At 38.7% G+C, this 70761-nt stretch overlaps 7 protein-coding genes across 12 annotated transcripts; 3 read left to right on the top strand and 4 right to left on the bottom strand.

Annotated features, from left to right (window-relative positions):
• Positions 1–3098: 3098 nt before the first annotated feature.
• Positions 3099–3924, bottom strand: LOC122653021 (protein E6-like). The gene has a single exon (XM_043846934.1). It carries the CDS (start codon positions 3862–3864, stop codon positions 3100–3102), a length of 765 nt encoding a protein of 254 aa, XP_043702869.1. The 5' UTR covers positions 3865–3924; the 3' UTR covers position 3099.
• Positions 3925–8407: 4483 nt separating this feature from the next.
• Positions 8408–10228, top strand: LOC122653023 (probable caffeoyl-CoA O-methyltransferase At4g26220). 2 transcript variants are annotated; one of them, XM_043846936.1, is made up of 5 exons: positions 8408–8573; positions 8686–8765; positions 9242–9386; positions 9480–9611; positions 9713–10228. In XM_043846936.1, exons 1-5 carry the CDS (start codon positions 8499–8501, stop codon positions 10001–10003), a joined length of 723 nt encoding a protein of 240 aa, XP_043702871.1. In that variant the 5' UTR covers positions 8408–8498; the 3' UTR covers positions 10004–10228. The 2 variants fall into 2 exon arrangements, with proteins under 2 accessions (XP_043702871.1, XP_043702872.1); XM_043846937.1 differs by lacking the exon at positions 9480–9611.
• A 1588-nt stretch (positions 10229–11816) lies between these two features.
• Positions 11817–12371, bottom strand: LOC122653024. Its single transcript, XM_043846938.1, has one exon. It carries the CDS (start codon positions 12308–12310, stop codon positions 11840–11842), a length of 471 nt encoding a protein of 156 aa, XP_043702873.1. The 5' UTR covers positions 12311–12371; the 3' UTR covers positions 11817–11839.
• A 1739-nt stretch (positions 12372–14110) lies between these two features.
• Positions 14111–16825, bottom strand: LOC122651049 (transcription activator GLK1-like). Its single transcript, XM_043844386.1, has 6 exons — positions 16377–16825; positions 15908–16048; positions 15423–15758; positions 14897–14959; positions 14469–14594; positions 14111–14373 (listed from the first exon to the last, which is right to left on the bottom strand). Exons 1-6 carry the CDS (start codon positions 16821–16823, stop codon positions 14188–14190), a joined length of 1299 nt encoding a protein of 432 aa, XP_043700321.1. The 5' UTR covers positions 16824–16825; the 3' UTR covers positions 14111–14187.
• A 5722-nt stretch (positions 16826–22547) lies between these two features.
• On the top strand, positions 22548–35088 carry LOC122653020 (dnaJ homolog subfamily B member 4-like). Its single transcript, XM_043846933.1, has 5 exons — positions 22548–22559; positions 24136–24142; positions 33437–33611; positions 33890–34329; positions 34586–35088. The coding sequence occupies exons 3-5, from the start codon at positions 33447–33449 to the stop codon at positions 35022–35024; spliced, it is 1044 nt and encodes a 347-aa protein (XP_043702868.1). The 5' UTR covers positions 22548–22559; positions 24136–24142; positions 33437–33446; the 3' UTR covers positions 35025–35088.
• A 1502-nt stretch (positions 35089–36590) lies between these two features.
• On the bottom strand, positions 36591–57872 carry LOC122653017 (homeobox-DDT domain protein RLT2-like). 5 transcript variants are annotated; one of them, XM_043846931.1, is made up of 20 exons: positions 57664–57872; positions 57096–57554; positions 52513–52592; positions 51042–51569; positions 50876–50965; positions 50628–50792; positions 50308–50530; positions 47921–48021; positions 45271–45357; positions 45007–45159; positions 44762–44917; positions 42128–42337; positions 41321–42040; positions 40985–41230; positions 40670–40930; positions 39502–40137; positions 39245–39349; positions 38133–38399; positions 37023–37677; positions 36591–36986 (listed from the first exon to the last, which is right to left on the bottom strand). In XM_043846931.1, exons 1-20 carry the CDS (start codon positions 57779–57781, stop codon positions 36781–36783), a joined length of 5466 nt encoding a protein of 1821 aa, XP_043702866.1. In that variant the 5' UTR covers positions 57782–57872; the 3' UTR covers positions 36591–36780. The 5 variants fall into 5 exon arrangements, with proteins under 5 accessions (XP_043702866.1, XP_043702863.1, XP_043702865.1 ...); XM_043846928.1 differs by having other exon boundaries at positions 40670–41230; XM_043846930.1 differs by having other exon boundaries at positions 36591–36944; positions 37029–37677; positions 40670–41230.
• A 6876-nt stretch (positions 57873–64748) lies between these two features.
• On the top strand, positions 64749–65435 carry LOC122651047 (protein DMP6-like). The gene has a single exon (XM_043844385.1). The coding sequence runs from the start codon at positions 64749–64751 to the stop codon at positions 65433–65435; it is 687 nt and encodes a 228-aa protein (XP_043700320.1).
• The last annotated feature ends 5326 nt before the right edge of the window (positions 65436–70761 follow it).

Raw genomic sequence — 70761 nt, 5'->3', positions numbered from 1 at the left:
AAGTGGGTATTGGTGATCTGAGACAAAGAGCTTGTATATATTTAATGAATCATATTATGCAAAAAATATCTTTAAAGAAAAAAATACAATGTCTTTTAAATGAGTGAGGCTATTTAGTAGGGTTAAGTAAGATGTCAAAATAATTGTAATTTTTTATAGGTGAAAAGAACGCTACCTGGTTGTGTGGCCCGCGTAGCTCATGTGCCTAGATATAGAAGCACGCAAAAGTACCGCGCTGTCCCATGGAATGGTGGAAATCCCACCCAAGGCGATGCTTATGCGTGCATTTCCATTGATCAACATGCGAGTGCAGGCTCTGGAGACCCAGACAACGATCTCTTTCCCTTTTTTATAATAAGATGATGATATAAACAACATGTCTACCGCATTTGGGCCTTGATAGAACTCCCATGTGGCATATATAGTTGACATGGTAGAAAGGTTTCCACATTTCTACCCACAAAAAAAGAAGAAGGAAGGTTTCCACATAAGGGCATGATCAAGATCTGTTCTCTGGCAATTAACATTATTAATCAATGTTTAAACTTAAAGTACTAATAAACCAGGCCCAATGGAACCCAAACCCGTCCAAGGGCATGTTGGGGTGAGGGCTATTGGGCCTAGAGGCAAATTGTTTGTTGAAGAGAAGCGCTAGGCTTGAAATTGTGTAGGCCCATGTCAGACATTGGTTGGGCTTCGGATAATAGTGGTCACAATGAATTGGGTTTTGTCTCGAATAGGCTTCTACAATTTAAGCCGCTAGCTTGCATGTTGACTTGTGAATAATGTTATAGAGTATAGACCCAAAGCCCAAATGAATGCCTATCACCACGAAGGGTTGGGTAGCATTCATGTTGCTGCCTTGCCATGGTCAGACTCAAGTTTGATCCACTAGGACAGCACCAGCCACACGAATTTTTATCGTCTCAATTACTCTGCCTGTACTTGACGTCAAGTACATCTAATAGAGGGAGGTGGACTCCACCTCGGGCAGGGGGTAGGATAGTCATCTCCGCCTCCTCTGTTAGATGTACTTGACGTCAAGTACGGACAGTGTAATTGAGAGGATAAAGATCCGCCAGTGTGGTAATATGATGCATGACACCACAACCATGGGATGTTCCAACACCAATGGAAAGAGAAAAAAAAAAAAGAATTATAGTGACAGGGAGCAGAGACCAACCTTCTTAAACGTTTGTTTTTTTACTTGTTAATCTCGTCTGTTCTCCTCTTTATACAAGCCGTCGACGATAGCTATTAATGGGTACAACTATCTTTATATAGATGGGGAACAGAGACTAACCTTCAAACAATGTACAATTGAGACTCTCTCGTGCTCAATTGTAAATAGGTTTACTATACAATTTACACTTTAAAACGGTTAACTAAAACCCATAATCCATTAAAGAGAATACCTCTAGTATTGAGCTCCATCTAACCAAGCCTACCAACCCTTGATGCCACAATGACAAGGTCCTCGAGGATGAGATAATATATGATATTTCCACTCTAGTATTCCCAACACCATTAGTGCTTGTGTAAGTATTTGGTTGTTTCATTTCTTCCTTGTTTCTGAACGCCAGCAGCCCTCGTGATAGGGTTTGGTATCAAAACCATCAATTGGAAAAAGGCATTCCAAATCGATATGGGACTAGAAGGAAAAAGTGCAGAACAGCTTGGTTCTGTCTCTCTCTCTCTCTCTCTCAAAAGGTTATAGGAAAACACACTTCAACCCAGATTCGACCATTTATACTAAACTCCAATGGGCCAGTTCTAAACGTTATTCCAAGTCTAAGGTATCTCCTTCAATCACGGACAAAAGAAGGATGGACCTGGGACCTGCTGCCCCTTAAAATTTTGAATCCTCACCTACAATTCAACTAATGGGGTCCGCTCTTATTAGGATTAAAAACATCCGATTGATCAAATTCTTAATTTTCCAGAGAAGTGGTCTACCCATTAAATGTTCTAGAATGATCGATGGGGTTATTGCTAGGGTTTATGCTGTTATTCACTTTGTGGACAATGAAGGGTAATGGGGTCTTTCATATTATGACTTTTCAATGTTTCAAGACACTAGTCCATTATGTCTTTCCCCTTATAAGCAGGCAAGAGTTACCGTTTGTTGATGGACCACCTACTGTTGTTGGATCATGTCAAAGCTTATACATGAACAAGGGTATATATATGTACTTTTTCCATCCACCATGGAAAATCATGTACACTGAAGATGGATGCCTTTTACAGGTCTCTTTCTATCACCGTATTCAAACTATCTTAATGAGGTCGGCAATGGAATGGCATCCCCCCAATGTTATGTTGAGGGTACGATGTCTTGTATTTCGTTGCTTACATAGGTGGGTTGATAGTTCATTTTGAAGGGCCATTAGGTCAATGGAGATTCGACCGTAAGCTGTCTATATAGGGTTTTACTATATATTTGTAGCGATGGTTCTTTCTCAGTAATCAATCTAAGAGACGTATTAAACATATTTTCACATGTGTTTGGGTCATTTCACAAGCAAACACCTCCCTATGAAGTTAGGTATTTGATCGATACGTCAAAAGCTCCAAAGCTGATGGAACACGTCAAATCAAACTCTTTTACCTATCTCATTCTAAACTGGCATAAGAGAGTCAAATCCAACCAATACATGGTTATAATGATGAGGACCACTTGAATGTATTAATGATGCCCCCCCCCCCCCACCACACTCACACACACACACACACACACACCTCCCAAAAAAAAATGTATTAATGCTAATCGCAAAGGAATGCAGACATTTATTACTCTTTCCATCTACAAAGCAAATGCATAGCTCCTTCTTGCTTTTAGATTTCCAAAGCCAAACCACTGCACCCACAATGACTACAGTAGAAAACAATAGAACATTTCTTTTCACTTTTAGTCCATTTTCTCTTTTCTAAAGGACAGAATAACCAACCCATGCATATATAATTTATAATTAAACAAAGATAGTTACCCACACAAAGACAGAATAAAGAAAGAAAGAAAGAAAGAAAAGTGAAAACCTCTGATCTCAAGTCTCAATTCTCTTTGCTGCCATGGATGATGATGGACTCTGGTCGCCGGTTTTATGGCACAAACTCCTCCTGGTTCTGTAGGAATTCCTCATTCTGATTCTGAAACCCATCCATGGAGTTGGTGAACTCATAAGTGTTTGCATTATTGTTACCATTATACCCTCCATAGTTGTTGTACCTGTTCTTTGATTCAACTCCTCTGTATGAAGAAGCATATCCATTGTGGATTTCCTTTGGTGATTCATATTGGTTATGGTACCGATCATGGTAGACATCCTCATTGTTGACATCATAAAAGTACTTGCCATTCTCTAAGAACCTTGTGTCACTCATGCCCTGTTGCTTCATCTCATTCTCATTATAATAATTGTTGTTGTTGTTGAGGTAAGATGTGTCCACATACCTGGAGTCTCTCATGCTACCTTGTTGCTTGTTCTCATAGCCATTGTAGTTGAAGCTATTTTGCTCATAGTTTTCAGGAGTGTAAAGCTCTGTGGTGGTGGTGGTGGTCTTCTTAGGGAAATTGGTAGGAGTGTAGTAAGCATCATTGACTGAGTTGGGTGAGAATTGCTCTGTGCCATGACCATAGAGGCCAAATCCATTGTGGTTCTGTGGTGTGAAGTTTGGCCCTTCATCCTGGGTATGTGAAGGTTTTTCACTCTCTTTGGTGGTGGTGTTCTTGTTGTTGGTGTTGTTGTTGTTGTTGTTATCACGGGTGACCTTGCTAAAGAATTGGCTCTCCCTAGCATGAATTTGAAGAGAGAAGATGAGGAAGAGAAGGAATAGGAAAGAAAGGTTTTTAGCAGAGGAAGCCATGGCTTAGAAAGTGAAGATTATGATTTTAGATGTTCTTGAGCGTAGTGGGAAGTGCTGTAATCCTTTTTATAGAGGAAGGATGGGCGGGAATTAATGCAATCTCTCTCTCTCTCTCTCAAATTTTTTTTTTTTTTTCTATGCTATCCATAAGATGGAAACACAAGGACAAGGGGAATTGGCTGATGTTAATATTGTGGTCCCTTGTGGGAGGGCATTATTAATGCAAGGGATGTTACTTACATTGGAAGACATAAAATAATCAAAGAAAAGAAAAAGGAAAATTATTAGTGTAGGTCTGATTTGGTATGACTTCTATTTCAATTTTATGAGGTGTTTTTTTATTTTGAAAATGGTTTGATTTGGTTTTTACAGTTTATTTTAATGAAATAAAAATTAATTGGAATAGAAATTCTGAAATAACTGAAGAGTCATTCCAATTTTGAAATTGAAATTAATTTCACCTTTCACTCTTGCTCTTTAATGAGCACATGGTTAATTTGATGGTTAAAATAGTAATTTCATATTAAATAAAGGGGAGAACGAATGTCACCCGGTTGCGCCAGACACGCTGCCCCTGTGCCCTAATACAGGGGAGTGCAAAATGACCAATACACCCTTGTTCATTTCGATGCGGCAATCATTTTGCACACCCCTATGTTAGAGCACATGAGCGGCGTGTGTTACACGACTGGGTAGCATTCTCTTTCCTTAAAATAAATCACCACTCTTTTCTTCTTATCTTGATGGTCTCACCACCACCACCTTCTACCAAAGAAATATAGAGAATCTATTCTCAGAAATTAAACTATCAAATAAGTTTTTTATTCTTGAAATATCTCATATTAATGTAATTAAAATAATTTTAATTTATTGATAAAAGAATCTATTTATTGATTATTTCATAAAATCAATCCAAAATTAAAATAAAAATCACACCAAATCTGGCATAATGTAATATGTATTTTTATGGGTGTTTCAATGTTTGGGTGGGAAATTAGAATAGTTAGAGTGAGATAGAGAGGAGGGGTAGAGGGGGAAGTTGGGCCCTAAAAAACTAAAATAAATGTAGAAGCTCACCGTGTAATTATGCGGAGATTGTGGAGGGTGGGGCATGGAAATAATGGCATTTAGTAGATGCACCATGTGTTCCCTCATAAGCTTTTCTTTTAATTTTTTTTGGTAGAACCCTCATAAGCTTTTCTAATATATGAGGGAGAGGGAGAGGCACACCTACACACCTAACATTTCTGACTTTGTATCAGAGTCAGTCAATGGTGGGTCTACCTATAAAGCTCTTCTTTTGATCTCTCCCTCTCTCTGTGTGTGTCCAGAGAGAGACTGTGTAGTGAAATTAAGGGAGGAAGGTCCTTTCACTGTTTAGTAGTTGTTGAGTTAGTTGAGAGGCCACGTCTCATTCACTCATTCATTCTGACAGCGAGTTAAAGGGGTTCTACGTATGGATGTAAATGAATAGTCGAAATCCGTTTTCGTATTCTTGTTCATATCTGTTTAGCACTATCTGAATTCGTTCGAAAGCTAAATGGATACGGATACGGATACGGATACGGATAAGGATAAACTATAGTTATCCGAAAAGCTATATTTACATGTAAACGGATAAAATATCTGATCAGTATCCATGTCTGTATCCGTTTAGCACTATCCGAATCCGTTCGAAAGCTAATTAGATGCGGATGCGGATATAACACTATCCGAGCTGAATCCGATCCATTTACATCCTTAGTTGTATGGTAATACTTTGGTAAAAAAATGCTCTATAGAAAAATTAAAGAAGAAAAAATATTTCTGTCACTAGAAAAGAATAGAAACATATATAGAATGAATATTAACATAAATATATCTTTTGTTTGTATCAAATTACATCAAATGTCATTCCACATAGAGAAGTAGTTTTCCATCTGAGAATATAGCTTATGCCAGTACTGCCATGTGTCTATCTCTCTCCTCAAAACAAGGGGGTAGATGTGTCTTTTCATGGGAGTGTTGGCGTAGGCCACACTCCCGGACAAAGTTCTTTTTCCCTTTTCATTATTCATATAATTGAGAACACTTTTTTAACCATATAAGCAAGATCATTGAATGTGTCAATAAGACACATGTGGTGGCGGTAGAGAGTGTCGAGCTGATCAAGAGTTGGGTTTATTGGATTGGTTTTTGTTATAAATTTGTGTTTTTGTTTTTTATAAGTAATTTTAAATTTGTGTCTCTAATGACCAACAACTGTGTTTTTTTCTTTTCACCTGGTTCGTTAAAAACTAAAAAACAAAAAAACAAACCCGATGTCACATAAATATTTTGTTCCTTATGACGCTCGTGTGCAGTTTTGTGCGAAGTAAGGGGTTGAATAGGGAACTTCGTCAAATAGGGGGTATTTAGGATTTTTTTTTTCTAGGGAGGGTGCTGCATGCGTCGTGGGAATCTTTTCCCCTAAGAAAAAAAAAAAAAAAAAACACCAAAATTATTTCTTTTGAACATTGTCATACAACCCCTTAGTTTTGCTTACTTCTCCATTAGATCCCTCAAATGTAAATATGGATTTGATATCTTGATATTGTACATGATTGTCCTTTAAGATGATGCCAATGGGGACCGTTGTAACAACTGCTTGGCAATGGAAACTACTGGAAACTCTACTACTTTTTTTGATGAAACAATGGTAACTAACTACTTCAACTGCTTGCTTTAAGTTGCCCTATAAATTTACAGTCTAAAATATCTCATCTACCATATTCATAGAAGGTGTGATAGATAGACCAACTGGTGTTGTTTTTATATATATATATATATATATATATATTAGCTAGCTAGGGTCTCAATAACTTGGCCGGCTTTGCTGCTACCGAAAGAAATGGATGAGAATTAAAGAAGATAAATTGGATTAGCTAGGGTGGTTGGATCACATGCAGGTTTGATTGCTTTTTAAATGGAAGGGGTTGAATTAAACGGATAGAGAAACTAAGAAACAGGAGAAACAATGAATGTCACTAATTTTTTTTGGATTAATTGGAGTTTGTTGGATGTGGGTTTCAGTTTTTATGTGTGCACAGTTTGAATGTTGAATGGTCATCGATCATAAGAGATTTTTTTTTTTTTGTTTTGTTGTTGAGATCATTAGATAATAGGAGTACTAGTATCATGCATGAGCATACACGAGATGTGCGCCAGTATAAAAGAGAGTATTTGATTGAATTAGACTTTCAAAATTTAATATAGGAGGACTAATGTAGACCATATTTTATCTATCCAATAGTCGAAATGAGCATATCATCTGTCTGTGTGACATAATAGATGTCTTACAACATTGAGACCTTAGTGACAATAACAATTTATCTTATTAATATTAGGGAAATAATTTTCTGTCCAAGAGTGCTGGCCTACTTTCCCACGTATCTTTCTCTATACTCTTCAAAATAAGAGGACAGAGATGTCTTTTCATATGGGGAGGAAAGAGATAGACTCCCTCGTGGGAGTGCTGGCTTAAGCCACACTCCCTAACAAAGTTAATAGAGGTCTTTTTCCCTTATTATTATTTGTTGATCTCTAGAGACCAGAATCCAAGACAAAGTTCTTTAATCTTCTTCTCCCCCAATCCCTCCTTCCTTTGGGGGTAACTTGCCAAGCCAAAGATTCACTTGCTGGTTATACTTATAGTCATCGACCTTTCAGCATTGAGATGGGTGCCAGGCAGCTATTTTTATAAAGAAAAATCAGGCCTTAACAAGGTTTAGCTTTAGGCTTTAGCACTTTCCTTTAACTCTTCTGTTTGTCAATATAAAACATAGACCATAACTGTTGGAATTATTTTTTACTTCCTTTAAATGGTCTTTCAACCCTGTATTTGACCTATGAAATGACCTTTACTTTTTTCAAACTTAATATGTTATGAACTCACCTTTTCTTATCGTCTATCTCCTTTCTTTTTTTACCCCCGTTTGGAAGTACCACATTTTATAGCGTGTTAACCAAAGAGTTGGTGCAGGTCGAATCGTTATCCTCTCCTGTCCGCTGCCCGGATAGGACCGTGCTGTCCCCTCATATGTGGGTGCAAAATGATGATCTAACCCCCTGCCCAAACACACTGCTCAGGCGAGGTTAAGTTATCATTTTGCACCCCCATGTGAGGGGACAGCACGGTCCTGTCCGGGCAGCGGACAGGAGAAGAAAAAAATTCGATGCAGGTCCTGTAGCGGTATCAATGGCGAATGAGTACTTCACCCAAAAAAAAATGGCGATTGGGTTTGCCTAATTGGATAGCTTTGAAGGCCTAGTTCACTAATAGTCTGGGCCACAGACTTTGCCTTTTGGAGTCCAGTGAAGATACCATAAGGCCTAAGAATTCTAATTATTCAGAAATTTTACATTCATTTGCCTCTGCGAGAATCAGATTCGGTTAAGATTATAGGAATAGGGAATATATGTTCCTGTTCCTGTTCCTAATGAGAATTTGTTCCCAAAGAATGTGGTGCTCTGCTCACCCAGGGTCTCTCTTGTGAATCTAGCAACAGATTAGAGTATTTGTAGAGCAGAAGACTTATAAGAGTAACCCTTTTGAACAATTAGTTTAGGTGAAGAGAAGATTTGAGGAGTCCTTGCCAAATCTGTTGAGATAAATAATGGAAGAAGATCATGAAAACCGAGAAAGTAGTAAAACTAACAAGGGTTTGTTACAGACCGATGAGTTATATCAGGTATTCTTTGCTGGTCGATGTCCTTTGGTCTGATCATATTTTCAGCTAGCATGATCGATGTCGTCGTGTTCCACATTGTTTCAATGTTGAATTCATTTGTTTTTTGTTGTAGTATATATTGGAGACTAGTGTTTACCCAAGAGAAGCAGAGCCTCTCAAGGAGATAAGGGACGCTACAGCCAATCATCCAAGGTATTATCAATTAAGTACAGCGGTCTAGCTATATATAGGGTGTTATCTCGTAAGGAGGTGTGAGTTAAGGCTTTTGTAATTTCTTCATCAAGATAGTGGAAACTCTGGTTTTTCACTCTGATGTGGATATAACTCATCTTGGGTGAACCACGTAAATATTTGTATGTTCTATGTGTGTGATTCTCTTTTGTTTTTCTTTTGCAAATCGCTATTTCTGCTGCGTTGTTAATTCCTAATAGTCCACTCAGTGTTAACACAAATAAAAGGTGCCCCTTATCTGGAAAATCTCCCTCCCACCCCCCCCCCCCCAACACACACACACATAGAATGAAAGAGGTCCATGTCCAACTAAGCACAATTCACTATGCTTCCCATTCTTAAAACTCATTACAGAAACAAAAATTCCAATTTACTGTAACATAACAACAGCATATGCAAAACCATGAATTAAATGTGTTTGCTTGTGTGTTCTGCAGGAGATTGATGGCTACTGCACCTGATGCAGGGCTTCTGCTTTCCTTACTATTGAAGCTTGTTGATGCAAAAAATACTATTGAGATTGGAGTTTTCACAGGATACTCTCTCCTTCTCACAGCTCTTTCCATTCCTGCTGATGGCAAAGTCTCTCTCTCTCTCTCTGAACTATGAACTATGAACTATGAATATATATGATTCCTCCTACACTGATTTGAGCATTCTTGAAAAATCATGCAGATTATAGCCATAGATATAAATCGAGAAGCATACGAGATAGGATTGCCCATAATTCAAAGAGCTGGAGTCGAACACAAGATCAACTTCATCGAAGCTTCTGCTCTCCTAGTTCTTAATAAACTATTGGAAGAAGTAAACATCATCACATTCATCCCAGTCTCAAACCTTAACTTTAATTGAACACCAATCTCCATTAGCTTGATTTTTATGTGCTCTTCTTTTTGGGAATGCAGTCTGATAAAGAAGACTCTTTCGACTATGTCTATGTTGACGCAGACAAGGATAACTATGGGAACTATCATGAGAGGTTAATGAAATTGGTGAGGGTTGGAGGTATCATTATCTATGACAATACATTATGGGGAGGGACAGTTGCCTTGCCTAAGTCTATCGTCCCTGAGCACAGAACGTACCACAGGGAACACATAATTGAGTTTAACAAGTTACTGTCAAATGACCCTCGCATTCAAATATCTCAAATTCCACTTGGTGATGGAGTCACAATATGCAGACGTATCTATTGATATTCATGCTTTGATTCTATGAATGGTGATAGAAGTTTGGTTTACTATTAAACTTCTTGCTTCACACATTTTCTCACTTTAAATTCCATGGTGTTTAATCATAAGAGAAAGTGAATGGCACAGAAGATCTCCAAATTTCTCCTAAGTACAGCATTTGCAGGGAAAAGATTGATTCTGAAGCTACCAATGTTGTAACCATGAGATAGTCATTATAAGGATCACTCTAATGTATTTCTAAGAATCAGAAATGAGAGCAGGCTTTATAGTATACATTTCTTGTACTTCTCATCACCAAATACAAATTCTTAGAACCTCTGTACTTTTGATTTACAGAGCTTTATGCAACATCTTGACATCACAAATCTATAGAAATTCCTACTAACTTGTAATGAATTTTTTTCTTCCTTTCTTCCTATTGCCCTTTCTCCCATCACTTTCACACCTTAGATTCAATTTTGAATAACCAAAGGGGAAAAACATAAATTGACAAATTCTAATATTTAGTAGTGAAGGGATTCAATATCTAAGGGATAATATAGTGTGTCTCAAGTGGGTTGGGTTGGGTTGGATGTCAAATGAAACTGAGAAAGGACCAATTTAATATGAATGGTTGCGAGTCACTATTCAAATTAATTCTGGGGCAGTCCTTATAAGTAACTTATCAAATTTAGTTGGACTCATTGAAAAGATTGTTAGACAGTCATGTAGTCAAATTAACTTAGTGTTCAAATTGAATTGAACGGTCAACTACTAATACGATGGGTGAGTAGTCAAATTGAATTGAAGATAAATAATTAAGAAGCAAGATGTAACCCAAGTGGGGGTGAATTGGAAATGCATTAATTTGGACAATGAAGTAAGTTACTGTGAAGCAAACACACAAGAAAAGACACAGGATTTATAAAGTTTCAGCAATTGCCTATGTCCTCTGCCTAGCGTGAATAATACATAGGATTACAAGAGAATATATAAATAGAAACTTAATCATATGATTACATGAAGGTTGATCTTGATCACTTCATTTCACTGATGTACGTAGCTTCTTCCAAGTAATTGGCATTCATCCATTTTTTGAATCACTGTGTCTCGGTGAAGCTTGTATGTTGTGATCATTAACTTCATTTCTCTTCAAATGATGCTTGCATGATACATCTATTTAAGCTCATAATTGATGCTTACTGCTTCATTGATGGTTATTCTTGAGCTTTGTGGGAATACATAAATCTTTCCATACTCAACAAATCATTATTGTTCCCAACACCATCATGACCATAGGTCATCACTAAAATGTCTAGTTTGCTAGACTCTCACCTAAGTGTTCATATTTTATCATCACCAAAACATATTCCCACATTATAGTGCATTGGACAAAATCCAATATGTCAACAAGAACCAGTAATGTTGCAGGCCAAAAACTAATACTCTTAACTTGGTGATCTAATGGGAATATATTGATATAACAAGTGGGGAGTTTACAAAGAGGTTGAGGGTTCTCGAGCAATGCATAAGTCGAGGGATTACCCATGCCCTGTATCCAGTGTCTAAGTTATGGAAAAATACTAATCCAAACTCCAAGAGGAGTACCTTGACCAACATAGGAGATGAAAGAGAAACTTACGTCTGTTTTCTCTGTAAATGAACCGATTGTTGCTTAACCAAACCTCGATATTTTGCTTGAGTTGAGACACAGCATCAGAACAATGTGCAAAACATTAGATAACAGATTAAAAAAAAAACCATTTCTTGGGCGTGATAGAATCCATCCAACTGACCCAACTCGGTTGTAGATTAAGAAAAGAGGAAAGAGGAGAAAAATCAAACGCAGTAAAAAATTTATTAGAGTTTATCTTCGGGAAAGGGATTCCAAAACAAGAGAGAAAGCAACAAGATATTTGGAATCATGATAGGAATTAAAGGGTTAACGTCACTCACGAAGCGTTTCCTTCTCAATCTCTTCTTAAAATAATCTCTCCTCTGTTCATCTCCCCACTGGGCTTCTTCGACTCCTTTAGCGAGTATCAATGGCGGGGGCTGCTGAAACGGGCATCTAGATCTCCAAGATGTTTCAGGGGCACCTAATCTGGAGACCCTTTTAAGGAAGAGAGAGAAGCCCCATCTTAGATGCAGAGAAGGGAAAGCGTTGGTGTGTTGATCTTTATTGCAGAGAATTGGTGGGTAGCTCCAATTGAGGTAGCAGGGGATCTGGGTAGAGATGAATAGCTGAGAATGGAGAGATGGGTTTCTTGTGGGGTTTGTAAGAACATGGGTAAGTGCTTGGACTCTCTGCTCCCAATTTGTTTCCTCCATGGTTTCATCAATTCAACTTCATCACGACTCTCTACTCTCTAGCCTCTACCAACACAGATAAAGAATCGATGTTGCTGAACGATCATCCCTGTTTATAACGTAGCCCGAAAATCTGGTTTTCTATTGGCTCGACTCATCTTTCAGAGATACCTGGTGCAATACAGATCCTCTACGCCGCGCTGCGGGTCCAGACAGATCGTGGCGCGCTGTTCAGGCGAGGTTCTCGGGCAGAGATAAGGCAGACATTGCATGCAGCGTTCTGTCTGGGCCGCACTGGTCACTACGGGCAGCGCAGATCACGATCCTGCCTGGTGACTGGGCCTTGTCAAATCCAGCCATCACGTTTTCTTGTTTTTTAATGTAATATTTACATATCTATTAATAAAAAATCAGAAAAACACACAAACAATATGGGAAAATCAGAAAGAAAAAAAAAAAGGAATTACATATCAATGCATTTTGAATTTATACTATTGAATAATTGAGTGTTTCTTAATATTTTAGAATATTGATTTATTATTTTACTCAACTTAGTTTCTAAGTAAATCGGTTATATGGTTTTTTAAGAAATGATTAAACTCGTAAAGTTTTTCATGATTAAGGTAAAAATACTAAGTCTTATTCGAGGATTTATGATCAAGTCTCATCATTTTTTATCAAAATTTTGACTAGACTCGAACAATTCGGCTTGATCAAAACCTCATTTTTTAACTATGTTTTATACTATACTACTCGATCTTTCTTTTTTTTGGGTAAAATTGTATTACTCTATCTATATTTTATCCGTTTTTCAAAAGAAAAAAAGGGATTTTTAAGGGGGAGGAGGGGGAGTCATAGGATATTTTCTTCTTGGGAATAATGCAAGACCAATTTAAGGGCATTGTTGGGAAAAAATTTTACATGTGGCTAAAAGTATCTTGCCAAGTTAGTACTTGTCACCAGCCCATGAATTACCGCCCTACCCCCTATGAAATAAAAAAATCTCATCTATGTTTATGCTACTCTGTGCATTCTCATTGGTCTTTGCATTGGTTCGCTTTACCCTGGTATTTTTTAATTTTTTTTTTTTTTGGGTAAATGTCTATTTGAAATTTTAAATACATCAAATTAGCAACATGTTTCTATTTACATAAGAAGATCAATGGATAACATAAATATATGCTTCTATTAAAAAAAAAAAAAAGATCACATAAATATATGTTACATGGTAAGTCATAGGGGTCAAAATTTTGTGACATTGATCAAAATAAAAAAGGAAAAAGGAAAAATTTCACATACCACCCTTGAGGTATGATTTATGTACATTTTCACCTGTGAGACTTGGAAAATTTCACATCCCTCCCCTACTTTTCATACTAGGTAACAAAAACACCCAGCCCGTTACCCGGAGACGTTAACAGGATTCTTGTCGAACCAAAAATTTTCTTGCAAGTGCTAGAACCAAGGAAATAGATGCCCTTTCTATTATTAAAAGCTCTTAATTACATCCGTTTCCCAAAAAAAAAAAAAAAAAAAATCTTATTCATCTATCAAGTAAAATAAAAAGCTGCTCTTGCTCACACACATGATGATGACCAGACCAAGGAAAGAGCAATCAGAAGAAAAAATTGTTACATGCATGATAATGATGATCGGATTTAGTTCGTCTCCATGGAGCCCAGCACACCTAGGGTACTGCCAATCGTTGGGTTGTGTTGCACACATCCCTAGGTGTGTGCTAAAATATGTACGGCACAACTCAGCCGTTGGATGCCCCGGACCAAAGAATGAGCAAACAAACCAAAAAAGGGATCTGAATCCAAATTGTACATTTACATGAGATAAAGACAAGTCGTCGAATTCTTGGTGTTGAGGTTAAAATCACCATTAAAACCTTCTCAATGGGAATGGGATGTAGAAAGCGGTGAAACACAAGTTGGGAGTATTTTGGAAATTCCCTGAAGTTTGAGTTCCAGCATCACACTTTCAACAGATGGAGGCTTTAGACCAAGTGGAAGTGGCAACCATGGTTTTGATAAAACATCTCCAATTGCTGCGTCAATAATGCTTTCTTCTTCTTTTGACTGTCATTATCAAAATCTCACAAACAAAATTAATTAAAATACTAATTAAGATAGTAGAGGATAACTACATCTCGAAAAGGAAAAAGGTTTCCTACCGGATGGTCAAATGGAGGGAGGGAGACTACTGACTGCCCATTTGGGATAGCGATGCCCTGGTGGTCTACCTGCTTGTTCATGGCTGCAGCAGGTGGAATACCCCGAACTGGTAGAGTAGAATACCTCTACATTCATTTCAAATTAAAAAACTAAGTTTTTATTTGTCTTTTTGGTTTAGGGAGAGGGATGGGTATAGTAATGGTATATCATAAGCTAACACCCTATGTGTCTATCTCTCTCTTTATCCTTTGAAATGATTCACTTACCCCTCGAAGGGATGAAGAGAGAGAGAAATACATAGGGTGCTAGTTTACGGTATAATGCTAGCATACCCAGCATTTTCCCTAAATTTAAAATACTTCCTACAATAACATAAAACTCATAATAAAAAAATAAAAAATAAACAAAAGATTAAGTAGGTAGTTACCATTGTTGGTCGCGGTTGTGGATAGCAAGGAGTCCCTAGTGTAAGAACAGTTGGAGTTGGAACCTACAAGAGACGAGAGGTAAAGTTAGAGAGAGAGAGAGAGTGAAACAAAAAAAAGCCTATAACTAAGATTTTTCTGCAGAATCCATAGTAATAATAGCCTATAGTTGTGGATTAGCTACGGTTTTTCTATCTGGAGCTAAAAGTGTTTATAATTGTAAATTGTCTATCTTAGGAAAAAGGTACTCTATAGCTGCAGATTTTTCTACAACAAATCTGTAGTTGAGAAATTTTGTGTCCTAAAATTAGTAGCTGTGGTTTTATAGCTGCAGATTTTTGTATAGTAGAATCTATATTTGTAAATTTTTTATTATGAAGACATTTAGCTGCAAAATGTAGTTTGCGAATTAATTTATGTGCAACGAAGGCCATAACTCCAGATTTTTTGTAATGAAACTTGGAGTTGCTCATTTCTGCCTACAGACACATATAGACAAACACACCAGAGAGAGAGAGAGAGAGTTACACGTTGGTGAAGTGGCTGCCAGTAAGAAGATGCAGTTGGTGGTGGAGGTGGATGTGTTGTCCATGGAGGAGGGGGATGAGGAGGAGAAGGTGAATGAAGTAGATGTTTGGGCCACATATGCATCAGGGAGTGATCAACCGTTGGATGTCCCCACACGTCCAAGGGTCTGAAAGGCTGCAGGGGAGTCGGAGCAGGGAAACCCATAGTGGGTAGTGGTGCAAGCCAGCAGGTGCTCATCTCTCTTTTGCTTCCTCCTCCATACATTTGCCTTCTTTGGCTCCAGCTTGCTGCTTCTGCTTCCCTTGCTATCAAATGTTTCCGATGTGATCGATATTTCTGCATTAACAAACACATCCATTTTTAATTTACTGGCCGAAACTCCCCCAAAAGAAAGAAAATAAGACCCACTTCATCCCCCCTCTCCCTCCCTTTTCTGAAGCTCAAAAACCCTAAAATCAAAAGAAGTGAAGGAGATATGTACTTACTTGAAGGTGACTGGCAATGTTATGGCGAGTGAGACAATCGATCCCCATAAGCTCTAAAATTCGAGAAGGGACTGCCTTATCCACCCCTAGCTGCTCCACTGCTTGAACAAACCTTCTGTGTAGTTCTGGTGTCCAATCCACCTACACACAATTCAATAAAAACAAAAACTCTTTTTTTTTATAACTAAGAGTAACGTGACACTTGAACAAACACCCACCCTTTCTCTTCTTTATTTCTTCCCTCTTGTGACACACCTGTTACTACTTAACATGCGCAGATTGGCTCTGGTCTTCAGATCTGCCCATGAAATATGTGATAGAAGACCCAACCCATAATTATAGAGAGAGAATTTCAGCTTTAACTATCTATGTACTTCAATATTGACTTCCTATACAAATCTTCCGTACTTGAATATATAAAGTCGAGACATCTTTTTTTCTTAACGACTAACTTTTAAATCTAATTTACCTTTATTTTCCGCTTCGCTTGCAAGCTTTTGGATTGGGCCGATGATTTTCTCCTTATTTTTTCACCTTCCTTTGGTGATGGATTCATTATAATCTTGTTCACAATTTCTTCGCCGCCACGACTGGAACTCGAGACCAGACCCGAACCTGAATCTTTATCTTCCTCTTCCTTGCCAACTGAAACGGATGCATTCAATTCCGATGAGTCTTCGCCACCACTGACTGAGAAGTCGGCAAGAATTTGTGTGTCCATCTCCAAATCTGGCAATACATCTCCATCGTCAACACAAATGAAGAGATCATCAAAATCGATACCTTCAAGAAAATTCCCACCGGAGAAAACATCGGAGAAGTCATCATCGATCCCAAGTTGATCAAAAGTACTCTCCATCTCTCTCTCCCTTTCATCATTATTGGAGCTTCTTCTTAAAGGTGGCACTGCAAGCATTCCAATAACAAGTTATGGAATATCATTCAGAGTCGCAGAACAACAGCTCTAATAGACAGGAATAGTGCGTGTTTTCCGATGAGTCATTTTTGCCGGGAGGACTGACGAAAGGGCTGGGAGAACACTTTAGTTTTTATGTTTTTTGTTTGTGCTTTGGCTACCTTTTCTCTCCTGTCCTCTCCTCTCCCTTTTTTTTTTTTTGTTTTAATTGATCTGTGGACTACTTTTTTATTGAAGTTTCAGAAATTCTGAGGAAGGCTGGTGACCTTCTAGGTTTTTGGACTTATTGATGTGAAAGTCAGTGGAGATGATGTTTGGCTGTATTGTTTATTATTATATTTTAGATCATCCAATCTCCAGTGCCGATTATCCTCTCCAATTCTTTAAAGGGTGACAGTACGGTAGTGTCAGGTGGAACATGGATCTTTATCACCTCCAGTTTGCTGACCGGCCCAGTTCCCCAGTTCTTCTAACAAAGGGGGGTTGAAATGACCTCTCTACCCATGCCCAAACACCCTACCCGGGTGGGGTCCACCATCCCCCTATTAGAGGAACTGGGGAACTGGGCTGGTCAGCAAACTGGAGGTGATAATTTTCCGTGGAACATCCAATAATCTATATCAATGAATCCGGATTGTTGGATGCAGCAGCTATCAGGTGTCAATATCTCTATTTAGTACTGCAGTACTTTAGGAATTGAAGAAGATAATAATTCGACGAATCCTTTTCATGAGAAAAAAATAAAACTGGTACATTAAATGTCTATATTTTTTCCATAAAGAGGAAAGGAAAAGTACAATCACCATAGGTTACGTGCCTTCATTTGCATGGTGAGAAAAGAAAACAAAAGTTAAGAAATGAAAAAAATAATGAAATTAAAATTACATTGATACAATGATTGTTTTATACTTTTACGTGTCTAAATCCTTGAAGTTAAATTTTTTTTTCTTTTCTTTTATAGACATCCAAAAAAGTGTATTCCATATTTGCGAATGGCCGATGATATCCCCTTGTGCCCACACTCTTACAGGATCCCTGTGGAGACCATTCAAACCCAAAAACTTAGCTTGATAAGGATACTAGATAAGAAACTCCACTCCACTCTATCATAGTGGGGGATCTCCAGACTATGATTTTAGTCGCTTATCTAATTAGTATACAAATCTTAACACTCAGCCTTAAGACTGTGATTGGTCTAAGGGTTGATTGATAATCAGTACTCCATTGGTCCCCATGTACTTCCCAAGAGAGAGAGAGAGAGAGAGAGAGAGAGAGAGAGTAGTTACAATGGTGGTGGCAGTGGTTATAGATGATGACTAGGGGTGCAAGTTTGGCCCAACGAGCCTGCCTAAGCGTACCCTCTGCTCGATAGGTCCTAGGCTAGACTTTTCAAATAATACATTAGGCTTCATCATACTAAAGTTTGGTATGCAAAATGAGTTCATTTGCCTCGTATATAATTGATAGAAGATTCCATTTTAGTCTAATGGGAGTCACATTGGAGGCAGTTCGTGTTGATCGGACTAGTCTTTGTTTTTCATAAAAATTAATGTGAGTGTGGAATAATCTCGAGTTGACAGTGAGTGTGGTGTCGTTCAAACACAACTCATTTCAAGTCTGAGTTTCTCAGGGTTGGGTCTCAATGTGCATTGGACCTTGTTCGACGCTAAATTTCATGCTTTGGATGTTGAACAGAGCTCGTTCGACGTCGAATTCTGGAATTGGGTTTTTCCATAATAATTGTGGAGTCTTATTTTTCATAGATTCCGTCCGCCGCATACAACGTTATATCTGAGCGACTCTTGGAAGCCCATAACCTGTCTAGGTCCATTTCATTTCCTGGCCTCCTAAGAATTCCAATTAACATGATTAACCACACTTTTACCACAAATTGATTGATCAAGGGATTTTTCCTCGTTTTTGGGCCATTGATCTCCAACAGTCCAATCATCACCTAAGATCGGTGGTTCTCGGGTGGGATTAAGCCACTCACATTGTTAAGAGACTATAGAAGTCTATTAAGTCTTTAAATAGACCTTTTTCCTCATGTTTTGAAGAGGTCTTTGGCAAATTGAAATGCCTTGAGTAAATGCTACTAAAACCCTAGCTTGCATACAAGTTTGGAGATGCATTGAGCAAGTGTACGTTTTGTGTTAGAACAGAAGTTGGTTTGAATCTTCAAGGCGCGTTACAGAGTCGCTTTCCTTAAAATGAAATTCATCCCTATTTTCAGATGCAAATAGGTTGTAGATGAATTGTCTCCCAGGATACAATGAAGCTCCAAACTATATTGATTATCTTGACTACGTATTGCATAAATAGAGTTAAGATCGATACTTGAAAATCTTTTGAGAGAATAAAAAAGCCAGTAGCAGAAAACCTATTTTCTTCAGTAAAACAGATTTCCTGATCAACTGTATACATTAATCTTATCCAAATTCAAATTAGTCCACTGGATCAAAAGACACGCCTCTACAGCCCACTTAGTGGCCCACGTCGCGCGTACGTGCTAGAACGAAAGTCCTCACACATACACCGTAACATTCATCGTATTTATTAATTTAAATAATAAATAGTACTTTATTAAATATACCCAAGAAACCATCTTTACATTTATGATGTGAGACTATTCTCAATGCTATGCCATTATGTTGAAAAACCTCCAACATTTGACCTCTCTCATGACTTGAGACACTCTCTAGTCTCTACCTTACCATGTTCGTGACTTCTTCGTTAGGTATTTAATATATCTTATATTCTTGGTTTAAGATTCTTTATTTCTCTACCCTTTTCTTTTTTCTTTTTTGGTAAGAATTTCTCTACTCCTTTCAGGGGTAGAGAAAAATAAAACATAAGGAAAAATAAATAAATCTTTTATAAATACGATATTAATTATCTTGATGAAACTAAAAGATATGAACATATCATAAATGGGGGGCCATAATATAATTAAGATCCCTACGTATCCTTATCCTTGCTAAAGTATCAGATCAAACAAGGCATTAACAAGGGCCAAGGACACGGGGGGCGGGGGGGGGGGGGGTTAACATCAATATTTTTTAGATGGGGAAAAACGCAGACCAGAAATCGGTCGAGAGATCTCTTTTCCAGGGAAGTTGGGAAGTCACTGATGAAGTGTCACCATGGTTATCGTTGTTAGTCTTTATCAACGAGTCACTCTCTCTTTGGCCGTTTATTTTCGCGAGCGAATGGTAGCGGCACGCCGATAAAATTCCTTAAACTCACCACTAAACCCGACGAGTAAATCTGAACCATTTATTTTTTGACCTTTTAATTGTAACCGTTGAATAAAAAATGCCATTAACCTGCTAACCGTCACAGCCCTTTTCTTTTTTTTTCTATTCTTTTTCACTGCAGGGAAGTGTTTCATGTGACATAGAACGGAGAAGAAAGATTGACGCTGCGTGGGAGGAGACAATACACAGGGAGGGCGGTGGTGGGAGGATGGAAGTCGCAGAATCTCCCGAGTTAACTTCTCTTGGTTCATCTTCCATCAGAAATCATCGATTCATCTTCTCTAGAGAACAGAGAAATCTAGAACTAATAACCGACATAGATCCTCCAAGTTATCTCTGTAGAAATCAGTACAGAGAAATCAAGAAATTTCAAATACTATCACCCAAACTCCATCTTCCCTTTCATTTAAGTAAAAAAATAAAAAAAAATAAAAAAAAAAAGAAAAAAACCCTCCATCTTCCCACCGAGAATACACAGGGAGGGTGGAAAAAAAGGGTTGTACTGCGTTCCGGTGGTTTCGTCGATGAACTGGGTTAGAGACGCAAGTATGTGGATTTGAAGTAGAACAAACAAGTACATGAGACCGAGGGTTTCTGATCTGAAACGCCTCCGCCTTCAGCGACGATAACCCCAACGATAACCTAAATTTCATGGGAATTTTTCACTTGGATTCCTTCGGCTTTTCATCCAGGACTGAATTTTTAGATGTCCTTTTTTATTTTTGTTGTTGATTCTGCTGTTGCTTGTTAAAGGGGATTTTAATTGCTCGTTAAAAGGGCTTTTAATGGTAGTGGACATTGAAGCTTTGAAGATTTTGCAGCAGAGAGGGAGAGCTTCTCAGTCTGTTGACACTTCTCTGTTCTTCTTCCTTATGTTTTCTTTCAAAATCTGAACTTTCATGGTGTGGGGGATTGAGAGGAAGGTGTGAGGTTGAACACAAACCAAACGAAGGGGTGGTTTCAAGTTCGCCGGAGATTTGAGACGTTCAACGACCATTTGTAGATCGGTAGCTGAAGAAGAAAATGTGGGCAGCCGGTTGCAGCCAGTTGCAGGTTAAAAATTCAACGACTTAGATCAATTGGTTAAATCTCAATGGTTGAGATTTAACTGTTGTGTTTAGTGTTGCGCTTAAGGACTTTTACACGTCGTGCTGCTACTTTTTCCCCTATTTTCGCATAATAAAATTGACCTCGATCCTATCCATTAAAAAAGAACGATACTGTACATTACCACTTAGTAAGCTGTGTAACCTATATAAGATCTAGACCGTTCAACGATGATTGTATTAAGGGATCTAAGCATCAAGATAACTTAAGCTCACAGCAGGCCAAAGATACAGAGACCTAGGTGGGGGCATCGATCAAATCTGATGGTTGGGATCCACTGGTGCCTGTTAAGAGAACTTTGCTGGTCTTTGCGTCATGTTCTCATTTTCTTTTTGAATCACCATCACCATCATGTTCTCTGTTTTTTAATTTCTTGGGGATTTATAAAATTTTCAAACAACTTGAAATTTGATCCACTTGCGTTATAAGTACAGCACACAGGAGATACCAACCGTTCATCAACCAATAATATATTCAGCTATTTTCCTTTCATTCCACTGTTGTACCTTCAAGCTTGATCTATAACTTAGTAGCAAATTACTCAGACCTTCCCTGACCTTTCTGACAATTCAAGAAATTTTCCCTGCCCTTCTGACAACTACTCAAACTTTTCCTATTTTTCAAACTTGGTTTCACTTAATCCAAGCCCATTAACGGTGTTAGTAAATTACCTGCTATAACCAAAATACCCTTACACCTTTTCCTTTTTTCTTTTTTTTTTTCTTCTTCTTCCTCCTTGCCACTACGATCGCCACAGCCACCGCTCCACCATGTTCTCCCTACCCCAACTCACCTCCTGAAAGAACCAGAAATCAATGCAAAGCCACAAAGGGTATCCAATCTTCCCGGTCTATGCCACTGGTTCAATGAGCAGAACTCTACAAATCATCGGTTATCTCCAGCTCACTGGAAACTAGTTCTCCGAAAAGCTACCCTCAGAAATCGACAAGTTGCTCTCGCTTGAGATCACAAATATGCCGCTCACAGTCCTAGACGTCTCTCACAATGGGTTCTCTGGTAAAATCCATTTAGAACTCAAGAACGCCATGTGCTTGCAGAACCTGGATTTGTCTCACAACAATTTCTCCGTGAGGTCCTTGCAAGCTTGAACAATTTGACTGAATTGAGCAAATTTAATGTCTGCTACAATCCACTCATAACTGGTGTAATTCCATCGACTAGACAATTGGCCACGTTCGAGGAAGATTCATTTCTCAGAGATCCTCAGTTAAATCTTCTGAATTTCATGAACCACAATAATAGGAATTCCCCACCACTGTCAATCAAGAAACCCAAAGAAAATGGGGAAAAAAAAAACAAGGTTGGCCACTTTTCTAGTGTTCTTTGCTCAACCGCAAAGAGAGCTTTTTCCGTAAACTTATATAAGAGGCTTTACTTTTCACTTCAGAAACTAAAACGTTAATTCGTTAAAGAAATTCCGATTTTTCCCCCTCAAAGATTCCTGTGGCTTTTAAATTTCACTGTGTTTTGAATCTGTCTCATTTCTACACTGGTTCTGATCTATTTTCAGCAATTCTGGATTGATTGATTCTAGGGCATGCGTGGATGAGGTTGCAGGTGGGAGCAGGTGGAGGAGAGTGGGGTTGTGGCTTGCGTGGATGGGGTTGCAGAGGGGTGGGAGTAGGTGGATTTGCCGGAGGAAGAGGAAGAGGAAGAAGAAAGGCTGTAAGGGCAATAGGGTAACTTTCTATAGGTCAGCAAGTTATAATTGGCAATTTTTTTTAGTTTTTTCAAATTTATCCGTTACCTATTGTTAAAAAACTAATGAACTAGGGCTAAGTGAAGCCCAGTTTGAAAAGCAGGGGAAGTTTGAGTAGTTATCAGAAGAGCAGGGGAGGTTCCCTGAATTGTCAGAAAGGTCAGGAGAGGTCTAAGTAATTTGCTCTACTTTTTTTTATAAGATTGGTGTTACAAAGCAATTTCTCTCTGGGCCCATGCGATGTGCCTCCCTCCCCCCCAAAAAAAGAGAAAGAACACTACGTGGGCCCATACAATGCGCTACCCCTATGCCTAAACACAGGAGCAGGCAAAATGACCACCACACCCCTATGAAAAGGTAAAATTTCTTGGTTACCTCCAGTCCATGACCTCCCACAAATGCTTTTGCTATTGTTCCGCCGCACTACCCTGCTCGCACCCTTGAGCCCATTGTCCATTAAAAAGATAACTAAACCCCACAAAGCCTCGTGTCGATCCCCCACTCCTCGGCTTTCAGCCTTGAGTCAACCTTGGTACCGCAACACTCTACCTCACATTGACCTTGGGCATCTCTTCACCCCTTACCCGTCATGTAGCCCTATCTCTAAATCATGCATACCTTGCTACCATCAGCTATTTTGCTCGTTACCACAATCAAATCTGTTTTGACAATGTTTTGCTTGTTGTCCTACTATGTCCTTCTACAACAACCAAACCTCAAATCTCAAATCTCAGCCCTAACATCGCAACCCCAACCATCGCATTGCTATCAGCACCATTCACCCACCACTGTCGCACCCGACTTGGCCATTTCTCCACTCCTATGCATCTATAATTCTGTGCAAAAATGCTCTTCATCAGCGACTCCAGTCTACGCATAGCTTGGCCGGCCTTGCCATTGGTAATCGCCAGCTCTACCTCTATCGATCTGCATCGCACACAACACTGCCATTGCTGTGAAATAACCTAGAGGGGGTGAATAAGTTATTACTAGTAGATTTTGCCTCTTTTCAGTTAATTAATTAGATATGTGAATTGTAATGTGTGATGTGAAAGTATATCTAAGCAATTCGCAATTCAAGAATGCATAAACAAGATAGACACAAAGATTTATTGTGGCTCAACTCCAAGAGTCTACATCAACTCTTCTCAATACTTGAGAAAATTCTATTAGTATTTTTCTTTCAATACAATATGTGAGAAAATGTCACTTTCACAACTCTTTTAAGGATAAGAGTATCTTTTATAATCTTTTGAGGATAAGAGAATCCATTCTTTGTAGGATAAGAGGATCCTTGCATAAATCTAAGTGCAATCTAGACTAATGCAATACAACAATGCTCATCTAGAGTTTACACAAACTTAAGACCAAAAACAATTACAATAGGAGAATTGAATTGTTACCTAACAAAGAGTGTGACACTACTCCTTGTTGTGAGTGCAAATGATGATATGATGATGAATGCACTTTAAGCTCCTTGGTACACTCCTCTTGATGTAGTAAATTGGAAAGAGTGTGGAGACTTGAGTGCTGAAGTTCTTGTTGAAGAAAGACTTGATTAATATTCTTGAACTCAAGGACAAAATGTACTTTGGAATTGATTTGATCTCTGAATAATAAAACTCTAATTTGGATGGTAATTGATAGTCATAATGGTCTGTAAAGTTTGCCTTTATAAGCTCACTTTATTGTCTAAAAATTTGGTGAGAGAAAATCTCTAACGACACTATTTTTACCTCTGATGGTCGACCGGCAAGTGAATGGTGAGCATTGTGCTTTGTCTCTAAATAAAGACAAAGGCATCGTAAATAAGGACAGTGTGATTAGATCGTAAGCGTGGGGCACGGCTAAGCACCGATAACTCATAACGAAAATATAGTCGTTTGGATAAAAATAGCCATTGGAGTTTGTCGATTGTTGTCTAGTCGACTTACAACTTTTGGTCAATCGTCACAGCCTGACGGTATCTACCGTCAAGCTACTGACTCTGACAGCTGAAAATCCCTGTTTTCATGGTCGACCGTCAGGCTCTTAGCCTTGTTCTTGGTAGTCTGACTTTGGATATCTTTTCACCAGCCTATGTCCACTAAGTTTGGATCATTTTAGTTGGTCATTGGACATCACCTAAGTTCTATCTAGACAATGAAATGTGTGTGAATGATGTGCGAATTACAATATACAAAATGGTGATCTATTCTAGGCTAAGTGCATTTTGTTTTTCAATTGCTTGATGGTTCTTGATCCTTGTTTTCTCTAAGTGATGTTTTTCAATATTCAATCTTTATTACTTCTTGTTCTGCATGTATAATGTCCCTTGATCATCAAGTGATGTTCTTCATTCTTCTATTGTTCATTCTTCACTTGATTCTTACTAATTGACTTGAGGCTACAATACATGGTCTAAGAAGGCATGTTAAATACTTTCATATGTTTGTTATTATCAAAACCTACTCAAGGCTTGCTTAGGAGAGTGGTATTCTATTTCCCAACAATCGCAACCATAAGCCATAACCCACGCCCGCGCCCACGCCATCGTACACAACACACCCATCATCCCCATCGCAACCGCTCTAACCTCCTACATCTAACAAATTGGAACCGTTGCCGGTTTCATCATTAAATGGATCAAGTTCCTCCTTCATTCTCTATTTCTTTCTCGCTTATTTCACCTCTTACATCTTCGGATTTCTCCACCAAACTTCTTTCTCTGAGGACTCCCATTGTGTAATTTTGCAGATGCAGTAGCCATGAAAATTGATTTATTCCGCAGAGCGAAATTTCACAAAACTAAAGGGCATTTGTATAATTATGTGATATCTCAGGAGAGATAACTAGGCTTCGTGGAATATGCACTACTCAAGGAAAAATTATCCTCTCCAATTCCTTAAAGTGTGCTAGTATGGCAATGCTAGGTGGGGATGTCAACATCTGGTATGTACCGCATCCAATTGTTCATATCAATGAGTTCAGACCGTTGGATACAACAGCTATTAGGTGTTAATATCTCCACCTAACACTGCGGCATTGCCACACTTTAGGAATTAGATAGGATAATAATCCCTAGTCAGGAGGCAACCAAACAGCATTGGTAAGTGTGGACTGTTCCATGATTTGGTTTAAATTAATCCTTTATTACGTCACAATTTGAAAGACATCTATCTAATCATGGGAACCTCGAGGGAACTCTCGAAAGAGGGAAAGCTGCATTTCTTTAAAAATCTATCAACCCAAAACTCAAAAGGTCTGAAGTTCTAAGCTGTAGTTTCACGCGCCAATACACGTGCTTACCTCAAATCTAAGGCTTTATTAACTCCAGTATTCTTCCTCTGTTAATCTCTAAGTTTGGATAAGTTTCGGGGTTCCTATCTTTGACTGACGGACAGACAGAAAGTGCTTGTTATGAATCATAGACCTTACGACACCTGTCCTACATTAAATGTGGATTGTGAGCCCGTTTCTAAAATTGGATATATGTGCCTTGTTTGTTTGTTTTTCAACCCAATCCCAATCCTCTATATTGATTCCCTCGATCCTGGTCTGTAACCTGTAAATCCCTCTGATTCAACGGAGTGCGTTCTCTATGAGGAGTGCAGTGGCCACGCATGCATGTCAGTCAATGAGCATGCACTAGCATCTGGGGTGGAATTTTTATCTTTCATGGGATGAGTCAGTTATTTCATCCCTTACTGTGTCTGGGTGTGACTTATACCAGATCTTTATCCCATGCGATTCTCTTTCAGGTACAGTTCCTGCAATTCCTTTCATTGACCACCTTACCTCCTGCCCAAGTGGAGTCCACCCCCTCCTTATTAGAGGCACCAAAGAACTATACCGGTCAAAAAATCGCAAGAGATAATTTTCCGGCCTGCACCTCCATAGAAAACATTTTCCCATTATTCAATTACTAAAGAAAGAAATTATTCTTGCCAATGCGTGTAGCTACTAATTTACACTCAATGTATATCTTGAGAGGGGAACTACTATCAGGCTACGTGACCCTGCATCAGCATGGGCCCAATAATTATCCATGTCGATCCTTTTGTTTTTCGTGTGTCTGGGTCGTGGTTCACAATCTTGGGTTGAATCAGTCAATATCGGTGGGATCGAATTAATATCAGTTGAGGCCGACCAAGAATCTTGATAGATTTGATATTGATCCAATGGTACAACCAAAGGGTAAAAAGGTAATAAATATGTATTTTTTTGTTAAAAAGTAAGAATAAAATTGTCCAATCCTAATCGATTTTGATCGTTTCGGATCAGTTTCAGCCTTGACCATTCCTGGGATTAAGAACAATGGTTTGGGTGAGTGCAGGTGTCATGCAACTTGGCAACCTTGTTTTTTTACTTATATATCTATAGGGCAAGAGATAATTGTCTGATCTGCGTAGGACAATAATTTTACGTGCTCTTATGTTTGGGCACATAGTAGGCCGACTTAATCCCCCCTGGGTTGGTATATGACCCCCGCGCCACGCACTAACCGGGAGCTTCTGGGCCCTAGTGAGCCTCAGGTGAGTGGCCCCAAGAAATTATGCAGCGACGAAGATTTGATCACGAGACTTTGCTTCCTAAGGTGAAGTCTCATGTCCCTTCCAACCCAGCTGCGCTAATCCCTTGAGGTTATTTTTTTCCCATTTTTTTTAATATCAGAGGTAGAGAAATCATTTCATGTGAAGAGGCTAAAAGAGATGGAGAAAAAAGTACTAATGTACCATCGTGGTTCAACTTTGCTTTTGCAAATAAATAAAGAAACCCTACTTCATGTTCAAGTCGAAATTGTCTTAGGCTTTTTAGAGTCAGCTTTGCTAGGGTTTTGAGTCTCATGAAGAGATGTCATTAGATTAAGATGATCTTTTTGAAGAAAATGCCAAGAAATCCAGAAAGAGGAAAGATAATTATGAGTTGGGAAAGATGATGCTTAATCATAAAGAAGGCTTTGTTAAACTACTAGCTATTTGCTATCTTCTTTTGTCATCAGAGTAGTAGTTGCTTTTTGTTTGACAGAAAGTTCGCTTCCCAATTATCTTCAAGAACTCCAAGTTTAATAGTTACTGAATTTATCATCCATTTAAAAAATACTTGTTTTGTAATTTTTTTTCTTATTTCGTAGATTTAAAAAATCCCCACCCCATCCCATGTCTTTTTTTAACTTCAAAGGGGGAAGGGGAAGGGGGGGGGGGGAGTGGAGATGGGGGTCTACGTTACTAGTCAAGTATAGGGCTCACCCAGATTGGTGGTTTAGGGTATCAATGAATGAAGACATGATCCCACTACAAGTGGATTTTTTTTTTAATTCTCTCTTTTCTCTCTCTTCCAAATTTTAGGAGCAATGCTCAATCTTTCATATCTCTTTCATTAGTCAGGTCTTTTTCCAAGATGTTTGTAGCATTCAAAAGCTTGTGAGGTTTACATTCTTTTAACAGTGTTGGTAATTCTATATTTCATCTTGTCTAGGTAATTTATACATGGGATTGTGATATGGACAAGAGTAGAGTCTTTTCAACACTAATGTGAAAAGACAATGTAATTTTTGAAAAAACCATTTCTTGAGACTATTTACATCATATTGTATTTACAAAATAGTGAGGGTAAAATCATTGTCTGAAGATATGTTTCCAACGTGAGTATGTTACGCATTAGAGTGGCACGTCAAAAGCTTCAAAACTAATGGAACATGTTAAATCAAGTATTTTATCTTATCTCATGCTAAACTGATCTAATCTAAAACCCATACACTAAATCAAACCCCATTAGATACGTAACAAAATATTTTTAGAAAATCTATTGATTCAATCATTCTTTCAACTTATGTTTTTAAGACATTTGGGGTGCTTCTTTCATATTTCAGGCTCATTCAGATCTAGGCACATTGTCGTGCGAGAGAGAGAGACACATTAATTGTTTGTCAACATCAGCTACTTGTCTTACCAAAAAAGGCATCAGCTATTTGTTATTATTACCTAAACGGACATAGATGTCCTTTTTTTTTGGCCATAGAAGACAAGGACACAGTAGAGTCTCAGCAATAATTGCTTTTTTTCTTTGTGATTATTGAGAGATGGAAAATAGATTTTTCTCAATCCATGGGTTGTTTTTGTGGGAGGTCCCCTCAAAACATTCCAAATGCTGACCTTGACACCTACTCCCCCAATAATGCAACTCCAATTCGTGTGGTAACTGGTGAACTTCAGAGTTCATAGACTAACATATATATAGCATGGTTAGAACTAGGCAAATTAACCCTTTTTAGTAATAAAAGGAGTCAGATTAGGGCACCATTATATTTGGGCTTTGGACTACCAAGTTTTTTTTTTGGTAAATTTTGCCCGGGGCTCATTGTTGCCATTCATTGATAAAAACTGATTAAGAATTGGAAGATATATTCAAGATTGAGACTATCTCATAATTAATTAAAGGGCGCGCACATAGGTTGCACCCAAACATATGGAGAAGGACATAGGTAGATTTTGGTCATCCAGGGGGGTGGCAGGTCATTTTGCCCCCCCCCCCCCACATGTATTTGGACGCACCTTGTGTCCCCAGTGCAGAGACCTTTATCCCTTAATTAAACTAAGGGCTTTACCCGACAATAATGGTTGTAAGAGTGCAATACTTTTATATCTGATCTCGACTATCAAGTATCAATGCATTAGTCATTTTCTTGTGAGGGTTTTAATATCTTCTGTTTATATTCTTTTTCCTTTTATAATTTTATACTATTTTAAAAGTGTGGAGAAGGGTTTTTTGTTCAAAAATAAGAAAAAAGAGAGGGTGTGTGGAAGAGAGAATGTGTGACATTTAACAGCTCTTATATATGAAATTTAACAGAGAGAGAAAGAGATTGATGGAGTTGGATTTTGTTGGGACTCGCATGTTGATTTGGTCTATTCTCTGCATTGATTTTCCGGCGTTTCATCTTAAGGTGGGGGGAGGTCCATCAGGTTCGTACTCTTACCATGTATTGTGGGCTTGGATATATGCATGGGTTGTGATAGAAGAAACCCATGGTCTTCATAAGGGTGTTAAAACTGTTTGGTTTGGTTCGGTTCGTTTTGATTAAGCATGTTTAGGAGTAGAAATTGAAACCAAACTGTTTAATCAATGATTTCAAAAACGAAACCTAAACCGTTTACTAACAGATTTCGGTTTAAACGGTTTTATTAGGTTTTTTTGTAATTTCTTTATTCAAACAGTTTCTTTTTTCTTTTACTTATTTTTATTGAAATAGATGTAAACTAAAAATTGAACTGAGTTGTTTATCATTATATGTTTTCTTTTAATAATTTTAAGGATATAGTTGTAGCATGTAGTTTATATATTTTTAATAATATTAAACTTATAATTTTTTTATTGTTAATTCTAATAATGAATGATTTCACTTACTGTAAGTTTATATATTTATCGGTTTTAAACGGTTTACAGTCAAATTAAACAAGTCAATTTAGTTTAAACCATTTAACTAAAAGCTCTCATTTTTTAAACCAAAACTGAACCATTTATTAAACAGTTTCATGGTTCCGATTTAAATGATTGGATTCGATTTCGATAAACCTTTTCGGTTTTGTTTAAACACACTTAACTCTACACACTCACTTTACCCATAACCCTTAAATGAATGGCCATACAAGTGTCGATGGGCTGCTAGCCCAATAAGCACAGCCCATGTTTAAGAGGGCTTGTACTGGTGGATTTTACAGAAGGCCCAGCCTGAGCCTGGGCCTTCTGTTTTATGAGGGGCCGGTACCTTCTTAGTGTCAGGTCCAGTCCAATATGCATGTGTAATTTTGTAATTTTGCACTTTTGTTATGCATTTGCACATTAAGCATGTGTGTTTAGAATCTGTAACCTTCTTTTGGTTACCTCCTTGTCTTATTTCTGAAAATTCTTTAAGTTAATGTAAAAATGAGTTTTCAAAATTATTTGAAAGTATACTTATTATTATACCATTGTCAAAAGGTGTCATTGTCTCTCCAATTCAACTTAACTCAGTTTAGCCTTATTTAGGGTTTCAAAAATCAGTGAATCGAATCAGGAATCAGTTCGGACTTATATCGATTTCTGGTATTCTAAAATGGCAAATTCAAGGGTTCTTCAAACTGATTCTGGCCTATTCTGATCTGATTTGAATCGGGATCGATTCCGTAACCGATTCCTGATTTTAAAACCTTGGTCTTAACCTTATCCCAATTAAATGGGATTGACTATATAGATCCTATTTCTCCAATCAGTTCTATTCAAAGACATGCAATATTCCAAACATAAGCATATATATATTTTTCCTTACTTCTCCCTTATTTATTTTAGGTGTAGTGCTACCTCTTTTAGCACCTTTAATTTGAAATAAATCACTTCTCAGCCCTAGAGCATTAAAAGGCCTCTCTGCACACATGTCCATGCCACCTCAGACGAGTTTCTCACACAACTTATCATGAATACGGGAAACTCCTTGGTTTGCTTTAATTTGTTCATTCTTTATTTTATTTTTTCTAATTTTACCAGTCATCCACCCCCAATATCCTCATTTCAGTCACACTAAGTTTATTGTTTCTTTACTGTCCGACATTCATCCCATTTGTCATTGTTGGTTGTATAATTGTTTTATAAAATTCCCCTTTGAATTTTGAAGGAATATATGTTGATCACATAATACTCCGAATGCACTCCTCCATTCCATCCACTCTATTCTAATTTAGTAAAGAACTGTAAGAATAGAACCAAGAATTACAATTACTCAACCATTTTTTTTGCTACCGACTTCTAAGTTCTAATCAAGAATTTCAACCGAAAAAAAAAGACTTTGGTGGATAATTAATTCTTATCTCTTTTAGGCACTCATAAGCATAGTTGTTTAATTTGCCAAATAATTCCTAAATCCTAATATTTCTTCTTTTTTTTGGGGGCTGGGGAGTTACCAACAAAAGAGGGTTTTTTTTCCTCAATCAATGAATAATTCAGATTCGCAGAATTATATGCGAATAATTCTGTAAGTCTTTACATATCACGTCTTTTCTAACTCTATGAATCTGATTTGGATTTAAACGAATAATTCGTAAAATTTGGATTCACCGAATAATTTGATGAATTGAACAAGTACGAATTTTCTCATCATGATTTCTAATTTTGATTTAAAAACGGTCTCAATTTTTAAATCAAAACTAGAGCGTTTATTAAATGTTTCACATTTGCGGTATAAATAGATCAATTCGGTTTCAGTAAACGATTCCAATTTGACTTTGACACCTTTAATCATTATAAATTGAGTAAAATCGAAATCAGCATGGAAATGGTTGCCATCGATTCTGACTCAAATTGGAAAGAATCGGCCAACATAAAAAACGATGTGGATGCGAAGAAAAGGGGAAAGAAATAAAAAATAAAAAGAACACAAATTTTTTATTCTCATTATGTTATTTTACCATCCAAAAATAGCTTTTAAGATTCAGAATTCGATCCCGATTCCTAGGACCGTGAGGGTCAATTCATCTGATGGACGGAAGGATCCAGATCTCCTACGGCCCAGCTGCCCGTAGCACCCTGTGCGAAGTGAAAGGACCGTGCACGCAATGACCGCCTCATCCCCGCTTGGGCAAGGTGCTGGGCAGAGGGTAAGGCGGTCTTTGCGCACGTGGCCCAGTCTACGCGGCATAGGCTGCTACGGGCAGTTGGGCCGTAGATGATCTGCATTGTGGACGGAACCACCTATACTTGCTGATGTGGCAGGTGCTGATGTTTCAAGATGAATTACATTCTTCGGGCCAGGCTTAGACGAATTTAGCTCGTCTCCAGGGAGCCCAGTACGCTCAGGGTGCTGCCAGCCATTGGGCTGTGCCACACACTTTTCTAGGCATGTGCTGAGATGTGTGCAGCACAACTCAACCGCTGGATGCCTCCTGAGCATGCCATGGGCGCTGGCTTCCTTGGAGACAATCCTGATCTGGCTTGGACAGAGTTGAGGGAATGCGACCCTCAGCAGCCCAACATCGTTGGATGTCTCCCTGAGCACTCCTTGGAGATGAGCCCGATACAGGTTAACGCCGCACATAGGATTAGAACCCAGCTAATGACAATTATGGGCCGATGTGGGCTGGGCCAGACAATTTGCTGCCGTGCAGGGAAGATGCACCAGAGAACTAAAGACCAAGAGGGATAGGTTGATTTTTGCAAAGACTAGTCGGAGGAGAAGACTCTTCTAGAGTTAGGAGTTTGGAGGCCATTTTGATTCTTCCAGAAGCTTCCACACCCTTCTCATGGTCCGAACCTTCCACACAAATCTCTATCCTTTTCTTTCTGTCTTCCTTCCCCTCACGCATGCTTAGCTCCTCTCAGTAATATAATCATCATATTACAAAACAATTCACATATCTCATCTGGTCACCATAACCTCGACTTGAACAATTCAAAGTTTCTGCAGATTAAGAGCCACACAGCGCAAGCAAACAGGCCAAGGAACGCAAATCAGCTACAATTCATAACCAAGCAAGGCAAAGCAGGAGGGGAAGGAATAAACAAGAGAGAAGAAGGGACAGGTCAGAGTGGATGGGCGTCGATTACTACAAGATCCTACAGGTAGATAGAAACGCCAAAGATGAAGATCTTAAGAAAGCTTACAGAAAGCTTGCCATGAAATGGCACCCAGACAAGAATCCTAATAACAAGAAGGAAGCTGAAGCCAAATTCAAGCAGATCTCTGAAGCCTATGAAGTAAAATAACCTTCTCTCTCCCTCTCTCTCTCTCTCAATTCTTACCTTAATTCTTCTCTATAATTCTAATACTCTACTTGGAATTTCTATGTTCTTCTGGGTGTATCCTTATTTCTTAATTCCTCCCTCCCCCTCTGAATTCCTCTTCTCTCTCTTTCAATGCCAATTTTTTTTTTTAAATCTCATCTTTTCAATTGGGTCTTCGTTTGATCGAGTACCCATGATTCTGAAATATGGTCTGACAATGAGGGTTTCTTTCTGTCATTGGATATATGTAGGTTCTCAGTGATCCACAGAAGAGAGCAATCTATGACCAGTACGGTGAAGAGGGCCTCAAAGGTCAAGTGCCGCCGCCGCCGCCGCCGGGCTCTGGTGGTCCGGGAGGAGCTACGTTCTTCCAGACGGGAGGTGGGCCAAACGTATTCACATTTAATCCCAGAAACGCAGATGACGTATTTGCTGAGTTCTTTGGATTCTCGAGCCCTTTCGGAGGAATGGGAGGTGGTGGTGACGGGGGAATGAGGGGCGGGTCCAGAACATTCCCGAGCGGAATGTTTAGAGACGATTTATTCAGTTCGTTTGGGGAGAGAGGTTCCATGAATCAGGGTCCTCGTAAAGCTCCTCCCATAGAGAAGCGTTTGCCCTGTAGCCTTGAGGAGCTCTATAAGGGGACTACCAAGAAGATGAAGATATCCAGAGAGATCGCGGATATGAGTGGGTGAGTGTTTCTGTTCTTTCTAACCTTTCCAATCTTTCCATTTTGCTTTCCTTCATAACTGCTCGATAAATTTCTCTCTTTTTTTTTTTTTTTTTTTTTAAAAAAAAAAAATAATTCAATTCTGTTGTTGAATCTTGAGACACCAAATTCTATATTGCAATTAGCATTTAAAATTAGCATATTACAATTCCCAGAAGTGCTAGTGATGTTGATCATAGTCTCTGTTTACTAACATGTGAAGTTTTTGCTGGTTCAGGAAAACAATGCCAGTGGAAGAGATTATAACGATTGACATAAAGCCTGGATGGAAGAAGGGAACAAAGATCACCTTCCCAGAGAAAGGGAATGAACAGCCAAATGTTATACCAGCGGATCTTGTCTTCATTGTTGATGAAAAACCACACGATGTGTTCAGTAGAGATGGAAATGATCTGATAGTCACTCAGAAGATATCGTTGGTGGAAGCTCTCACAGGTTACACAGTTCATCTGACTACACTCGATGGCAGGAATCTTACCATTCCTATCAATAATGTTATCCATTCGAATTACGAAGAGGTTGTTCCAAGGGAAGGAATGCCCATTCCGAAAGAGCCCTCAAAGAGAGGGGATTTGAGAATCAAGTTCAACCTCAAGTTCCCCACCAGGTTGACAGCAGATCAAAAGGCTGGAATCAAGAAATTGTTGGCTCCATAGGCTTCCTGATTTACACACCAGACCCATCTGATGATGTTTTGAGCTACTACTACTATCTCAGAACACATATATTACACAGGGGAACTTAAACAGTGAAATATTTGTAGTCTCACCACATTATATGGTATTTTTGGCTAATCTTGGCATTGGTTGGTTGGGTTAAAAAAGTATGAAACATTTGCAATTTAGTCAATAAACTTGATTTTGATGTTCCAATTATTTCAAAGTGAGTCATTAAGTTAATTTTGAGGTTACAACTGTTCCAGTTGATCTGTTAGAATTTGAAGTCTGAAGAATTGAAGATAAAACGAAGAAGAGTAACATTGACATTGGTCTTGAGTGTGTGACAAGGAACAGTAAAGGGCACTTCGGATCTCCAACTAGTGAAAGAGGAATAATGACCCTACATTTGTGTGTGTTACGTGTTTTCTTCTTCACCGTGGGTGAAGAAAAATCTTCTCCTAGTGCTAATGCAGCCTAAACCGTTTGAAATATGAAGGGAAAAGTTGGTTTTCCTCACTACAGGATCAGACTTTAATTCATTTACTGAATGGAAAAGTTAGGCTGTGTTTGATATGCATTCTTGGAATACATTCCAGGTCAGTTTTGCATTCTCAGACCGAGAATGCAAAATCGACCTGGAATGCATGGTCCGAGAATGCAAAACCGATTTGGAATGCATGGTCTGAGAATGTATACCAAATTGATAAGGCAAAATGGACCTGGAATGAATTCTAAGAATGCATACCAATCACAGCCTTAGTGTTACTCAGGATCAGAGTTATGCAATTATCGAAGCATAGAATAACATCATCTTATGTTGATTAGCATATTCTTCTGATATAGATAACCTTCGAACTTGGTCTCTGCACATCTTTTATCAGGAAATAGACCTAGATGCACGCATGCCAATTAGGGTTCTTACATCTCCGGGGCCTAAGATTATTTGTTCACCAAGTTCTCTTCAAGCCATGATAAAGGAGGAATTCATTCCTCCTCCCATGACTATCATTGCAGTTGAATGGGTGTCAAAGCAGAAGGGGTAATAATTCGCATGTTTCTTTGGCAGAGGATGAAGGAAAATTTTCTCCTTATTTGAAGCACTTAATACCTCTTCGAGGTTTAAGGATTATTTTCTTCGACCATCCCTTTTTCAACTCTTCTAGTTTCCAGAACTTGTTGGTTAGCCTATTTGGTTCACTTGGGGTTATGTTTAGAATCCAAGAAAAGAAAGAAAAAAAACATACTGAGACAATAACTATAATAACATAACGATTGATTTATGTGTCTTATCTCCCTTCCTTAAATTCAAAATTTATTGGATTTTTTCATTTACTTTTCTTGGCTTCCAAACATAGTTTTCAGTGAGAAGAAGACGAACTGCAGATGCTGTAAGAAAAAAATTAAATGAAGGTTAGTATGAGCCCCATTATTTATTATGTGAGAGGGGTATAGAAGAATCTGCACAAGGACTGCACATGCTTTCTTTTTTCAAGACAAAAATATTGCTTAGTATGAAGAATGGTAGTAGGGGGTAGTATGCCTGATTTCATTTCTTTCTTTTTCCATATTTTCCTCTGATTGAAAACGGTATACAAAGTTCTTAAACTTCAACTACAGGAAATTAACTAATATTCAAAAAAAAAAACTACAGGACATTAACTTTTTAAATAAAAGAATGCAAGCTAATTATGACCACCCGTCTCTGGAGGCACCTATATTTTATCTCAACAATAATATACTTACAAGACTATCCTTACTCGCTGTAATATGACGATGTCGACCCGGTGTCTTCATCTTCATCCACATGCTGCTCCTGGTCCTCGTCTCCATTTTCCTCTCTATCCCCATCCATCTCACCCTCTTCATCCCCATCAACCTCTTCATCTTCATCTCCATCTCCATCCCCTTCGTCACCATCTCCATCAGCATCACCATCGCCCTCCTCGTCACTATCTCCATCTTCATCATCAACATCACCATTACCATAACCATCACCATCACCATCACCATCACCATTGTCCCCATTGAAATCCTCTTCACTCTCCTCCATTAGGACCTCAGACTTTCCATGGAATAAGTTGCCATAGTATTGCCCCTGCTCATCATACTCATCCCCAGACACCTGAGCATTGTCATCGGATTCTGATGCCTCTACATTGTTACTGTTTTCTGCCCCCTCTACCTTGATTGTCCTAGTTTCTTCAACATCCCATTCATCGCCTCCAGAGCTTCTGGACGTTTGTCCATCACTGTTGTTTCTGGGGCTACATGTTTCATCAAACTGAATTAATGGTGTCTGCTTCTCAATCACCCTCTTCTCCGCTCTTGGCCTACTTCTGACTGTACGACGACCACGCTTACGCCCCCGTCCCCTTGTTCGGCTCTTCCTTCTTAATCCTCTAACTGTCTTTTCACTACTCCCAGCATTTTCTTTGGCAGATTCGAATCTGGAGCTGCCACCTCTCTGCAACCTTCCACTTCGGCTCCGACCACGTCCCCGCCCACGGCCTCCACGTCCACGTCCAGAGCTCATACATGCACTAGAAGGATCATCCCACCTCTCTTCTTGTAGATATTCAGCTGGCTCTGCAGCTTCTGCAGGTTCAACTTCTTGGATATTTTTGACAACAGCATATCTTGATGGGAGTTTCTGTTTGAATAAAGTGCCAGGAAAACCACAATGCAACCAGTTGGTAAGAGTTCAAATAAACAGTTAAGGGCGCACCCAGTGCACGAGACTCCCGCCACTGTGGGGTCTGGGGAGGGTCATAATGTACATAAGCAAACATTATGCAGTTTTTAGGTCATTTGCAAGTTGCAACAGAAAATTCATCCAGCACTGACCAGCAGTAAGCACACATACTAGCTGTTGCTCACAGGCAAAAGCCAGGCATTAAGGGTTCGAAAAAGCTGCAAAATTATGTCCGCACTATATACACATTAATATAACGATAAACATTTTATTACTCCCATGCACAACTTCTGCGAAGGACCTTCCACTTTAATGTAGGGTGCTCCTTCCCAGAAAACAGGTCCTTCCCATTTCTGTACAATTAGATATCTTCTTACCAGTCATCAAATTTAAAATCTACATAAGAAACTCACAATGAATTCTCCAGCTTCCTTGTCTTTCTGAGACTCTGCTTTCTGGTTCATAATGTAAGAGACGGACGAATCAATTTCCATTAGCCTTAGTGCCACAGCAGCAGTTGTTTGTGGTACCCATGGAACTACCGCAATAGATCCAGGAAAAGGCAAGAAATCAGCCACAGCACACTCTGCAGATGTGCAAGAAGCTAATAATTCCTTGGTTGTCTCAAAATTTGAAGACAGGCAGTCTCGTTTAATGCAACTCTCCAACAATGTCAGTGTCTGTATAGAAAACACATGCACAAAAAAGTACCTACAGTCATTCTCTCCAAATAATAAGAATAACCTCACTTGCAACCTCCCCCCTCCCCCCCCCCCCCTCTCTCTCTCTCTCTCCCTTTTAAGGCCAATATGGTTGCTCTAAGCAAAAACAAAGCTAAAAATGCAACTCTGTATTTAGAGGGGGGAAAAAAGGACCCTGTAGATAATATCCTATAAAATAAAAACATAAAAGAAGTACAAAACAAGAGCGTGAAACCACCAAATTGAAATTAACTGAGAAAGTTAAGAGAGACCCAGAGCATAAAATTGTGTACACATACATGTATGTATATATATATATATATATGAATTTTAATTTTCCATTAAGCTAGCCAAGGTCCAAAGGCTCACAGACACCGAAAGAAATATTCCACAGGTACTCTTAAAGCACAAAACTGCCAGGAAGGAATTGATTCACTGTCAGGAATTATTCAGTCAATGCACACCTTTTCCACTTTAACACACAAAGGTAACAAGGAATGTTGAAGGCATTAAACCAAAAAGTACCAAACAAGAAACCAAGACATTTTTTTTTGGGGGGGGGGGGGTTGGGGGGGAGAGAGAGAGAGAGAAGGGTGTAATCCTTTGATCAGCAAGACACGCTAAGCAACAATTTAACACATAATACAGCATTGTTGGAATACAAACTCCAGTTTTCCTAGGCAGGGTAAAACTGGTATCTAATTTCCTCAGTTGAATTTAAGTGGAAAAGAAAATAACTAAACTAGTAAGATAAAGAAGAGTGATCTGACCAAGATGCATGCTAAGAAAGGGGAGGGGTGAATAGCACATAAGGAAAGGGTAACCTGAAGAATTTCCTCTGCTGATGATGAAGTCTGCAACTTCAAACCCCAAGATTTTCGATATGTGTCAGTCCAGAAAGGTTGAAGGGCTTCAGATGGAATAGAAACCTATAAATCGAATGACAAATCATTGTCAGACTAAACATTCAGCAACAGCTAGAATCCGACAAAGACATTTTAGACCATATGATATAATACAACACTGGCCGTTTAACATTACTAAGTCAAAAAGAACTCTCTAAAAGCATTATGCTCCTGACCTCAAGTATCGCAAGTATTGCTTTGAGCAATCTGAACCTCATGGGAAACAAAGCATCTGAACCATGGAAAGTCCAGCTAGGGTCCACTTTTCGTCTCTCTTCACATTGAGCCACATGTTCAGAAAAACTGTAGTCATCAAGGGTGCTGAAAGTAGCATGACAACAAGAACAGTGATCATCTACGGAAGAGTAGGTATCATGGCAGACATCACAAATGCCAAGCAGCTCTGAGCATCTTTTCTTCCCATATTTCATAGCACATAATACATAGGGATTAAAGCATTCCTTCCAAGTCCACTTTTCGAAATCTAGATATCTCTTATAGGCATTAACTCTCTCAGCATCATTCCTCCCAAGCTCAATTTTGAAAGATGATGCCTGCTCCAGTGTATCAGCATTAGCTCCGCACACCATACTGCTAGGGCTATCAGTCCCATCAGCTGCACAATCTTGAATGGAAGTCATTTCAGCAGATTCAGTTCTGAGAGTTACCCCCTTTGGGTCCATGATGCTGGTCTTACACAGGTTTTTTCTAACAGTTTCCCTGAAGGATGTCTCAATCTTTTGCAACATAGAATGCAGATGGGATTCCCTAATCCCACGTGTATCCAAAGATCCCAAAAGAGCATCAAATGCCTGCACATAAAATGAATTGAATGAAGAACAAAGAATGAATGATAAACAAAAAAAAGGAAGAAGATGATCAGACAATGAATACAGCAGATAAGGGCTCAACCAACATAATACAAAAGTGATGCATCTAAAGTAAGCTGCTCTGCAGAATTATGTTAGATGGGTATGATACGGAGGGGTTTGAGTGCAGGAATATGTCGAGGAGTTGGATCCACAAGAGATCCCTCAAGATTAGGATACAGGAATGTATATCCAATACCCTGGAGAAACAGGAATATTGAGTTCACTAAGATGATAATAGTTTACTGTGAGATAGTACCTTTAATTGGTTTAACAATATAAATTGTTAGCAATTGTCAGCAGCTAAGAGCTCAATTGTAATTCATAAGCCCCTTCTGGCTTCAGGGTAAAATATAGAACTTCTTCCCTTTCAGTTTTAACTATAAGAGAAATAAGCCCCATGATTTGGGGGTTCAGGGCTCCCGCTCTATGCTGGGCAATAGAGAGGCAATGACACTATATAAGAGATACGTACCTCTTCTGAATCAATAAGCCTCCAGCAGCCATCATGAGATTCAAAGAATATCCTGCCAGAACCTGGATCATTTCTAGAAGCAGATGTAACAAACAGCCAGTATCGGTTACGCCTGCGATCTTGACCAAGAGGCAAGGATCTGTATACAAACATCTCTTCTGCTTTATGAGCAATAGAAGCTTTTAACTGAAAGCGTGACTTCTCTGTGGCATAACCATGTTGCTGATGCGGGAAATTATCAGGACCTGCAGGGAACTCTTGCCCTACCATGGTCCTTTCACCAAGGACATCATTAAGATAATTATGAACATTTTGTGGATCAAGAAGTGGTTCTGACTTGACTGCAGGGTTCAGAGAAGCCTCACTATTCTTGCTCTCAACCCCAGGCAATGGACTTTGGCTTCCTTCTGCTGCAGAATTAGTAGCATGTGGTTCTGCTCTGATCCCTGTGAAAGACGAATACTGTAACTTTGTCATGTATTCTTCTTTCATACGCCTTTTATCAAGTTGTGCCTCTGCCCACATTTGCTTCTTAAGAGAATTTGCTGCCTCCAAACGTTCCTGCAAAAAATTTATTTGCTTCTCAGATTACAGAAAGTGAAAACCAAAAGCAATACCTTAAATTTATTTGAGTACCACATAAAGGGTTACCTCAAGAATAAGACGAATTGAATTTCCTTCAATAGCCACACCAATTAGGGCAACAAGCGCATTTAGACGCTCACCAACACTGAGATCAGAGTATTCCCCTTCTGTCAATCCTTCAACCCATGGTTCACCAGAATTGCTTTCATCAATCTCCGTCTCCTCTTGATCAAGAATAACCGCCTCACTGAAGTTTCCAGTAACATCAATAGACTGCTCAATGGTAGCACCTGAACCATTCATTTCTTTGGATTTCACGGGAAGAAATGAAGAGAAGCCTTTCTCAGAATTTGCAAAGCCACTTTCTGGTGTTTCTCCAACCTCGTAGCTGAAAATCCCCTTTTCATTTCCGGGGGAAGTTTTAGAAGCTTTTGCTTCATTTGAGCACGGAGTCTCTTTATTTAGATTTGAAGAAGTTCCTACATCATCAACTTCAGGATCCTCAGCAGCATCACATTCAGAATCTTCATCTCTTTCAACATCATCTGCTTCATCCCCATCCTTCTCAGCATCTTCAGAATCTGAATACCCACTTTGAAATATCTGTATTTTTTCACGGGCAGCAGATAGTATAACCTCAGCATCAGCAGGGTCCTTCCTAAAAGCAGCCCGTACGCAATAAGTAGAAGGAGCTGTTCTCTCAAAAAGCTTTGTATCCCTTGACAATGCAGCAGCAATAGACGCCTCAGGTGTCTTGCTTGTTGTAAGATCACGAAGTCCAGATTTCTTCCATAAAAGACAAATTAAATCAGCGAAAAGGATCAAATAAAGCAAATGTAGATAGATATATTACAATGAAAATTGAAAAATTACCTGAATCTTATCTGCAGCTTCTAATATTGTGAGGCCCTTGCTTCCCTCAAGAGAAAGAACATGAAATGCTGCAAATTTAACCGTTCCTGGTGTCAAACGATGCCTTGATCTACGTGGATGTGAGAAACCCTTCTCTTGCATTATAGCAACTGCATTTTCAGCAGCCGCACCGTTACGTAAAGTAGAAACTATATTTTCGCCATCGTGACCCTGCACATTTGGAGACACCCATCCTTTCAGAACATAGAGAAAAGACACAGTAAGTAAGCTTCAAAAACAACCTTTACTTTTATTTTCCAAATATACTTGCACAACAGCCCAAAACAACAGTAAAAGAAGACATGACTACAGGGATCATTAGAACACTAAAGCCTACAAATGCAACAACACAATAGCTAAATGAAAATCTTCCAACAACAAAACTTCCAAAAAATACAGAACTGGACAAAAGCCTTCAGATCAACTGCAGCCTAATGTAAAAGTTCAATCTGCCACAGCCACCATCTAAATTATTGAGGCTCCAAACATGTAACCTGGACTCTACAAGAGTACTTTCCAGATTTTCAACACCAAGAGCGAAACATGCAGCATAAGAAACTCTAGTAAAAATCAATTCCATAATAAGTACATCAGTAAAAATTGAAAGATAGATCGATGATATATTAGTGCACGACTTCAACATACAGCTACATTCATGCTTTTGAATCTCAAGATAGCTCCCAGACAGCTCCTACAATTAGGTAAAACTATGAGCACCTTCTAATTTGTTTACAGTCGGTTCCTGTTGTCCTTTCCTGCTACTATTTGAGTTTCCACTCAAACGACTTGTCTTATCCCAACAGAGATTTTAAGTTTAAAAATTGAATAAGAACATTAACATAATCCATTATAGAAAGGAAACCTTTTTTTTTACCTGTTTTGGTGTACTATACTCAGTACTTTGTAGAAGGATCATGTCAGATGGTTTGCTTAAGAAATCTTTTAAAGGACAGAAGGTAGAAATAATCATCCACTATTATTAGATCCATCCCTCACCATTTGATTGGTGAAAGAAAGTGATGCAACCACAGGTTCCAAGCCCTGATTATAAGTCGCTATGGGCCTATAAAAGTACTAAACGGTTCAACAATAAAAGGTACTGGCAATCTTGTAATTAATTGGAAGTTCAAGACATTTGAAAAAATGGAGAATAGTAATAAAGGGTTAAAGGAGAATTAACATTGAAAGATAGGGGTCTTTCCAGTATTTAAAGTAAAAAAGAGAAAAGAATCAACAACTTAAGAAGGGCATATGTGTAATTTAATAACAAGGCCTTCTTATACTATCGAAGGGCAATTCAATGGGGAGTAAAGGAGGTGGTAACCTGAAGCTATTCCAGTAGAGAAAGCTCTCCCAAACAATAAACGATGATGGATCCTGAAGCTATTACAGTTGCAACTTGCAAGCTTGTTCAACCTGTTGGTTGCGGGTTTAAAACTTGGAAACAGCCTCTCCTGCGAAGTAGGGGGTAAGGCTGCGTACATTTGCCCCTCCCAGACCCTGCAGTAGCACGAGCCACATGCACTGGGACGCGCTTTTTATATTGCAACACCAAAACCTGTTAATTCCATCAAAAAGTACTTCCAGAGATCAACTCTCAAACGACTGATTTAACTCTGAAATTAGAACCTAGCGGTAGAAGAAGAACTGGGTTTGAGTTCTGACTTGTTTTTCTTAGCAGGGAGATTAGTTTGGATTGAAACTTTAGAACTTAGGTCACCCTAGGGAACAGAACCAATACCCAAAACAGGAAGGAAAGGAGAACTCAGGGAAATCAATCCCACAATGTGAGGGACTGATAGGTAGTCTAAAACAGGTGCTAGAAATTAAATTAATACATGAAGGAAAGGATGGATAAAATAAAAGCAGAAGAAATGCACCTGAGATGGGAAGATACTAGAAGAAAGAACAATTAAGAGAGGAGAATCCAACCTGTGAGAGAAAAAGGAACCACTGGACTTTACTGGTCTTGAACTATCACAGCAACAACAATCACTCAAACAATCATTCCTTCCAATAATCTCTGATCGATGATTACATGCAACTATATAAAAGAAAAGGAAATAAAGACTCCTAATCTAATACTAAGACTGTGTTACCTAAAACTGAAATAGAAGCTCAAAACAAATAGGACTCTTCTCCTACATAATCTACCCCAATAAAAGTTTACATAACTACCCTAAATATAGATATAAATCCCTACCAACCCTTGTTGGTTCCACTTGGGCCTGGGTTCCAGATCCTATCACATCAGTCCACCTACAATAATGCTATTGCATCAGCAAGGTGGCAATTTAATAATCCTATTAACTCTGTTTTATGTACCCATTGAAATCAAGGGGCATAATGAAAAAATAATTTAATTCCTTATTACTCATAATAAAACCAAACTGCTTATTCATTATATTCAATTCCACTATTTGTTCTGGCAACATAACACTAGTTTAGGCACTTCTAAGAAGAAAAGACAAAGTTTAAGTAATCAAGTTCACTTGAGTTTTGACCAGATACTGTTGTCAGAAGTTCAAATACAACGTACATTGTCATAGAGAAAAGAGAAAGTTGAACATGTAATATTCAATGAAATGACTGTACCTCATTATCATCTCTAAAATATGCCTTTCCGATACTCCTTTTCTTCAGTTGTGGCCCAAACCCAGCAGACAATGCAAACTGACGGAGTATTTCAGGCCAAGTCAGTGGATTCAAGTGGCGCTGCCAACTACGTATATCGAAGCCCCATGCATATGCCTGAAATAGAAACTACACAATAAGTAGGCTCGGGGCAAAAACAAAAACTATGAGTTAAAATGCAGAAAGCAGCTAAGAATGGACCTTACCCCTTCAACAATCTGTGGATGCCCACCTCCAAGATTCGTAGCACTAGTTTGATTTGCTCCTAGTCCCATAGAGGGTGTCCTTGCAACATCTTCAATATCTTTTATTATGCATCTTAGAAGAGCAACATGTATTTCCCCCAACAGTCTTGGATCCTGAAGAATTCGAAGGTACTAAATCCATTAATACCAAGAATGGACTGCAGCAACGCCTATGTAACATAAGAGTATGAATCCAACTAAACCAAGAATTCATGTAGAACTTACATAATCATGAAAAGCTTGAATGAACTCATCAAGAGTAAAAGGCCAAAGCTCAAGAACATCAGTAAAATTGATTAAAAACTTCCAAACCTGTAAAAACCAAACCAATCAGACCTCAGAACTCGAAAGAATCATAAATAATAGCATGCGTTCAATTGAAACCCAATGTCCGATTTTTCGATAAACAACCCAGAGTCTCATAGAATAGCCATGAATCTGGATCCGGTTTAGAAACTCAATAATGAAATGACAAATAAATATTACATGCATAATCAAATACACAACAGATTCACCTAAGATCTTTTATTTCCCTGCAGAATCAGATAGCCAAAAGATCCAGACTATGTCAGGCTAAATATACTATATAATAACAAATTGATTCTTCAAATATATTTGCAAAAAAACTGTGTCTTTGAGAAGTGGAAAGGGCATGTGCATTAACCCATTTCAATGGGTAAGGGTAGCAAACACAGGTTTTTGAATCAGATCCAACTTCCCTCCCCAATGGAGGCCACAGCATACCAGAAATACAAGAAATAAATGACAATCATGCAGGAATGAGGTAGGCATATTAGCTAAAATGGAACAAGTATACTCATATTTGTCAAAGCGTCGCCTAGGCGAAAAGGCCTTTTTTTTTTTTTGAAACCTAGGCGTTCTACCGCCTTATTGTATTGAACACCTTGCTATTTTTTTATTATTATATGATTAAATTCCTTTTCTAATGTTTTGATTGGGTTTGTGATGTAGATCAAAACATGAAGAAGAGGAGGCGAAAACACGAACAAGAGGAAGCCAAAACAGTGTCACAGCCCCTTGATTTGTCTTGGAGAGAATATTCCTAGAAGAATCGTGGGGCAGATCAGTCTTTAATTATTAGTTACTTCAAGTCTTTAAGTGAAGGGTATAAATGTCAATTTCAACTGACAAAATTTGAATTGCAAGTGCTTGCCGAATGGCATCTTTGGTGGAGACCACATGAAGATTTCGGATGCACCTTTTGGAGAGAATATTTTATTTTGTTGCTATTTTCTTTCAGTCCTAGTTATTTAAAGTAGTTTTTATTTTCATGTTGCAAGTCTATTATGTTAAGTTTCTATTTTCTTTTAACTTGAGGTGCAAGCATAGCCCTCTATATATTTGTAATGACTTTTAGAAGCCCCCCAAGATTTTACAGTTGAATGAAAATATTGCTTGAAGCAAGCTATGATTCCCATAATCAAGTTTGAGTGTGACTTGAAGAGCTGAAGGAGCCTGGCTGAGAGAGCCTAATCCACCTATCCCCTACTTTCTATTCCTCTTCTCCATTCTCTCCACCTCCAATCGAATTCTGTGTTGCTGTTGTTCTCTATTGAGCAATTCCACTACTGTGAAGACTCATTCAAGGGCTGCAATCAACCCCCAGTCACTCCAAGACTGTTGCTGCCATCGACTGAAGCCTGCTGCTGCTCCTGCAAGTTGAGTTGTTGCTGCAACCTTCTAATTTCATAACTCTATAACCCCCCATCAGAAGCCTGCTGCTGCTCCTGTTGGCTAATTGCCCTATTCTCCATAACCTTCTATTATTCATTCCACCCCCATAACTTCACTTCTACAGTTCTACCCATAATAAATTCACCAAACTTGCAGCAGAGCCTTCTCTCTATAGATCCTACACTTGGTCCAAGTTAGAGCCCAAATTGGTGGCTAGTTTGGCCGGCAGAGAATTAATTTCTATTTTGGTAGTTGCTGTCATATCTTCCAGCTCAACCATCAGAATCAATTGAAACTTTCACCAGTGTTTCCATCCTATACAAGCATCATTCAATCCAAAGCTGGGAGAATTCCTTTGGCTGGTTTGGTTGATTTCACAAAGTTTCTAATTCTGCCTCTTGTTTCTATTTTGGATTTGTGGGGGTTTATTTGGGGCTAGGTTAACCCAAATCTAGTCTTACATTAGTTTGTGTAGAATATTTATATACAGTGTGATGCATGGAGAAGATTTCATCGTGGGACGAAGGAACCAAAGTCGGAACCCTTCCCTACTACTTGCTTCCTTGGTCAGTTGGTTGTTTTACCTAAATTACTTGGCTTTAATATAATGGTGAAAATTATAAACAAATGGATAAGGAATGAAAAGAGAAAATAGAGTACAGCTGGTGGGTGATATTTATCCAATATATATATATATATATATTCTTGGTGAACTTGTTTGTCCTTACGTTACAGACTTACAGTATACCAAAGGTTACTTGAGGGTGGACAGTTGCGTCCATGAACCCTGCCACATGGTTTATGTCCCTTTGGGTGTGAGAATTGCGAACGAAACTGTATCCATGTTTTAAAATCGTTCATGCACACTTAGGTCACCTAGCAGCTGCCTTATCACCTAAGTGCTTAGGAAGGCCTTCCAACGCCTTGAGTCGCCTAGCACTTTGACAACTACGAGTAAACCACATCACAAGGAAAACAAGAAAACTAAACATAGGGTTCAAATGATTGAGATGCACCCCCATCGGGGAAAAAATAATGGAGATGCACTTGATTCTTTCCGAGTGTCCAATTAATTCCATAAGAAAATATGTGTGTGTGTGAGTTTGTGTGTGTGTGTGTGTGTGTGTGTGAGAGAGAGAGAGAGAGAGAGAGAGAGAGAGAGAGAGGGAGAGGGAGGTACCATGAAAAGATTCCCCAAATTTTCCTCCGAGTCGGTCCAAGGTTGAATAGCAAAAGGTCTTTTTAATTGCACAGACTTGGGAGGGAATGTACTCAACAAATCTAAAGAACAGAACTTATGTTAAAGCATTACATCAGAAAGATAAATAACTTCAAGGATCTACCCAAAAACAAAAATGCAGATGTAGGTGAATGAATCTGTTGCCAAAGATGAACTTCCAACTAAATGGAACCCATAACAATGCAGAAAACCATTCAAATCATCAGGCAGGAAATTTATCAACAAAATTAATATAATCATCCTTGAGCATAGAATGAATATAGAGACAATACAGAATTTACTTTGTTTTCTTTTGACAGATTGTAAAGAACTGAGTTATCTGTAATTGAATTATAAGATTTAATTAGCAAAATCAAGGATCTCAGTTTCGGGCAAATATACTGAGATATAACTTTATTTGGGACGAGCGCATGCTAATGAAAACATGCTCGGATATAAGACCATCAGTCCCCATTTCGGGAATGAAAATACCCCGTACCCCTGCCAATCCATTTATGATGGAGGAATGGGACAAAAATCCACATTAAACTCCTTACCTTTGGTTGGCTTCATTCGGCGGAGCGGGGGGAATTGTCTGAACCATTTTAGTTAGGCTCTTTTTTTTTTTTTTTTAAATCGGGATCCTCTCCCCATGTGCATATAACTCACTTTCAGCATTTCCGTTAGTTCTCCACGTGCACATGTCCAAAAATCTTCTGGAACATCTACTCCGAAGAATAAGTCTGAAATCCATTGGAATTAGTTTTTGAACTATTTTTTTTTTCTTTTAAAAAGAAGAAAGGTTTTGAATCTCCAGCAAATCTGTACATTGACTAAGTGGAGGTCCGAACCGACTGATGTTGAAGAATCAGCGGTGAGTTGTGGTTAGGAGTGAAATGCCACTCGAACCAAGAGCTGGCAGGTTCTCCCTGCTTTTGAAATAGTGGGCCCCCAGTGGGAGGCCCGCATGATGGGCCGTTAGCTCACTGGCGTCTCGACTGGATCTGTTCCCAGAAGTACCCTAAAAAAGGAGCCTTTCCTCTCCTCAGCCATTTCGGGTTAAGAAGATGTGAACGCGCAGTTATTGCTTCTGGCTCTTGCCTAATCGCTCTACCCCGTCACTTGCTCTGTTTGCCTCTCTTTACTCTTCCCTTATGCACCCCATGCCGACATGACTGGCGTGCTGGTTCTGCTCTTTGTCCCCTCGTGTTTCAGGGAACACCATAATAGGATCCTTGCTTTATTGGGGACCCATTCCCCCCTTCACCCCTCCTGCCCATGGTTGTCAAGCCCTCACATAGGTAGCATAAGTCTCAAGGCCCTTCAGAATAGGCAATGCCTACACTCGCCTAGTTTTTCTACAACTTGGCCCTTGCCTTGGTCGCCAAGGCCTTGTCTAGGTGTAATACCAAGGCCTTGCCTTCATTGCGCATAGGCGCCTTGTTGATGTTGCCTTGACATCCAGGCCCCCTCCAATGCATTGGGTCGCCTAGACACCGTGACAACAATGGATTGGTGAATACCCTCATGTCTACCACTAAGTAGATTAAACATCAATATAACTTGATCAGGATATTAGTAAACAAGAAATATAGTAAAAGCTGAAAGGTCCTACACTAAACCTGTCTTATGCACGCCTTGACCAAATTAGGTCTCGCCCCTTGAGACCCTGGCCAGTGCCTTAGCTCACCTTGGCGGCTTGGCACCTTGAAAACTATGCCTACGCCCTTACATATTCTAAAGAACACTTTTCCCAAACAGTACATGCAATCTCAAATGAGAACCCAGTGTAACCACTGCGAAAAGAGACACATGACCTAGGTGACTAGAAAGCAGATATAAGTTTTGACCCACCCCACCCAATGTTCAACAAAACTATAGAAAGACTTTAAAATTTAATAAGGGATTCTTGAATGATGAAAACTTCAATTGATATGGGTGACTTTTTTTCTTTTTAGCTGTAAAACTGCAATCCTACAATGGAAACTTCTCTCTGGTAAAGTCATATCATAATACTAGTAGAAAGATGTAGATTTTAGGGTGATGCAACAACGATGTAAAAGGGCAATGAAGATGAGAATAATTAAAAAAAAATTAGAAGAGGCTACTAAGAGTCTAAGACTATAGACCTGCTGACTTGCATGGCTTGGGATACAGATGTGAATGAGACATATTTTAAAAACCTAAGGTCTAGCTCAAACAAAAAAATAATAGATTTTTGGTACTCAGAAGGGGATGATAATTGAACATTATTTAGTCTGCTCCAGACATTAAAGCACATTGTTTTTATAGTTCAGAATATTAGAGCCATGTAATTCAGAACTTCCTAGTGAGATTGCAAGATCTACCTCTGAATGAATCAAGGTTTTGCAATGTATCACCATCAAGGGAAATGATTGAGGGCAGTGCCTTGGATGAAGCAGCAACTTCCATAAGTTCCAAGCGTTCATCCTCAATAAGCTCCATGGATTCTTTAGCAATTCTGCGAGCAGTAGCTCGCTCATTAGCAGCTTTCAGTCTTGCAGCCTCCTTTTCTCTACGAATTTCCTCTTTCTGCCTCATCTTCTCAGCCTGATTTAAGAAGATAGACTTCAATAACTGATCCCAGGATTTATTTAAAAATAAAAAATAATCTCAGACTACTAATTTACAGGAGTTACCAACTTACCCTCAAGGTTTCTTTCTGCAAAAACTTTTCCCTACGCTCATTTTCACGCTTTTGCTCCCGGAGGAATCTCTCCTCCTCTTTCTGCTTTTCACGCATCAACCTCTCTTCTTCCTTTCGTCTTTCCCGGTCATGCCTCTCCATTTCTTTCTTCATTTGTTCTTCTCTCTTAAGATAACAGGACCCAAGGTATAAGTTTACAAATGATGAACTATGAAGAACACAAAATTTAACAGTACTAAGGGTACTACCTTCCGCCTCAACAAATCTTGCTTCTCCAGTTCTTTCCGTATCCGTTTCTCATGGGCTTCAACTTCCCTAGCAATTCTTGCCTCCTCATTCTGCATGAGTTAAAAGTTTAAAACAAATGTATGAAACTTAATATTGGATCAGAAAGATGACTTTGATTTAGAATACCTTGCGTTTTCTCTCCATCCGAGAAACATCTTCATCATGGGAAACACGCCGGTCAGATGGTACAAATGAATTTTCTAGTCCATGCATCGGATGAGCACCAAACTGAGCATCCATCCCAACGTTAGCAAAAGAGTTCTTATGTGGAACACCATCGTACTCTCCTGAAGCAGAAGGATATATGTGTCCCTGCCTGCCTTGTTGAGATAAAAGATCAACACCTGACACATGACCTTGGAAACTGTAACTTGTTGACAACTGTTCATTTCCATGTAGATATTGCCCTGTGGCAGGAAATGATGAAGCCCTGGCACTAGGACCATCAGGTGAGTCATAGAAATGAGATGAATTAACTCTATCGTATGCATCAGATCTAGCACTGGGCTGCTCAGGAAGGAATTGATATTCCTGGAGAGCCCTTGCAGCAGCTTGAGGATGAACCACACGAACATTTCCAGCTGTCAGCTTTCTTTTCCCACTAGATGAACCAGGTACGAAACAATGTTCCATACTGGGCAGGAGTGGTGATGTCTGCAGAAGAAATATAAGTAAATGGTAATGTTCCTTGGATTATGCAGAAATAAAGCGTACTAATAACTGAATTATTTATTCATCCAAAAAAAAAGTGTTCTAATAACATAGGACGTGCTAATCTGGCTTACGTTAAGTAACAATAAACAGATAAGATTCTAAAAAGTTTTGAGAGAAGAACCAGGAAATCTTTGTAATCTCATCCACAGAGATGAAGCAGAATACCAGACTTGATGTGACTTAATGTCAATTTTTTATGATTGATGTGGCTTAATGATGATTTTTGATAATATAAGGTATATATTGTAAAATAACACTTGGGTGACTTGATCGCCTAGGTGGGCGCCTGCCGCGCCTTAGTCGCCTAAGTGCTTAGGAACCCCTCCACCACCTTGGGTCGCCTTGACAACTATGCTGAACATCTATACTAATTATCCTCACAATATAGTCAATGGATTATCACTTGTGTGAGAGTCCTCAAATGCAGATTCTCCTTTCCATTAATGGGAACTGGGAAGTGCATATATTTCGTATTGTTTCGATTATAAATAAACCTATTCAGAAAACCTACAGTTATCTTTCTTACTGTTAAACGTAAACTGTTCATCAAATCCAAATTTGGAACACTCTGCCTATCTCTCTAGCAGTCATCAGACAACATATACACCAGAAAAGAAAAATGGCTGACAATGTAGATGTCAGGGGCAGTCATTCGTACAGTTAGGCAATTTCATTTCATGGTACATGGTGAAAGTCATAGTTTTACAATTTCTTTCCCAAAAGATATGTTTTGCTACAGGAAGAAGCAGAATGTTGTGCTAATATGCTGACAAAACCTACAAAATTTGAACTTTGTTTTTGCTGATCAATCAGATGATAATAAACAATTTCCACACATATTAAGAACGAAAAAGGACACGAAAGAATAAGTTAGATAACGAACTTTGATTGACTTAGCATCATGTCTTTCGTATACTTTGCCATCATAAGGCCGTGCAGCTTGCTTTGGCTGACCCATCGTTGCTGATCCACAAAATATTAATTAAGTTAGCTGGAAAATCTGCTTTGAACAGTTCAGACCATTCAAATTCCAAACAACTAGAAGAACAACTGATCATTCCAAATTCCTTTTCTCTCTTACTTACGAATGAGTACTAATAGTCATAGTTACCAAGGCGGCAAGGCGACCATGGCGTTGGAGAGGGTCTAAAATCAAGGCAACACCAATAAGCCTGGACGCCCATGGTGACGCCTTGATAACTATGCTAATAGTAGTTCGATTCCAAGGCAAATAACAAAACAAACTTACCAGTCATTAAAGAAGACGTGTATATGTGCATCTAAATCATGCTTCAATAGTCGAACAAAATTCAATGCAACTGAAGCAAGATATAAGAATGATTTACTGACAGATACCCTTTTTAAGTTACTTTAACATTTCTCATATGTAGTAATTTTTTATTCTACTTCCTTTTGAAGTGTACTGACAAACTGTCCAATAGTAATGTATAAGCAACAGAATTTAAGTAAGATTCACCATAGTCAGAGGACAACAGCATATGTAACAAATTTAAGCAATGCACAGGTAAACACATCACACTAGAACCTCTTTGCCAGTATATAGCAAATTAGCAATTCATGTTTTTTACAAAGGTCAGTACCTCCCCTCCCCCCATTCCTTATAATATCAAACAAAAAAATGAATAATCTCCACTTATCTCAGCTCCCTGTTCATTCTCTTGCCACTCTCAAGAAAGATTTTTGTTTTTGTGTGATAGAAACTGGCACCAGAATCTTTCGTTGCCAATTTTGATCCAATTCAGCAAGAATCAGTCCGAATCAGCCAAGGATCGGCATGAATTAGCCAACCCCCCCCCCCCTCAAACCCCGATCTGAATCAACCGGAATCGGGATAGGTCTTGTCCAATTCAGATCGGAATCAGCCGATTCCACCAAGCCGATCCCAAATCCTCAAATCCTGATTGATTAACCAAACACCAGATGTACATAACAAAATATGGCTCAAATTATAATAACAAAGAAACAAAGATGAAGATCAAAATATTGATTCCCAAGAGTGTATCACAAATTCACAATTAGCTCCAAGATGAAAGAACTTTGGAAGGATTAGAAAACTCATATCTAATCATCAATTTCAAGGAACAGCCAAGCAGAAGAAGATTAATGAGTAGAACATGCAACAAGAATGAAGCGAAGATATAAACCTTATTTTCTGGCCTTCATGTTTTTAACCAGACTGATTTCAAACAAAGAATTTAACCAGACTGATTTCAAACAAAGAAACTTCTTTAGAACTTCCCATTCATTTTATAAAGCATGCCACCACCCCTAGTGACATTTTCAAGAGCTGCAACATTCCTTAAGCACCATTTCACAACAATATACAAGCATTTCCACATACACAAGGTTCTCCACCTCGGTAGGAGAGGGATCCAGATAATCAAAAGAGTAAGAAACAAAATAACTTGGTCCACTCACAATAGGACCAAGTTTCAATGCATATAGAGACTTTTAGTGAACAAAGTACAAGCAAGCCTCAACAACATTTTTTCTCATTTAAAAAAAAAACTAAATAATTCCCTAAAACAAATAGGGCATCAGATTGTTCAGGCACAATTATCCGAAACAAGGTTTGAGAAATCAGGATCAGATGGGCAGAACTTGCCAACTCAGATCAGAATCAGCCAAGACCGATCCCGATTACAGCCGATTCAGATTGAGGATATTAGGGCTTTTTGGCCAATTCTGGCTGATCCTTAAGACAATTCCAACAGATTCTTGCCTACTCGGATTGGAATTGGATAAGAATTGGAGGTGACTGATTCCGGAGCCGATTCCAATCTCTAGAACCATGATCAGCAAACCAAACAATCGGATTATGCAGCAACATGATCCAACCTAGGGACTGTGGACAGTTGACACTCTGACCGGATGGCCTCTTCAAACACAAAGCCTAAATATTCTTTTCTAACTCGTCAACAAATAGACATCTTATGTTTCCCTAAAAGCAAATCAACCAGTTACCATGTGCATTTTCAAATCTTTTAGTTCATCATATTCAACCCTCCTCTCTCCGTCCCCGATCCCAACCCCCCACCACACCCCCCCCCCCCAAAAAAAAAGAAGATTAGAAAAAAGAAAATCCAATCTAGGATTGGCATGAACTCTCTACTGAAAATATATATATATAAGAAAGTAATACCTTTCATCGCCCGATTTTCTGGAACATATAGGTGGAATCCTCTATGCACCAAACATAGCTGCTAACCGGAAAGTCGAAACCCCCTCCCCAATGAAAGATCCATCTTATATAGAATTAAAGACTTTCCACATTCGGAAAAGGAGGGGGGATTAATAATAGCGGCAACAACAAATGGTGGGAGTAGTAGTACATCATTTCCTTCTATTGTTGAACCAGACAAAAAAATTGGTTAGTGTAACATTGTTCCTTTTCTAGATTTTTTTCCCTAGAAAGGTAAAATATCTATATTCAACTGTAAAAGCAAAAACAGCAAACTTTGACAGGACACTATTCTGAGCATTATGTACCGCTTAAGGAGAGAACCCCCTATAAAATTACAATCAGCCCAACTTTCTAATAAAAACATCCTCTAAATTATCACAAATACCAAGAGTATTGTAGTCTCAAAATTCCATGAATACGATCAAAAGAGAAAAGACCAACCACCCCACATTGTTACCACCATAAGACCCCGAGAATCCTTCAAAAGTTCTTTATTTTTTTTTTAATAAAAGGACTGAACCTTCAAAGCTTATGATAGAGTCCATATGGTCTTTATTGACCTAGAAAAAAGCTGAAGACAAAGTCCCTAGAGAGTTAATCTGGCAAGTACTAAAGAAGAAAAGTGTTTCAAGTAAATATATGGATACAATTAAAGATATGTATGATGGTGCTATGACAAGTGTAAGAACTAAGGGGGGGCAAGGTAGTGAATTCCCAATTACAATTGGGTTCCATCAATGATCAGCTTTAAGCCTTTATTTGTTTGTGCTTATCGTGGATGATTGAACCAGATACATTCAAGATGAGGTACCTTGATGCGGATGATATTGTTTTGGTGGATGAGACCAAAGGAGGGATTGATGACAAAGTGGAACTATAGATATCAACCTTGGAATTAAAAGCTCTGAAGATAAGTAGCACTAAGACGGAATATATGGCGTGAAACTTTAGCAACACTAGGTTGGATAATGAGATAGTGAATATTGGTGAGAGGGAAATCCTGCAAAATGATTATTTTTTATATTTGGGGTCAATCGCAAATAAGGAGGGTAACATAGACAACGATGTTGCCCAGAGTATTAAAATAGGGTGGATGAAGTAGAGCGGTATGTCTGAAATGTTGTGCAATCGACGTATTCTTTTAAAGCTTAAAGGAAAATTTTATAGGATTGTCATTCAACCAGCTATGTTGTATGGAGGGGAATACTGAGCTGTTAAATAAACTATGCGTAGCGGTGATGAGGATGTTGAGATGGATGTGTGGAAAAACTATGAAGTATAAAATAAGGAATGACCACATAAGAGCTAGGTTAGGAGTAGCTATGATCAATGGAAAAAATTAAAGAGAATCGTTTGAGGTGGTATGGTATGTTCAACAGAGGCCTCCAGATGCCCTAGTATGGAGGAGCGACTTGATTCATATTGAGGGAACCAAAAGAGCCAGGTGAAGGCCGAAAGTTACTATAGGAGAAGTGAGGAAAGACATGCTTAGCTTAAGCCTTGTATCATGTATGACTCGAATAGAGCTGATTGGAGAGCAAGGATCCATTTGGCCGACCCCATTTAGTTGGGATAAAGCAATGATTATGATGATGATGATAGGAGGAATAGTGGACACTTGAGAATATAGAAATCAAACACGCAAGTAAAGTCCATTCTGTCAATGAAACACATTCCAACTCCATATGATGAAACTAGTATCCTTGCAGCCCCTAAAGAGAGAATGGTAGAAACTGTCAACTCGATGACATAAAACAAAAGAATGCATATCACCAATATTAATAAACCCTTCTTGTATTACACAAATAGAGGAAAACATAAATAGTTACTGCAACAAAAACAACAACAATGATTATCGTAATTGTACATTGTTTCCCTTTATTATTTGTTTTTGTGCATTGTTTCCCTTTATTATTTGTTTTACGATCAGCATTCCTTTAATAGTTCAATCAGAAAGAAATTGCAGTGTACCATTGCTTTCATTGATAGTCGAACCATTTGAAAATTGTAGTGTCTAAGTTACCACTTTCCCACTAGCGTGAGAAATCAAACATGCAGCAAATCAACATGACATAAGCAGGAACAGTAAGCAGTTGAGAATACAGAAATCAAATATGCAAGAAAGTAGCATACTTCATTTATTATCAATGGTAACACAGTCACACTCTTCATAAGATAACACTAGTATCGTCGCCAATACCGGAAAAGAGAACGGTGGAAACTACCATCTTGAGAAAGTAAAACAAAAGAAGAAGAATTACCAAGGGGAGCACCAAACGCATCAGGTGGTAAGGGATCAAACTCCATCCCAAGGATCGGACCGTCTTCCCTCAATGGTTCTCCCAACTGTGCCTCTACAGCAGCAATGGCTCTCAGCTCCATTATTGACTGTGGATGCTCGTAGTACCTCTTAATCATGGGTATATCAGCAGCATTCACCCTGTGGGAAGGAGGTGGAGGTGGTGATGGTCGGGCAACAACCCCCTTGCGAGTCTCAGCCTGTCCAAACGGACTCGACCCAGACCCGGACCCAGACCCAGGCTCATTCCCCGGTTCAACCATCATCATTTCATCCGGCGCATCCCTCCTCTGCCGCTTTGCCGGCGGAGCCTTCCTATCCTTCAACCTCCGGTGACAAAACCACATCTGTAACTGCCGATCCGTCAGTCCCAGCTTCGCCGATAGCTCCGCCCTCAAAGTCTCCGAGGGATATGTCTCCACTGTTAATCACCAAATTCAAACCCAAAAAAAAAAATCCATCAATACCCATTAACCAAAGCCAGGCAAAAATACCAAAAATCAGGAAATAAATAAAAAAATTCAACAAACCGGCATAGGTCTTCTCGAGAAGTTCCAATTGAGATGCCGTCTTCATTTTGCGTTTCGACTTGATCTCCCCTCCTTCGGGAGGCTTCTTCTTGTCTCCTTCATCTGAAGCGGCCTCCATTGGTACAAGCAGAGAATCGATCAAACGCTAACAATCGAGATAGAAAGAAGAACAAAAACAGGAAACTAGGGTTTGGAAAAGAAGGGTAGAAAGAAAGCGAGAATAAAAAGAAAAGGGTCGAAATCCGTAGAATTGTTTTAGGAATGTGAATTTCTCCTTGTTAGAGTCGAACTTGATAGCGAAGAAATACAACCAACGGAGATGTGCGGTGAGATTTGGGGAAAGAATAAGGGTTGATAAATAATAATAACCAAAAGAATAATAAGAATTAGGAAGAGCAAATAATAGCAATAATAATAAGAAAAGAAGAAAACAAAAAAGGTGAGAGAAGATTGATGAACGAATTAAACAGGTGAAGAAAGATAAACATCTAACAGTCTCTCTCGTTTCCATCATTCTTCCACAACGTTACGCGTTGTGATGTTCTTTTGTGTTTTTTTTTTTTTTTTTTTTTTTAATCCAAAAAAAAAAAATTAAAGAAGAGTCAGACTTTCTTTCGTTGTATTAAAACAAAACCGAAAAGGGTAAAGATGCTTTGAAACCGGACGAGCAATTCACGAATCCAATTGTTTTGTGTCTTTCTTTTTTTTTTTGGGAGGGGGGGGGGGTTTTGTTTTGTTTTCTTATTCGTTCATATATATTTTGGAACAATCAATCATCTTTCGTTCTTTGCTGTTCTTAAATCTTATCTACTTAACGAGAATTATTACTTTCCACCGTGGTGTTTATGATTCCAACAGCCATTAAAGATTCCATTCGGATGGATTACACGTTGCTTCAGTCAAGATCTTTGCAGTAGAACTACAACGAAAACAGGCGTAGATATGACCTTTCTTCTTGGGCTTTCTTTTAAAATTTCGAAGTCATTTAAGGCCTCTCTCTCTCTCTCTCTCTCTCTCTCTCTCTCTCTCGATCGCTGTCTCGCATTCTTAAATCCAAAAGAATTTCGTACGAAGATTAGGGTCTGGTCAATGGTCACTGGCGTCGGTGTTTCCTTTCTTTTCATTTCCTTTTCTTTTCTTTCCAGTCATAATAATAGGTTGGGGAAGTCGCTTGATCCGATTTCGGGTGGAGTCGGTGAACTCGATGGCTGAGTTTGGGGGTCGCCGGGTTGGTGACTTTTAAGTTCTGTAAAGCCCTAGAAATGGTATTTTGACTTTTGGCTTGAAGATAGAGAAATCACCTGCTCAAGTTGGTTTAGCCGGATCCTTATATAGTCAGTCCACCACTTACAGAGCAGGAGAAAGCATCAATAGGGAATCATTTGGTCAACAAATTGGATGGTATCATGAGCTGACCTTAATTTACTGGAGACAGAACCCACTTTAATGCTTTAGCCCACCAAATGATTGGGAGATTGTTTATGATTGAGATCCTCTCCCGTGCGGGACGATGTCCAGCTCACATCGTCCGGCTAGGGAGGCCTCGATCCACGAACCATTGCACCGAGATGTGTGCGGTGGTGTGGATCGAAGCCTCCCAACCGCACGATGTGCGCTGGACACCGTCCGACGCACATGTGCGCTAGAGAGGATCTCGATCCGATTGTTTATCACATCGGAGGCGAATCGAAAGCCCAGTGCCCAGGAAGGCATCCAATGGCTTTGGGCTGTTGGATGCACTGAGATGCCCATGTAAGCACACATTCTTGTGCATCCAGTAGCCCAATATCATTGGATGTCTCCTTAGGCACTCCTTGGGCGCTAAGATTGTAGGGGAGGTGCTCGATTCATTTTGTTACTTATTTTTTCTCTCTTAAAAATGGAAATTATATTTAATAGATCTCAGCATAGAGCAAATTCTTGGTTTAGAGAACCTGTTATCCAAATAATAAAAAACAAGGGGAAGCATTATCTGTTGGGAGTGTGGCTCTTGCACACACACGAGGCCAATGGGAGAGCACACAAGGGCATCAAGTAGGACATAATTTGCACATTTCATAGGGGCAGAGCGGTCATTCCTTGCCCCCTGTGTTTGGGTGCCAGGCGTACACTCTCTGATAGAGATCTTTTTCCCTAACAACATAATAAAACTAATGAACACAACTAGGGAATTCGTTGAAAAAAAAAACACAGATGATTTTCAAGAGAAATAGGTAAGTTGCACATATGCTCAGCCACTCAACACATGTCTTTTTTGCTTTCAGAAATGCACCTCAAGGAACTAAATGGCAATGGATGAGACATGTGTGAGGCATTCAACATACGTGCAACGAAACCGAACTCATTTTCAAAACTATCCAATTTTACCTGAGTTGTAATTGGGCAATCCTTAGTGAGTAGCAAGCACAAAAAGAGGGCGATTTCAATCTCCGATTTAACCATTAGTTGGATCTGATTTTCAATAGTAGGTGATTCTCATCACCATGGATTGAGGTATTAGTATTATATATCAATACCGATATCAATAAGGTTAAAAAGCGACCTTTTATCAAAAGATATTTTTATATTTGAATCAATCTAATACACATCAATACAGCCAATTCGTATCAGTATCGACACCGACCAACTAATACCAACACCAATATCCAATATCCAATATCCAATATCATGAACCAAAACCTTGAGTCATTACTTTTTTGGAACCAAATTTCATAGACTAAACTCTAGTGTTTTCTTTTTTGGGTAAAGAAGTGAAGGCTTGTCTTTACCCCAACAAAAAAAAAAGAAAGAAAAGAAGTGAAGGCTTGTAACAATTGTTTTATTGAAATAAGTTTTCCCTCTATGAGACATACACGAACATGACAAAGAAAACAATAAAACTTAGAATCCACCAAAAGCTTAATAAGATTATGTTTTCCTATAAGTGAAATAGGGATGGACAAAGGGAATCCAGGAGACAAGTCTTCACCAACCCTATCATAAGAGCACCGGAATGATGCTTTACTCGAATTCATCTTTCGGTGCCAAAATCCCCATCATCAAACACCTCCACATTGATTCTTTTGGTTACTCTCTTTTCATTGTTATTTTAGCCCAAATAAATAAAAAAGGATAACTAAATTAGGTGCCTAATTTTTTGAACAAATCACACATCAACAATGAACATCAATGAACCTGATTTACTGGTCCTTGCATGGAACAATCCAAAATCAAAATCATTTTTGCATTTGGTCTGGTTTTATTAGTTTTTGTTTGTTTTCGTTATTCGGTTCACAACGATTTATATGTGGTTTTATAGCATTGGTTTGCAAAATGGAAATAAAGACAATCAGCTTTTCAAATCATATATATTTTCATGTTTTCCCCTGTTAATCGAACCTAGGTAGAGCCGGTTTAGGTTTGGTGCCCACCCATGGAGCAACCGATTGGACCAGTTGGGTTGGCCACTTAAGGAGATGGCCTTCCTGATAGAATAACTCATGCGGAACATTCATGGAGATCAATGAGCATACAATAAATCCAGAGATGTGATTGGCGTACCTAGATCTATGGTTTTGGAAGCCGAACTCTTGACGATTTCTGTCGCACACGAACTACGTTGGTCTGGTCTACCATCTTCCACTCAACTTTAGGTTTTCTCAAAAGTAGTCACTTAATGGGTCAGTGACAACTATTTATAGTGGTGAGGGTAGGGACCAACCCTACAAAGAAACTAGAGTTTCCTTCCCATTAAGGAAACAATACTTTAAGTCCACATATAGTAATTAAACTCATACCATTAAGGCAGCTCCCATCAACACAACTAAACCGATTTTGTGAAAATAAAGTGGGACTATGTCAGCCCACCTTATGGAAATCTTATACTTCCCTCTTTAGGTCTCTTCCTTCTGTGTGTGTCCTATTTAGATTGAAATACTGTGAGGAGGTGGGGACTGATTATATATAAATATCATCAAGTCACCCCAAAACTTAAGTGCATTCTTGCACCATTGAGTTCTCTCTCTTTCATTCCTAATCTTGTTCACCAAGTTACTAGTATGTTCTCTGTGAGATTCTATTTGCTAGCAAGGATTTGTGGTGTGGAGTTATCCGTGGAGAAGCCTTTCCATCTCCATTCAGGAAACACCCTAGCAGGTGTGATTTGTTTACACCCCCATTCTTTCCCAATCTCCTCCGCTTATCCTGTCTCCCATGGCTATGTGATAAAATAAAAAACCATCCCTTCTTCATCTGTCTTTCTTTTGCTTTCTTGTTTCTTATTTTCCCTTTTTTCTGTCTTCTCCACTCTCACATGATAAACAAATTATCTCTTCCATTAGCCAGTAGGGTTTTGTCAATCCATGCAATTTTAATATGATCCATCATTTTACATATTTTATGTTTCAAGTATAATACAATAATTTTTGCTTATTAAATTAATCATTGTTTTATTATTTAACACAATTGATGTATAGACTAATATTCGAGTGAGAGGTACCCGTTTCTTTATGGGTTTTCCGGTTCCTATTCAACTTAGAACCATCGATTATTCGGTGTAAATCAAAACTGAACTAGAAAAAAAAGAGAAGAAGAAACCCTATGAAATCAAAACTTGATCATTTTTATGCAGTTCAATTCAATCACAAATAGTTGATTCCGATTTCAATTCCATTTTAACCAATTTGGCCATAATGGACTTCTACGTTCTCAAGGACAATGTCAAATCACACAACTCATCCCCCACCTATGTCTTTGACGTGTGTACTATTGCAATTTTAACAAGTTTGTGATTAGAGTTCGCCAACGGCCAATATACATATAATTTCATTGTCTGCATTTAAGTTCCTCATACTTTTATTACATTAGAGAAGGTGGTCCATTTTTAACATAGCAAGGAAACAAATGAAACAACATTTTGGTTTTTTTTTGGTAAAGTGAAACAACATTTTTTTTTTGGGTAAAAGATATTCTTATTCATTGCGTGTTAAATACGTAGTCGATGAATTACATAATTCAACCAACCACAAGGAGGAGTTCGGCCAGACTATCGTACACGTCGTGGACAGAACCTTCCGAACTAAAGAATCACCTAAAGAGTTAGCTTCCCTAGGAACATCCATGATATTACACTCTAGGAACAGGGAGGATAGGAAAGAGATATCCTCAACGTACGATAGGTTGATAAGGGAGAGGGACTGTTTGGCCTTCCTTGTGGATGTAAGAAACAACTGTAAAGGAACAACCTCCTTACAGTCTGCCACACACAAGGCAAGGGCCTCAAGCATGGCTCCTGATTGCCATGGCCTCTCCTTCAGTAATATTATCAAAACAACATTTTATATCATAGATATAAAACACAAAACTCAACTGCTATTTATTATTTGGAAAAAGGATTCATCACACTACCTGTATTTGGATTCTTTCTCATGCTCTCTTACAAAAGGTACGGGCTCTACACAGATATTTTTTTATTTTATTCTATCTATTTAAAAATAAAAGATTCACATGGATGATATCTTTTTCAGACCACTCATTGGTGGTAATGTGCAGATTCCTTCTCACGCTACCCCAGTGTGGGAAACCCTTTCCCTTATTATTAAGTTAGTTTTTTTTTAAAATAAACTATTAAGGTACTTGGTTTCTTAGAACATAAGTGGTAATGCATACATGAATCTTTTTGGACCAATCCAAAATTTGTAGGGGTCAAAATGACAACCACAACAACAATTTTGTGGCTGTAAAATAGTAATTTACATGAAATATCGATGAAATCGTGTCACCTTCGAACGGACCTTTAGAGTTAGGCTAAATATGATAAAACACATCTACCCTATAAATTTTATCTGATTCCAAGAAGGTTTGGGCAATAAAGTGGCACACGGGTATTTTGGCCACCTTACCCATGTTGATGAACATAGTGGCTGGGTAAGGAGGAAGAAGGAAGAAGATGATAGGTACTCTTTTGTGAAACCCTACCAGTGTATATTACTCTTTTGCCCCTAGTACTTTAAGTAAAAGGGATTGGATGTCATTTAAGCCCACGGGCTTAATATTTTATGAACTCAATTGGGCTTATATAGTTATATGGGTTGGGTATTATGCTTACCAGCTTATGGGTGTGATGATATTGGGCCTAGTATACTATTTTTTATTGCCTAGCCCAAATGGGCTTTTAACTTGAGTTTTAAGTACCGGATTTTAGAAACCAACAACCCATTTTGCTAGTTCTAAAGATGTATGCACATTACGGATTTATGAAACCTTTGTGTGAATATTGACCATATAAACTTCCCTCTTAAAAATTTCAATATCTTGAGGGCATCCTTTGTTGCTTTGGATTGTGGGCGGGCCTTGGCCGAAAGAATGCTACACTAGAACATCCCTAATATCATCTCTTTCCTTGCTCTTATGAAATGGCATTTCTGCCCCCTATTATGGGAAAGAGATAGACACAGGGAGGCACCACCGTAGTGTTCTTTCTTCCTTAAAAAAAAATTCAGTTGGTGAAATAAAAACTTTTTTGCGAAAGAAGGTTCTGTAAGCAAATGGGAAAATTATCGCCCCCAGAGTACTGGGGGCGGTCCAGCGCGCATCGTGCGGCTAGGCACCGCCCATGTGTGCACAGTGCACCCCACCGTGCACACATGGGTGGTGCCCAACCGCATGATGTGCACAGGACACCCCCAATACTGGGGGCGATAGAGATCCAAGCAAATGGCATTGAGAAGCACACACCAATAACTGAAAAACTTCCCTATCTAAATGTTTTATGGACTTTATCTTTACAGTTTTAGTCTGACTCAACGGTTGCATAAAAGAACTTTAACCTTTCCTCCACGACTTCCTTCCCTCCGACCAAAACCACCTCTCTTCTCTTCTCTTCTCTTTTCCAGTCAAAGTTGGATTCTTTAAGTTTCTATTTAAAGTTTCTGTTTCAATTGCTACACTTCACTTCCAATCCTTCTCATCCACTCAATTTCATATCTCCCCATTACTTACTGCTTATACATATTTACCTATCCCTTTCCCTCCCCCTCTCCAAACAGAATTGTGAGAAACCAATCTCAAGACTGATCAGAAGAACAAAAAAGAAAAACAGGGTATCCATGGGTGAAGAACCAAAGCATCAAGATCAAAAACAGATCCCACTCTTAGGAGATTCAATACCCAACAAGGAAAAACATCAAGAAAAGCATAGTTTTCTGCGATGGCACCGACACAATGCAGCTCTGACACCTTTCAAAATCGATAATAATTTGATACAGAAGGTCATTGGAAAGACATTTCGAAGCACAGCCAATTTGTCCAATCTCCTCCCTACAGGAACAGTTCTTGCATTTCAAATTCTATCGCCCATTTTCACTAACCAAGGTCGGTGTGATAAAACTAGCCAGTCTATGACAGCAGGTCTTGTGACCCTTTTTGCTGTGTCTTGCTTTCTATCATCTTTTACAGATAGTTTCAGGGATGAGAAAGGGACAGTTCGTCATGGGATTGCAACCTTTCGAGGATTATGGGTCATTGATGGATCTGATACTATTTCCCCTGAAGAAGCTTCAGAATTTCGGCTTAAATTGGTTGATTTCTTGCATGCGTTCATGTCAGCTCTGGTTTTTGCTGCTGTCGCATTGCTTGATCAGAATGTGGTGAATTGTTTCTACCCAACACCTTCAGATGCGACGAGAGAAATCATTACAGCAATACCAGTTGGGATTGGAATGACTGGTAGTATGTGTTTTATTACGTTCCCTACTACCCGTCATGGAATTGGCTTTCCCCTTTCTCCTCGCTAATTTTTCTGTCTTTTTTTTTTTTTTTTTTTTCTTTCCTGTGTTTCTTTACTCAACTCATTCATGTCCATATCCACAAATCGAAAGAAAATTTTAAAGTCACGGCTATATAATTTTTCCCTTTAGCATTCTTCTGATATAGCACCTTACACCCATCTAACAGTTGAAATTTCAAACATGAACAAACACAGGAAGTGGTTCAGAACCCAGAATTGTGTTTAAAGTTCCATACAATTGCAAGAATTTCATATAGAATCTAGTGGCATTCACATAATTTTGTCACTTTGAGGTTTGAACTCACTTTTGAGACACCTTTTTTTTTGGGTAAGAAATCATTCTATTCAGTACGGGACACGTGGTGTTCAAAGAGCTGGGTTTCGACAGCCACGGAGTGGAACTAGACCAAATCATCAATCTTGTTAAGGAATCCACTACACTGTTGGATTCCCTAAGGATATGAGAGAAATTACAATCCAGGAAGAAAGAGGAGAGGTACATAATGTCTGATAAAATAGGTTGAATATCTAAGGGAGCCACTGCCGATGTGGTGATGAACTTCACTAGCTCTTGGCAATCGGAACTTTTGTGACACCTTAATTTCCTACTTATTTGATGTTAAAACTGTATAAGTACGGAAATCCCACATTACTTGGGAAGCATGCATTTGGAATCGTAGAAAATCCCACATCATTGCCATGGAATGCACATATATGCTATGGCCTCATTTACTTGGCATGACACGACCCACTTGTCAAAATGAACAATATCGTACCATTGGTGGGGGCCGGATTCGTGGCACTTCAGAAACTTCATCGATGAGGTGACTGACAAATGAATTGGCATTCCCCAAGCCAGTCCACAACTGGGTAGCAATTGGGTGGATTGGGTGACACTTGACCCATCTCAAGCCTCACCCAACTTACAATTCACCCAATCAGCAAATTAGTGATCATGATTCCATGGGCCGAAAGAATCGGCCTCATTAACAACCCGGTTGGCCCAATAGGCCCACGAGCAGAAATTAATATTCAATCAGTTCTGGCTCTCTGCAGGAGTGCTAAACTTCTACTCCTAAATTTAACCCTTGGGATGCTTGTCTAGACTGTTTGGCCAAAGCCATTTCTGAACCTCGATGGGTTTTGAGAGATGAGATCATGATAAAAACCAGCAAAGTTCATGATAAAACCCGTTTATAAAATCGAATTCATGATAAAACAACACCAATTAAACATTTTACACTGTCATAAAAAAAAAAGCTGCGCTGTGTGCGTAGGTTTAGTCCCATGTAAGGTGTATGCGTGTGGTGTGTGTTGTGTATATCTGCCATTCAACAGCCTGAAAATCGTTTAACCCAAAATTGGGGTGTGATTTGTGTGATTACACTTTCATAAAAAAACAAAAATAAACATTTTACATTGAACCATAAAATTTTTCCATCTGGGTAAATGCTTCATGATAGGCATCGAAGGAAGCAACACTAATGGAATCCACACAAAGGACACAAGGGCGTCAGCACTTTTCCAACATCAGAGGAAGTAACACTAATACTTGCTATGTACTAATAAGTAGTGAGCATTGAAGAATTATTTTTTTTAGGAATATGGGGTATCGCTTCATTATATAGAATGAAACCCCTTCTTGAATTAGAAATAGAAAGAGATCAAGATTTTCTCCAATGCCGTGTACAAATTCTCATAAAAAAATAACCATTTTTCTATGAAGGATTTATTTTCGTATAAAACCATAAAAGTTTATGATAAAAGATACAACACAACCTATTAAACATTCTTCAATCTATGAACTATAAATTTTTATCAACCACATAAACTCTTCATATTGCATAATGTAATACCTATTTAAAAGTGTCTAAATACTTTAATTTTGAAGATTGGTTTCATGTCTATTAAACTAGATATGAACAAAGCATATGATAGGCTAGAGTGGGCACCACTTCGGATTTATTTTGGAATAGAAGGAAATGTTTTGTGTTGAAATTGCCAAAGCCTAGCATGTGATCGGTTCAAGTCCATAAGGAAACCATTAAGACCAGATTCCTTGTGCCAAACTCATGGCCAAGATTTCCCACATGGCTAATCAACCAGGTACTCTCTAATGCCAGTTACAAGAAAAGACAAATTACTATTCAATTCAGCAGTTCCCTCTTAAGTTCATGCCCAAACTCAAATAAGCACGGTATGCATGACCTTAGGATTACATGAACCCCAGGGATTCTGTGAACTCAAGACATTGCTCCCTCATCCTATAAATAGAGATCCACAATATTGAAAGTACACGGGTGCAATCATACAATCTTAAGTCTTACATAAGTATTAGAGAATCCCTCCCGGAGCCCACTGGCCCCACTCCAGTTAGCTCTTCAGCCTTGTTTCTTGACTCTTTGTGTGTAAGTTCACCTCAGGCGAATTTCATCGACAACAAAATCTATGAATTATTCCATTATTTTTTAGGACTCTCAACCAGAGTCAACTCGACTCAGTTAAATTTTTTTTTTTGTCATATAATTGATCACCACCTACTCACTCGCCCTAGAAGGATCGTGATTAAAGCTCTTATGTAGCTATCTTCTGTAACCTTTCTTTATTTGATGATAACAGTGCCTATGAAGTTGAGTAAAGAAGCAAAACTAGGAAAAGGAAGCAACAAGTGCCAAATTTGTGTCAGTTTGTTATCTTCTTGAAGAGGGAGAAGGTGGTGCGGTGTATCTGATCTGAATTGTCTAGCATAATCATAATCATTCCTCAAGATGACTTCCCGTAGTGGCGTGAGTCTCGTGCATTGGGTAAGCTTTTTTATCTATATCTCACATTATGTAGCATATTACAATTTCGTGGATATAGTAAAACTTTTTCACATTAGAGGATGAACCTCGATGTAAAAGTAAGGTTGCTTCATTGCGACCTAGTGGTCACGGATTTCATTCGAAAAACAGCCTCTCCGCAAAGCAAGTATGGTTCTTGCAGTGGGAAAATCTTCATTCAATACAACCCAAAAATTAATCTGGCTATTCAACCCTCACACTCGCACGACCTTTCTTGTGTTACCAAATTGACACAAACACAACACGATAGCGTGCTTGACATGAAAACAATTGACATAGGCAAAACCAAATTGACCTAGTATAGTATTTTTTTGCCAAATTAAAAAAATATAATCAAACAAATCATGTAAAATCTTGTTGTAACAAAGGTTGGAAAGAGAAAAAAAACCGTATCCTTTTTTTTTTTTTTGTTTTTGCCCCTAATCTTATTCCTCAAAATTATTTAATATAGTATTTAATACAAGGGTAAAAATAGTTTAGAGAAAAATTCTTTATGGGGAAAGGGCAAAATGATCACCCCACCTCCTATGAAAGGCGAAAATCCCACCCCCTAAATCTTTCGCTCACACTCTGGCCCTCCATGAAAAATTGAAAATTGTTTACTGCACTTTTTATGTGAAATAACATGATCTACCTTCATTCAGAGAAAAAAAATTTGTGTTATACTTAAAAAGGGTAGAAAAGTAAGGACATAATCCTAAACCCTAATAAAAAACTCAACCTGAACACGAAACTGTCCAGGCTTTATTATAAGTGTCGGGTAATGCCAATCCTAAAGAAAGATCCTTTGAGCCCCTTAAACCCGACCTACTAACATTTGCAATGGACATGATAGTGATACGGTCGTACCCCTACCCCTGCAAGGCTGCTATACCAAATTCCCACACCCATGAGGTAAAAAGTGCAAAAGGTTAAAGATGAAGGAGTGGAAATGATCATTTATGGTTCATAAGTGTGTCAAATTTTAGAGCTCTTGACTTGAGACACCAAAGCTAGTGTGGCACTAAAATGAATGTTGGTTTTATTATTTCTTGACACCCTCTTCTCAACAAATCAGAACAATGATTTTCTAGTTTGACTGTCTTCTTCTACTCATTTACCACAAAACCATGAAAAGCAAAATCATGAAAGCTTCAAACCTAATTTTAAACAAAAATGAATGCTAGATTTTGATGTGGACCCTCAAATCAACTTAACCTAATGGGAGATGATAGTTTCCTTTGTGTGCTTATTAATGTTTTGGTTTTCTTTCACTTTTTTTTATCTCTATTAAGAAACTTTGGGAGTTTTGGAACCCTGGTTTCAACCCACCTATGATAGGAATATTTCTTACTCAACAATTTTAAATGACATTAACTGTCCACGAATTTTATAAAGGTGAAAGTTTGAAAGATACCTTTAATTTATCCCCCTTCTCCAAAAAAAAAAAATGATACCCTTATAAATGTATTCAGAACTTATTAATATTTTTATTATTATCTTATTTTCAAAATTTCTTTAAATTAAGGGTTTAAAATAATTTTTTTTCAAAGTAATTTCAAAGTGTATTTACCATCATATTATTCACAAGAGCTATCATTGTTTTGCATTTGGTTCCACATCAAATATTTAGGCTATGTTTGGATGCTAAGAAAAGAAAACAAAAAATTCCAAAAATTTCGAATTTGAGGAGAGAGATAGACACATAAATCAAGTATTGCATCATCATTACTTTTATTTCATTTAGGGCTACAATAGGTCGGATTGAGGCTTTTTAAAATCTCAGCCCAATCTTGAGACCCCTTAGTTGGACCCAAGTTTGGCCTGGCCTTGATTCAGGGCCTGAAAAATCTAACCCTGACCCACCCTTAGGGCAGGGGAAGGGGGGGGGGGGGGGAGGGAGATGCGGGGGCTAGGTCAGATCGAAGAGAGGAAGAACAGGACATGGGTAGGCAAGGCTCACTCCAAGGTCTCAACCCTAGCTTGAACCAGTCCTGACTCAAGGCTAGAAATTCTGAACCCTAACCCGTCCTCAGCACCAAGGTATCTCAGCCCAAGCCCTGTTGGGCACAGGCCATGCTTGGGGCAAAACTTGCACCCTTAGACCGTAGTCACATTATGTCTTTAATTTCTTTTCTTAACTTCCAATCATAGCCTAGAAGAAAGTTAGAAAAAGAGACTCCAAAGAATAACCAGGGGAATTGATGCCATGTTTCCAGCAATAATTCCAAGTAGAACATACACCACCAAAGATATAGAGATCAGGAATCTTTAACTTCTATGGAATCAAAATCACGATCTCGTGCTTCGGCCTCACTAACAATCAACATCATAGATCAGTAGAATTTTTCATGATGTTGATTGTTAGTGATGCCGAAGCACGAGATCGTGATTTTGATTCCATGGGAGTTAAAAGATTCGTGATCTCTACATCTTTGGTGGTTTATGTTTTTCTTGGAACTATTGTTGGAAACATGGCATCAATTCCTCTAGTTATTCTTTGAGACTCTC

This window comes from Telopea speciosissima, chromosome 2 (assembly GCF_018873765.1).
Source record: "Telopea speciosissima isolate NSW1024214 ecotype Mountain lineage chromosome 2, Tspe_v1, whole genome shotgun sequence".
NCBI classification, from domain to species: domain Eukaryota; kingdom Viridiplantae; phylum Streptophyta; class Magnoliopsida; order Proteales; family Proteaceae; genus Telopea; species Telopea speciosissima.
The sequence above is the reverse complement of the archived record's forward strand: the minus strand, read 5'-3'. Positions and strand labels throughout refer to the sequence as shown.

Coding starts and splice junctions, on each gene's coding strand:
- LOC122653021 (XM_043846934.1), bottom strand. CDS start 3,864: ATGGCTTCCTCTGCTAAAAACCTTTCTTTCCTATTCCTTCTCTTCCTC.
- LOC122653023 (XM_043846936.1), top strand. CDS start 8,499: ATGGAAGAAGATCATGAAAACCGAGAAAGTAGTAAAACTAACAAGGGT. Junction 8,574..8,685: donor AGACCGATGAGTTATATCAG/GTATTCTTTGCT, acceptor TTTTTGTTGTAG/TATATATTGGAGACTAGTGT. Junction 9,387..9,479: donor CCATTCCTGCTGATGGCAAA/GTCTCTCTCTCT, acceptor AAAATCATGCAG/ATTATAGCCATAGATATAAA.
- LOC122653024 (XM_043846938.1), bottom strand. CDS start 12,310: ATGGAGGAAACAAATTGGGAGCAGAGAGTCCAAGCACTTACCCATGTT.
- LOC122651049 (XM_043844386.1), bottom strand. CDS start 16,823: ATGCTTGCAGTGCCACCTTTAAGAAGAAGCTCCAATAATGATGAAAGG. Junction 15,759..15,907: donor ACATTGCCAGTCACCTTCAA/GTAAGTACATAT, acceptor TTGTTAATGCAG/AAATATCGATCACATCGGAA. Junction 14,595..14,896: donor CACAACCGCGACCAACAATG/GTAACTACCTAC, acceptor AAATGAATGTAG/AGGTATTCTACTCTACCAGT.
- LOC122653020 (XM_043846933.1), top strand. CDS start 33,447: ATGGGCGTCGATTACTACAAGATCCTACAGGTAGATAGAAACGCCAAA. Junction 33,612..33,889: donor AGATCTCTGAAGCCTATGAA/GTAAAATAACCT, acceptor GGATATATGTAG/GTTCTCAGTGATCCACAGAA. Junction 34,330..34,585: donor GAGATCGCGGATATGAGTGG/GTGAGTGTTTCT, acceptor TTGCTGGTTCAG/GAAAACAATGCCAGTGGAAG.
- LOC122653017 (XM_043846927.1), bottom strand. CDS start 57,781: ATGGAGGCCGCTTCAGATGAAGGAGACAAGAAGAAGCCTCCCGAAGGA. Junction 51,570..52,512: donor ATGATGCTAAGTCAATCAAA/GTTCGTTATCTA, acceptor TTTCTTCTGCAG/ACATCACCACTCCTGCCCAG. Junction 48,022..50,307: donor AAACCTTGATTCATTCAGAG/GTAGATCTTGCA, acceptor TCTGTTCTTTAG/ATTTGTTGAGTACATTCCCT.
- LOC122651047 (XM_043844385.1), top strand. CDS start 64,749: ATGGGTGAAGAACCAAAGCATCAAGATCAAAAACAGATCCCACTCTTA.